Below are 72,089 nucleotides of genomic sequence, written 5' to 3' on the forward strand. Positions count from 1 at the left end.
TAGAAGCCATTCCTTTAATTTGATCTTAAAGCTACACGAGGAAGCTTTATCTTTGATATATTTCGGGATCATATTGTATACTGGTACTAAAATTAAAATATAATTTCTGCCTGATTTCTCGCATTATTAATGTTAGTAGACTCAACAGAATCCTTTATTATCAAACTACGTAAGTGCAAGGCAAAGAAAGTATAACAATAATGTTGACACGAATTGACAAACATAAGTGACATTGAGAGTAACTGAAAAGAGAAGGAATAATTTTAAAAACTTCACGTCCCAAATGTTCCCTAATCGAACACGTCCGGGAAGCCTCAAAATGGCAATTTCCGCCCAGAAGTCGGGAAAAAAAGAAAAACTAGCCTTTTGCTTTTGCGTAACCTTCCATAATAGTAGAGTTACCTTCCTGGTGCACTACACGCTTTCCAGATGATTGGAGGGTAGATAATTGAAGGGGAGGACTAAACTGCATGTAAAGCTATTAACTGGCGTGGGTTTAGGAAAGGCGCAAATTAAGAATTTTTATGGTTAACTTTATGTCAAAAAGTATACAAATTGTTTCAGTGTTAAATAAGTTACAACTTCTTTACACGTATAATGGTAACTAGATTTCAAGTGTAGTTTGCTTATCTATGAAATAAAGATCAATTGACTTAGACTTTGAATCTACATTTAGTATCAATAGAGCTCCTTGTGAAAGAGTTCGTCCAGGGAAGTACTGCCACCTCACCTATTTCTACCGCCAAGCAGTAACATAAGCATTATTGTGTTACGGTTTCGAAGGATAAGGGTGCTGGTGAAATTATAGGCACATGGGACTTGTCAACTTGCATCTCAGGGTGACGGGAGCAGTGGCAGTGCTCCTCAGATCTTTGTGACTTAAAGCACTGAGTGGCGCTGCAACTGTTATGGACAGGCGTATGGCTTACCACCAGGCGAACAAATTATTCATCTCCATCACTTGGTATTATAAAAAAACCTAAATTCATAACAACATGAAGCACAAATTTCAATTTAGATATTTTACAGTTTGGATACGCCTCGTTTGTATATATGTTTGTAAACATTATTATATAGCCTTATTGTTAGTGTACAAGACACTGGTTAAAATGCTTGATATTACGCAATAAAAAAAGATTACATTACAAAGACAAAGAAATTTTATTTTGGTACTTTGCCTAATATCGGTCGAAATAAGACTCAGAAGCTTATGTTGTAATTGAAAGAGTCTTTTAGTAAATGTCATGGCTAGACTTATCTACAGATACCAAGGAAATAAAAATATCCGGTGTACATTTTGGAATTTCTGCAAAATTACAACTTTTCACAACAGAAGTTTAAGGATTCTGCGAACGAAATTAGTTTTATAACTTTTTTATACTTCAATAAAAGAGTTATAATAATTCACATTATATTACATTGTTTCATGTAATTCGTATTATTTTTATGACTTTCGTGTAATAGAGAGTGTATTTACGCTTTTGACGTATGTTCACATGTAGCTTTATTATACCAAAGGAACGACTTACCAGATTTTATTATTAGTATGTTCGTGATCGGATTCCAAAACTAGACAGTAGGGCTAGCGCGACAGGACACGACTTGCGCGAGAGCGACACGAAGCGCAAGATCTCTAGATCCAGCGCTATTATGTCGCTTTATGTCGAGATCTCTACGATCGAGATCTAATGCTTTATGTCGCTCTCCTGCAAGTCGCGCCTTGTCGTGCTCGCTCTACAATAAACAGTTTAGTAGCAGTAGAGCTCATTGTGAAAGAGTTCGTCCAGGCTAGTACTGCCACCTATTTCTGCTGCCAAGCAGTAATGTCACCATTACTGCGTTCCGGTTTTGAAGGGTAAGGGTGCTGGTGAAATTACAGGCACATGGAACTTGTCAACTTAAGTGTCCGGGTGACGGACGTAGTGGCAGTACCTCTCATTCATTGCTATGCAGTTGATAGCACAGTTCACGGGGGATATCACGGCTGCCTCTCGACTGGACACGCTGAAACCGAAAGGGAGCGTTCAGGTCTTGTCATTGGGCTCAATGGGGTTTTGAACCTCATACATGATTGGAGATCCAAAAATATCGTTGAGTTCTATGCCAAGAAAACACAAGTCAGCACGTTTACGGCAAAATTGACACCGTTCCTTCCCGCACTTTCTCTGATGGGCACAATCCGATGCTTCAAAGCAGTATCATCTTGCTTGGTATGAAGATCTGCTGCGATCTGAACCCAAGAAGTTCCATCGAAACGGTGATCAAAACAACTTCACGAAAACTCGGTGTCCTGAACAAGTTGCGTCGTTTCTTCAGGCCTGACCAATTATGCCTGTCGTACAAAACACAAGTTAGGTCTTGCGTTGAGTATTGTTCGCACCTCTGGGATGACTCCGCCAAGTACCTTGTCGATGCCTTGGACAGTTTGCAGAATCGCGCCTCACGAGTCATTGGCGCTCTCTACGCAGTTGTAGAGATTCGTGGTGAGAGATGTGGTGAGACTTATCTCTCACCACGAATCTCTACAACTGCGTAGAGACGTTGCATCACTTAGCGCCTTTTATCGGATGTACCATGGCGAGTGCTTTGAAGAACTGTTCAACTTTATCCCGCCCTCCCCTTTCCTTCTCTGAAACATGCGAGCTGGCCTTCGTAGTCACCGTTTTACAACTAGCCGTATTTCATCGAGAACTAAAAGGTTTGGTGGCACCTTTCTCTGTTGTACAGTTGAGAAATGGAACTCCCTTCTAAGGCACGTATTTCCTCCGTCTCACGATATGGGGTCCTTCAAACGAGGCGTGAATAGGCATCTTGTAGGCATGCAAGGTGGAGGTGAACAGGGTGGTGATTATATTAACACTGTACTGGCTTCCTTCACGTTTGGATTCCATTTTCCATTTTACATCAAGTTGAATGGAGTCATCTGCCTGTCATGTAAAAAAAAAATCTTTGCGATTTAAAGCTCTGAGTGGCACTGCAACTGTTATGGACGGGCTTGTTCGCACAGGCGCACGACTTGTTCGTCCCGTCACTTGATATTATAAGAAAAGAGAATAGTAGTATCTATTAGTCGCGATCGAGACCCAGCGTCCTATGTCGCTCTCGCTCTCAAGTCGCGCCCAGTCGTGCTAGACCTACAGTAAACATTGATAAATGACAACTGACGCGGTGTGGGGGCTTGATTTTTATGATTTTACAGAAAGAATTTATGTACAAAGCTAAAATTTGTGTTTTTTTGTAGTCACTCGAATCCACAAGGAGTGAACTTGAAATCCAACTGTTTTTTTTAAGGAATGGTTTTCAAATAATTAAACGATATTACTAGTCTAATAGTTAAATGTGTACGTTAACAGATTCTTAAACTTTGTACCAACTTCGGGAGTCACTATGACTTAAAGAAATAAGTTTTTCAAAACAGTTTTATTGCATGATTTACTGTCTTATTGTAATGTCTGTACGCACAAAAACGTAAACTATTTGATTACGATAACCAACTACAGCTAAATGTTAATTTCATTGATTGCCATGTCATTGACACTACTTCAATAGCGAAGTCTAAACCATTTCGGAAAAGCACAAAGTTGGCTACAGATTTTTTCAATTACTGCATAACCACAACAGCTTATATGTTCAACATCGCGACTTCTCTCGTGTACAGTTAAAGTATATTGTTCCGAACTTGTAACTGCAGTTAGTGTCAAAAGTTTTCATGGGTAAATCACAAATAGAAAAAAAAGGTTTTGTAACAAACCTACTTTAAGTATTAGACGGCCTTAAGCCAGAATGTTCACTTTTAGTTCACTAGGAATCCACAAGATAGCATTGACATTTGGCGTTATTTCTGAATCGCGGTCTTAAGATTTTTCCTCGAATGGTGACTACTTGAACACAATTTGTTAATGTGAAGAGAAATCTGAGACTACCACAGACATATATCAATACAAGGCAAGTACAACAATTTGTATCCGCACCACCACCGCGTGCGCTCGCATTACTCCTGCTCCACCGCATGCCACCGCGGCAAGGATGTTTGCACGCCCACGGCCCACAGCGTCCACCCGTGCAGCCACGCGCACCGCTGCCGTCAACACAGTAGAACTGCCCCAACCGCGCTCACAAGCGTCTCTGGCGCGAACGAGGGCGACGGAGGCACGCTCGCCACCGCCATCATTCGCAGCAGTTGCTGCCCGCAGCTCCACGCCACCATCGGCCAGCACGGCACCATCGATGCCAGGTCTCGGCTCGCCGATGGACACTGCCCCGACGCCCGAGACAACAACAACATCTTCGAACGAGTCTGCGGCACCGACAGCCCCGCCGGCCGTCAAGAGGCCTCGCTATCCGCCCCTGATCGTGGAGCACCTACCAAACTGGGCGCACCACTTCAGGGAGCTGAAGAGCAAGCTGCCCCGCACGCCCAACGTTTACACTTTTAAGTAATTATAACTTTTTATATAGAGAGCAATGGGAAAAGAGGGGGAGGTCTTTGCCCAGCAGTGGAACCGGAGGGGTTTATAAAAAAAACTAAAAAGTTAACCCCATCAGTGCAATTACATCTATTTGCCAAGTTCATATCGGTTATAGTAATCAGTAAACCGGATTCATCCCCTAATTGGTCTTGAAGAGTAAGGGTGCTGGTGCAATTACTGGCACATGGGACTTGTCAGCTTATGTCTCAGGGTGACAGGCGCAGTGATAATGCCCTTTGCGATGTAACGCTCTATGCGATGTAACGCTCTATGAGTGGCATTGGAACTGCTATGGACAGGCGTACCACTTACCACCAGGAGCACGACTTGTTTGTCCTGTCGCTTGATGTCATAAAAAACATTATAATATTTGTCACTCTCAGAGGTGGAATATTTTCTTCAAATTTAAATGGTGGTTCGATTTAAAACCCACTACCAAAGTACTCCCTTTCCAAAAAAAGAATCGTCGATATTGATTCACAAAAATGTCTAAGTGTCATGGGGTCGGTATCATGCACACAACAAAGAATACATTCGAAATGAGAACCTCCTCCTGTTTTTGAAGTCGGTTGAAATAGGTTTGAATATTAAACTAGTTGTTAAGATGGCAATCATCAACTCATTAGAGCCAAGCTTAAAAATAAATCAACAAACAGACAGACATTTCAGATCCCAATATCAATAGATATCAAAACCGAAATGGCGATTAGTTTTCTACGATCGCGTGCGCAGGAGTGGACAGCGGTGAAAAAGCAACTCTCACTGATGCGTGCATTGTGCAATTTGCTAATGTATCTGGCCAATGAACTTGAATCATCTTGTCTATTCTTAATTGGATTATCTTACTAGTTTTTGCTCAACAACGAATACCAGACAACGCCACTGCGGGGCACGGGTCTACTCTTTGCCCAATACGTGTTGAGGAATCCACGTGTTTAGTGGGTTGAGAACCTTCTTCGATATGCAGGTTTCGTCAGTATGTTTTTCTTCACTGTTAGCTCTCCTGCTAGACATTCACAAATGTATGACTTACAAATTAAAATCACAGTGTGCATGCCGTGACATGGATTCAAACCGCCGTCGATCTCTCAATTTATTTTTCATGATGCAAAGTGACGGGACGAACAAGTCGTGCGACTGATGGTAAGCGACACGCCTGTCTATAAAGCGCAGACCACACCACAACAAACCACGCCAGCTAAGCTAGCTTAGCTTAGCTCACATAGTTGCTTGCAAAACTAAACTAAGAAAATACGTAGTAAGTAGTGACTATGGATACGTGAAGGGGTGAAAGGGAGGCATAAGGGCGACATATTTTACATAGCTAGCAGGATCGTTGGGCTAGTTTAGTTAGCTTAGCTTCTTTCGCAGTGTTCAAACACAAAGATCTGAGGGGCACTGCCAATGCGCTCATGACCCTGAGACTTAAGTTGATAAATCTCATATGTTTATAATTTCAGCAGCACCCTTACCCTTCAAAACCGGAACGCAGTACTGCAATGCAATTGAAAAGCATAAAAGCATAGAGACTCGCTGGGCTACCACCGCTGCTTACAATTATGAATAACTAACCGGTGTCCGCGACGTTGGCTGCGTAGAATAAGTACTTTGAGTAGCTTACTGTATACTACTATAGTATATTAATTTTCAGATCCCTTACTTGAGAAAGGTTGGTGCTCCATACAAAACTTCATCCCCTATTTCACCCACTTTAAGATTTAGTTGTTGTGACAAGAACTATATCTTTTGCCTGTATCCTTTTCCTAGGTCCCATCTATCTCTATACCAAAATTCATCAAATTTGGTTCAGTGGTTTAGGCGTGAAATCGTGACTGAAAGAGTTACTTTCGCTAATTAATTTAGATAATTGTTTAAAGCTCGAAACGGTAATATTGAAGTTATTTTATTTATTTATCCCTTTACAACTAGTATTTTATTTAAAATTTTGTAAAATAACTTCGGATGTAGAGCTGTCTCTTCTGTTATTTTTTTTGTAATCAATTTACAATTAAGTATTAACTTGCCATATCCCACTTGCTCTGTATGCCATCACTATATGCCATAAGACCGTCACCATCGTTGACCACCGGCCACGGCGAGCAAATAGTGGGGGTTGATAAAACTCGTACGGTGACCTATTTCATCTCTCAAACCGACTTCACCGCTGTCCAGTGCTATACAACATTTTCAAATTTAAAAAGAATAACGCGCGCGAATCAAATTTAAATTTTTTTAATCAGAACTTTAAAACGAAGAACTGGCGCCAAAAATTGCTTTCCATTTTTATGTTTTAATTAAATTCGAATTAAGAATATTTTGTTTATCGGAGATTGTGGTAAATAATGTGAAGTGTCGTGTGAACTGAGTGGCCAGTGTTTACGAACTTTGATGATCGAGCGTTGGTGGTTTGGTTTCAAGATGATGAAGGTGAGCTCGTTAAAATTAAATTAATTATTCATTTAAAAACAAAGATAATTTGAAACATTGTACTATTTACGATTTTGTTTCCAAATGTTATATTTTGTTTTTTTTTAGCATTAGATAGAAGAAAATATTGTGCATTTTATTAGGTGTAATTTCATTCATTCACTTTGTAACCAAAGCAATTTAATAAATATCGTCAAACAAAACTCTTAAACGTATTTACCATCTTTTTGTAATTATTGCGTTTTTTACTGGTAGTATTCACCAAAGCTTAAATAAAAATCTTCTATATTTACATACTTCAATCTATTCCCAAGATTTGTACTATAAAAAACTAAAGAAACAGGTTCCAAACTTTTTATTTATTTTTTATTAAGTAATATCATACTCGTTTTATAATTTGTCATCAATTGTCACGATGTTTTTCTTTACTGTAATTTGTTGTCTGAAGAAAAAATTATTGAGATCGCAGGTGCTTTGTTTACAGCATCTCAAATTCTAAATAAAACGATGTATAGGCTTATTTATTCGATTTATGTATATTGCACTTAATAAATGTTTTATTATTAAATAGTACCAACTATTATTATCTTATTTAAAAGACCAAAAACATTTTTATTTAAATTTTTAGTAATCTCAACTTTATAGTACTTATTTTGAAGTTAATAAAATAAGTCCTCGGTTAAAGTAAATAATTAGCCGACAGGTATTTGCCAATAAATGATAAGAGTCATTAAACACACCTCGTTAAGATGTTATCTGCTAGTCATTAGAAACGAGTAAGTGCAAATCGTATTGTAAGTAGGAGAAATTTAATCTGCATACCTGGACCCGACCGGGACCTGATGGGCTAAGCCGTCTAGTATTTCAAGAATTGAAAAACGTACTGTGACGGTTGATTTTTTGAAATTACAAGTTGTTTGCATAAAGGACAATAAGTTTAAATATTTTCCGATATTAACGTATTATAAAACAGTAGTAGATACTAAAAAGTAAAAGTTCGCTACTTCGCACACACACACACACACACACGATATGTTGTTCATTTTCTGTTTGTATATTAGGGATATTTTGAAGATAGAAGCTTGTTTATTAAGTATCTACATATTTAACATTTAACAATCATATGAGAAATGAAATGTGCACAACCGTATACTGCCGTTTCAACGGGCAAGGCCGTTCAGTGCCCCGACGCAAATAACACGGCCGCAGGGAAATTGTCAATGATAGCCTAACGTGGCGCTGATAACTATTTGTATAGGCTAAGAACCTGTCTCAGACAGTAATTGACCTATTTGGTAGGTCAATGAAGACAATGTAAGCTTTGTAGTAGATTATACACTCTGTCACAAGAATGTAATTTTATATGAGGGTGTTAAAATGGGCAGAAAATCGTAGGTGTTCGATTGCGTTGGTGTCTTTTGTACCATCTAAATGTGACGCAGCAATCTATTCTATTCAACTTGATGTGGATTGACTTTAACATGAAATATTACGTGTTTTTTTTAAAGTAAATTTTTTATAATGTATTTTGTTTATATTTATAAAAGCTACTAAAGAGTCGTAGTAAAAAAAATAACAAACTTGTATAGTAACGTAATTATGAAATTATCATGAATAATCACAACGCTAACTCAATCTTTATTTGATTATTTATTAGTATGTCAGTAGCATGGAATAAAAAGTAGTCAATGGCATCATATATGTACAAGCATATTTATGCACGCCAAGGCATTTATAATAGTGTCTATACTGAACAGATTTCAAATACTGTCTTGTCTTTTTATGCCAACTAGTGACAGTTTAGTAGCGGTAGAGCTGCTTGTGAAATAGTTCGTCCAGGTTAGTACTGACACCATATCGATTTCTGCCGCCAAGCAGTAATGTCAGCATTACTGTGTTCCGGTTTTGAAGGGTAAGAGTGCTGGTGAAATTACAGGCACATGGGATTTGTCAACTTATGTCTTCGGGAAGACGGGCGCAGTGGAGCCCTTTAGATCTTTGCAATTTAAAACTCTGAGTGGCACTGCAACTGTTATGGACAGGCGTGTAGCTTACCATCGCGTACGACTTGTTCGTCCCGTTACTTTGATATTATAAAAAAAAGGCTTTAATCAACCGAACATATTTCTTGTCATGCCAGTAGGAACAGCACTCGCAATCTCTGACTTCTCTCTGATGTGTGAAGAACATCAAGATTTGTTTTAAAATACAAAACAGTAGTATCAAAAGACAAACTAAAACTACACAGGTGATATAAAAGTGAACGGTAATAAAATAAGTGTAGTTTCACTGTGTCCGTCACAAATGTTAGGTATAAAAACATAATCTGATGAATGTTATTACTAACATTTTAAAATATTATAATCAGTAGATTAAACCAGGGATTCAAAACTCGACATACTGAAAACAACTTTTTAAAACTAATTATAAAATAAAAAACGGAACCATTCGTTCAATTTAGATGCAGCTGTAAAAATACTGACTACGCCGTCTTTATATGAAGCATTTAACATAATTTTACACCATAGTTTCTCAAAGAGTCCTACGGGGCGGTAGGGGCCTCGGAATTGGGGGCGTTGGTGCTATATGTAAACTACATTTTTTTCTTGTCATTTTTTTTGTGTTAAGTTAATATAAAAAACACGTGTTTTCAATTATTTTTTTGTGATGGTGGGCATTGATATTTTTTTATTTTGCCTAAGTGGGCGGTGAGCCAAAAAATCTGGGAACCTATATTATACACTATAACTAAATAAAGATATTATAAGTTTTCGCCATTGTGCTCCTGAAAAAGGCACTGAATTATACTATAATAACCAATTCCATTGCTGCACACAAACTTTATTGTGTATTTTTTATTCCTTTGTTTTGTCTTCACTATTAATTGTACTTCGTTAATTAGACAACTACCACAAGACTCGGATATACTATTGACAATCACAAGTAAGGATCACGACCTGGTTCGGAAAATGTCGAGCAAACATTCGATTTAAATACGAGAATTATTTAGTAGTTTGGTTAATTATAACTACTGTTTGTTATTGTCTCACTTTCTATGTTGTTTTAAATTATGCACTTGAGGCAAGACAATAAGACCATCTATTTAAAATTACTATTATATAGATATAGCACATTATTGCTGGCCGGGAAGTAGGGAACTGCTGGATGAGTATGAGTACGAGGCCGTGTATTAATACGAGTCAAGCAATCCCCATTCCCGCCGAGGCATGTATAGAATTTTTCTCAAACAATGTGAGGAAATAATAAAGGACTGAAGAGAGGAAGATGTAATAGAAAAAGTAAAAAAAGATTAATTAATATTAAAAGTACGTAGTTACGTAAGTAAGTAGTGATGTCTTAAGACAATAGCTGAAAGAAAATGTTATTATAATTATTAATACAAATATCGAACACTCAGAAAAAATTCCTTCGATCCGGCCGGATTCGAACCGACGTCTCTATCTACTGATTATAATATTTTAAAATGTTAGTAATAACATTCATTAGATTATGTTTTTATACCTAACAGTTGTTACGGACACAGTAAAACTATATTTATTTTATTACCGTCCACTTTTATATCACCTGTGCAGTTTTAGTTTGTCTTTTGATACTATTGTTTTGTATTAACTGGTGGAGAAATTTCACAAAAAATAATGGAATATCAATTCAATAAAAATTTTGAAAGTGTTATTGTTTTTCCAGGCACGTTAATAATAGTAATCTCCTAAACTTCTGATGATATGCTTCAATGTGTACACATTCAAGCATATTAATCTATTTTCGTTATCGCTCTTCTCACTAGCACTCATTTTCGGGACCAAAAGACGAAAAAACAAAAGAATATCACAACATTTTAGTTGAAATGTACCGCCATTTTCTTTTTTTTAAAGTATGTACAGGTAGATATTTTTAATTCTTGCAAATATGACTGGATAATTGGCTGTATAAGTTTTTCTCTTGCCTGTTTACATAGTACATTAGTAGCAATGACCTAATAATAGTTATTTAAAAGTTTAGAGAAGATGACAGTAATTAATTTTCATCCATTTCCTGGTCCATAAATAACAAACTTTCCGTGTTCGTTGTTTGAAAGTAATGCAAACATTACCGAGCATGTTTGACAAAATATTATTACCTGCTTTATATAAATAAAGTTTCTTTTGCGTTTTCAAATGGCAATGGCTAATGTAGTGTCAATGATGTTGAAGAAAATTGCTCTTTAAAGTTCGCAACATGGCAAAGGTTTCTGTTTTTTATATTATACATAATTTCGTACCTTGCAAGCTGGAGATATCAATATTATTTAAGAAAAGGCTATATGTGTCGATAAAGCTAGCATTAACTTGGTATCGTAATGTTAATACTTATTAAGTTTTCCTCTTCCGGGTAAATCATATTGCAAAATACAGGATATGATTTCTAATGCGTAGATTTTGCATTTGATGTAGGTAATAAGTTAGTGCTTCCGAGGAAAGTAGCAGATTTTAAGAAAAGGATAGCATTGAACAAGTTGCCGTCAATTGGAGTAGTTTTTTTTGTTTTTTTCCTTTTACGTCATAAGGATTTTTGATCATGAAGAGTACTGGAGAACTGACGACTGATTGTCCACCCAAAGACGTATTGCAGAAAGGCTACAGTGGAATACCGGACACATGGAGCGGCCTTGTAAAGCGTCGTCTCTGTCACTCATACGTGTGTGACATTGTGTCCCTAATTTTACAATCGTGTAACGGAAACAAAGCTCAGGTCTACAAATTCAAATGTAGCCGATTACTGGTCTGTAGTTTCTTTCTAAAGCTGGATCTGCAATATTTACAGCCTGGTATTGTACTTGCAGCAATAGAGAGCAAATACAACCGGTCAATCCAGATTTCACATCACAAGTAACGACTACGTCATTGACTGGAAAACCTCGACTTCACAGGTAGAGAAAAACATAATGAAGGTTCCATTGTAGGGATTTATAGTTTAGTGAAATGCGACCTTTGTATGAGTGTTACTTATACTTTTTATAATTTTTTATATCTACAAAAAATTATTACAAAAGAGGTTGCCTAGACCTTCAAATTTGAAAAACATAGTGACAAATTAGGGGAAGAATGATGATCCTCTTTCCGTTAACCGATTTCAACAAATCTTGGCAAATAGATGTAATTCTCAATTTATAATTTAAAAATTATCACTTTTTTTATTATAAATTAAGAATTAATTTCTAATAAAAATTGTTCAATTCCCTTAATCAATCGTTGGTACTCTGATTGTTAATCGCGAAGATACACATTTATTTGGTAACAGTGAGAAGAAAATATAATTTTACAGTGAAGTGTATGTATATTAATCAAATAATAAGTAATTTGTATTTTTAATTTTTTGTTTTAATTTATGTTTATTCACATTTTGGGACACTGTTCATGCGTAAACTGATCGTAAATCAAGATATAATATTGGTGGAATTGTTACTCTAGTGAATCTATATTCACTACCTATGTAGTGAGTAGAGCTTTCAATACCACGTACTATTTTTCTTGTAAATTTTCCGTGCGATAATCTACAGCTTTTCGAGTTTTTCGAGATGCAGTTTTATATACCATTATTGTAATTATTTTACATTATAATTTTCGCTCCTCATATCGCTTCTGCAACTACAAGTTTACAGCATTGGTAAATAAGATTAATACACACACACACACACACACGCACACACACATACAAAAACACACACACACACACACACACACACACACACACATACACACACACACACACACAGTCACACACACACAGAGAGAGAGAGAGACACACACACACACAGAGAGACATACACAAACACACACACACATACACACACCATATACGCACACAAACCCCCGCTCTCACACATACACACAAACACGCACGCCACTATAGACACACACTAGCTGACACGCATAAAACCAATAGTTGATTTGTTTTTAATTAAGACTAGTCTAAGAGTGACAGGGTCTGCTGAGCTATAGTCTCACAGGAACAGAACAGGTCTAGTTGCTTCTCTACAAGGAATATAATAATGTTTGTCTTTATTTTATTGATAAGTAGTAATAGTAATTGTATTCTGTTTCTGTATATCTCGAAGGACTCCGAAACTCTGATTTGAAGGTTATAGGTCAAGGTTTATAGTTTGACTTCCAAGTCATTTTTAAGGCAGCACAGTTGATATACTACAAACCATTTTTATGCTATGGTCGTGGTTAATTTGTAAAGAAACATGGACGTAGCGATTTTCTCTAGCGGTGTCCGCGCAATTAGACTGAAGAGCACCGTTAGCGTTCTGCTTTAGTTGCACCACATCTGACTAAGTGAAAATGCGCTTGATATGAGACGGACTACATCATTTTAGACAAGTCTGCTAAATATCTCAAATGATACTACACTTACTCTCGTAGATACTATTACAGAATTACGTAGAACGGACATTCCAACAACAAATACAACAGAATAAAATCTTTTGACAATTTGTGTACTCAAGAATTAATAATTAATGCTAATTAGGATTCAAGTGATTATTCCCGTTCATATGGAGAAGAATCCAAAGATTCATTATAATAAACAGCAAGAATTTATTATAATTATTTGTAAATAATATAAATTATAATTTATTTTATTTCATTATAATTTACCAGACAGGTACCAAAATTTACAACTTGAATAATCTTCGTTATATAATCTGTTGGCTCGATAAATATCGGAGCTAGTGATTACGTCGCTTCATTAAAATTAAAAAATAAAGTATTGCATTTTTTGTCTATGGTTGTATGTCAACAATTACGGAACTTCGGAGGCATGCATGTCAAAAGTAAATTACAAAACAAAAAAGTTAAATAAATGTTTGGACGGAGTATAGTCACCTGCACAGCCACATATTTCTTCCGTGGTCACCTGCCATTGCATTTTTTTTTTTGGTATTCTGCTCTTCAATGGCGAGTCGACAGCACATAAGGTGTAGTCCAATCATATTATACGTATTTAATTTGAAGTTGACAATTTTAAAATACATAGTTATTTCCATGGTAGTTATAATAAGGCAACAGCGATCGTTAGTGATTGATTAAAATAATGCCATCAGTTCGCGCCTTATCGTGCTAGCCCTACCTACAGCTCTTTCAAATAATCTTTGAAGAGAGTTTTTAAAGTCTCTCCCACTGTAGTAACAATACTTGTCAAGAGAAACTAATTTGGTTTGGAATATACTGGGATTTGACGTCCGTGGTCGAGTGACTTGCACACCGGTTTTTATGGTTTCGTCATCTCTGAGGTCCCGAGTTCGATCCCCGGCCGGGTCAGTGTAGAAACGTAACTTTTCTATATTCTCACGGGCCTGGGTGTTTGCGATACCATCGTTGTTTCTGATTTCCAATACACAAGTGCTTTAGCGACTTACTTTTCAAATTCAAATTCAAATTCAAAATAATCTTTATTTCATAGGTAAGCATTATTACACTTGAAATCGTCACAATATTAAACTCTACCGCTCATTCGTAAGGCAGATTCCCCTGAGAAGAATGAGCAAGAAACTCTAGTGGTTGCTCTTTGTAAATAACATTTACAATATTTTTTTATTATTATTTGAAACATCAGAGATCGAGACTACCTCCATGAGCTAAACGGGTTACTACCACGGATTTTTGTCATCCAAGTACGCAGAAGTTGTTTAATAACCTTTAGTATAAAGTTTTTGTTTCACTATAGTTTTAAACCTCGTGTAAGGCAAATTTTGTATATCAACCGGAATCTTGTTATAGAAGCGTATACATTGCCCCTTAAATGATTTTTTGACTTTGTGAAGACGACTATCAAGAAAAGCTAGTTTATTTCTATTCATCGTATTAATGTTATGTCTGTCACTATTTTTCATAAATAAATTACTATTCCTTTTAACATAAATTACATTCGCATAAATGTACTGTGAGGCTAGTGTAAGAATGTTAATTTCCTTAAACTTATCTCTCAAAGATACTTTGGGGCCCAGATTGTAAATTGCCCTAACTGCACGTTTCTGCAGGACAAAGATTCTATTGATATCGGCGGCATTACCCCAAAGCAAAATGCCGTATGTCATTAGACTGTGAAAGTAGCTGAAGTAAACCAATCTAGCGGTTTCGACGTCTGAAAGTTTCCTTATTTTTTTAATCGCGTACACTGCAGAGCCGAGCCGTTTTGATAACTTACTTATATGGGGACCCCATTGCAATTTAGCATCTAACGTTATACCTAGAAATACAACTGTATCCACAAGATTCAATTTTTCGTTTCTACTTCTACTTTGGGATCAGAACAATGTATGAGATGTCGTCTAATATAATTATATATATTGATTTTCTTATATTGATAACAAATTGAGAAATAAACGTCTTATTTTTCGTAAAATCAAAATGATAACCCAAAAAATTAAGAATTTGACATTATTCGGGCAGCACTTATTAAACTCACATGACCCTATCTATCACTTTAATAATCAAAAATTTCCAGCTTTTTTATGAGCAAGAATTCTCATGTAATTTAGCAATCTTATATTAAGTAGTGTAATTACTGCTGGATATTAATGATCCGTACTTGGATTACGTGAGGTGCGGTCATGAACACGCCTACACTAGTCTCGCCGTTTGGTTTCGCTCGCAACCACCCGTGACAGTCGCATCGTGCTCGACGAGGTTTTTATTCAGCTAATGGATAAAAGTGAAATTGTTTGTTCGCAAGTCCAAGAAATTGTTGTTAAAGGAAGTATTAAGAATTACCTACGTGCGCGAATGGAAAGATTATAACCGCATAATGGCCGGAAAAATGAACTATTGTTTCGCTTTTACTTTCATTTAGTAGCCGTATAGGTATATTTAATTAAGTAATGTTCGTGCTTGAGTTCAGATTTGAATTTCGTACCCTTGATGTAATAAAGCCATATGTGATCACACATCAAAACTGGATTTATCACATTAAAGTCATAAACATGATACGAACTAACATGAAACAAATTATGTATAGGTAGGTATATGTGAATTTTTATAACTTTAGACGTCATCAATCTATAGACACATCTCCGGACAAATTGTAACCCTGAACGACTTAGAAAAATAACACCATATGACACACTATTTCTTGCTTTTTTAAATAATTTCTTTTAAAGTTTAGATTGTAAATAAGTCAATGATTGTAAACTACTAATATGATTCTGATCAGTAAGGTCCAAATTTATTTGCTTGATTTCATTCTAAGGTCATGTTCAAGTACATTTACACCAAACCACATTTTACTTAGGTTTATTGCGTATAACTTCGCCATAAAAAGTTATTGACTAATTTCGTTTGCAGAATCTTTAAACCTTGAAAAGTTGTCATTTATTTTTAATTAAAATTGTATACTCAAAAGCGCTCGAATCTAAACGTTTTGCACAAAGTGGGTAAATTTTTAAAATTCCTACAAAGGCATAGGGCCTTCACTATGAGTCACATTCGAATACGCAAGCGATCGTGTAATTTTAAATTTTTGTTCTGCTAGTGACTGTTAGGGGCGTTGTACAATTAGCCACACACATAGGTATACACACATAGGCATATTTCTGTAGACATACTTATTAGTCCCTACTACTAATAGGACTTAGGCAGTTCTTGTACCACGCCACAGATTTTACGCAGTCGCTAGCGACTGTAAATCCATGATAAAAGAGTAGGCTACCATAATTACTAATAGGTACGTTTTGGTTTTCGAGTAAAGTTGATTTTATTTTCAAATTCAATCAATGAACATTAATTTCTAAGTATAAATTTAAAGAATTGTGGTTATTCAGTTTTTGATTATTACTGATTTCAGGTGTAGATACTTACATTGAGTGTGGTACATAGCCAGTATTGGCCCATGGAAAAATATCCATTTTCAAAAATATCATATTTTTCTGAATATTTTTCCAAACTTAATTTTCCGATTTTGTGAAAATAAGTCTACTAGGGTTTAGAAAAACACATTTTGCAATGTTTATACAATTTTAGTTTATAATTCTTGTTAAATGAAACTTTAAAAGATAAACGCAGAATATAACTTGACTCATCGAATTATATTTCTCAAACTTTTCAGGAATTTTTTCTAAAAAATTTTCGCCATTTCAAATTTTTCGGATAATTTCGTAACATTAGGTATATCGGGGACAGTATAAGTAACTCGAATTGAGGGGAGTCACATAGAGTGAAAGAGGATGGTCATGTTTGTCCTTAAACTGTCAACTAAAGTTTACTAATCAACCGGAGGCCACGGAGCGTGAAAGCGCTCTGAACTATCGGGAGAACAACAAAAACTCATACCATGGTGAGAAACCCGTAACTTGTTATAATCGTGTAATTTCCCAAGCACTTAGGTCTAAACATCGCAAGTACATTATCAATAAGAAAAACACAAACAAGTCCAATGGTTAGTAGACAGTCGAACATTCCGTAAAGGTAAGGAAAGGCTTGCGTGCGCAGACCGGTTGATATATTTCTGTTAGAAAACCGCTCGTTGCCAATGGTCAAGAGATGTTGTTTGCAAGAATTAGTATTATTTGCTACTTGTCGTGTTTTAATCTAAGTATCGTTCGTAGAGTGAATACTTATGTATGTGATTTGGAAATATTTTTTCAGGAGGAAGCAAAAACGAGATAGATGCAAAATTTTATTAACATGTTATGCTTAAAGTTAGCATTTTAATTAAATATTTTTTATATATAATTATTTTAAAAAAGGCACAGCTTTTTTAAGGTTTCAAGGCGACGTTATCTAAGCATAAGTCAGTAGCGTTAAAGCTCCTTGTGAAAGAGTTCGTCTTGAGAATACTGCCACCTTACCTATTTCTGCCGCCAAGCAGTAATGTGAGCGAGTCCAATGTGCCTGTAATTTCACCAGCACCCTTACCCTTCAAAACCGGAACGCAGTAATGGTCACATTACTGCTTGGCAACAGAAATAGGCAAGGTGGCAGTACTTCTCTGGACGAACTCTTTTACAAAGAGCTCTACTGCTAGATAAAAAGAAAGAGAATCTAAACTTTTGTTTCGTTTTCTTTCAGCTATTAATCTACCTCTCGCTATGGTCGGTATCGAACGCGACGGCGGCTTACTTCAGCCGGATGGCGGCGATTAACCACATGTCGGCGCTCAACGCCTACAACCGCCGCCCCACAGCCTTTAGACCGGGCGTCATGTTACACAGACCGTGGATGAGCCAGCGACTCGTTCAGGCTGCCTCGTACAGGGCGCCTTATGTCATTTATAGAAATAATCCACATCGGTAAGCAAAAACACACATAAAACCACTAGAAACACATCCGTCCGCCTTCAGTCCAGACGTTACGGCTCATAGGCCGTGAGTGCATCAACGTTTCGTCCAGGCCTCAAAGATCCAGGAAATTTTATTTTCTATAAATAATATATACATAAATATTATATATCTTATAAATAGTAATTATAAATTAAAATAGACTATCAACAATAAAAATAGAATGAAAGGTCTCGTCAGACCAAGCGTTGTGAGTGACGCACATCGAGCAACACTTATAAATAGATTCCGCGGTTTTAATCTGATCAGCATTCAAAACATTTCAGATATGCAGTAAAACACTACAGTTCTCGACCAACATTCTCGAACGCTTGGAAGACGACGCGAGTTCCAGCAGCCACGTCTGAGTATGAGTTCATCCGAGCCGCATCAGCGTCGCCACAGTTGCACTCGCAAGTCGATGGTGGTACAGGTTGACTAACTGCACTGCACATCTACTTACATTATTTTCTGTTCCCAAATCTTTCTTGAGCATGTCACGTTCCACAATTAAATTACTTTAACGATGGAAATTTAAGGAACAGTGTCAATCAATAAAAACCATCTGATGTTCAATATGGTTCCAAATGTTAGTCGAGGAGTAAATATTTGATTAATTTTATTTCATTACGAGAGAGTCCTAATAGTAAAAATTGTTCACGATGGGTTTCTATGATGAAAACAATTTTATGGTGTACAATTGTTGTACATTCCAAAGTTACAGTTTTGTCTAATTTTATTACTCGTACCTAGTATTTTATTTGCTCCATGTGAAGTGCATTTTCATGTGATATAAAACCCAACAGAAGTAAGCATAAGGTGAACATAATCTTATATTGACCTCATGCTTACTTCGGCTGGGCTGCTTAATTCATCTAAATTGATGGCTACTTTTGATGAAATAAGCTTTTATGTATTAATGAGATCACTGCTGACGCTATATTGCTCTTTATATGTACGTTTGTAGACATATCACGTAGAGTCTATTTATTCTGTAATATGCATTTAAGTAATTGATTTACTTAGTATGATATATACCTATCTATACCGTTTCGTGCACTTCAGCGCACAATCGTAAGCGACTCGTCCGCGGTGGATACTTCTGTCACCCGTCCAAAAATTATTGTTTTGTCAACTTCCTAAAAACCGCGCAATGGTGATCGAAGTTCCCACCCGTGGACTAAATCGCGTAGGTTCAAAGCCTGTTGACTGACAGGTGCAATCCACACCATCCCAGCGCCCAACCTCAGCCTCTCTGAGAAGCCCATCATTGTCATGGAAACCGATAACATTATCACTACGCCTACTTCTGAAGCGGTAAGTAAGCTACTCGCATATTTATCTTACTCTCTGATAATTTTTAACGGACTCAAACAAAGGAGGTTCTCAATTCGGTTGTATTTTTTTGTGTATCACAGCCCAAGCGGTGTGTATGTTACCTACTCCGACATTTGTGAACCAATTTCAATGATTCTTTTTTGTTGGAAATGGGGTACCTGTGTCACTACTCAGGTACCCCCTTTCTAATAAAAACCATCATCTAATTGAATGGGACCATTGTGTCGGTTATTTTTAAACATAAACTTATAATTACGTAGATAAACGTTTTAGGTCAGAAAAAGAAACAGAAAAAGAACGTTCATGGAGACAGTACTTTATAGAAAACTGCTTGCACACTCGCACCATCTATAATATAGTCAGCGTGCGCAAAACTAACAAATTTAGACAAAGATACGAGAAACTGCGTATTGGACGTGTGTAATCAGGAATTTTATGTGCCAAATTAATTAAACGAATTTATATAATACATAATTTTTACCTGAATATTGTTACAGCCGAAATCACCCTATGAAGTAACTGAAAAAACTCCCGACCCACTCACTCAAGTATCAGCCAAAATTGAGCAACCTATTGGATTCTCTAAGGCCACAGTATGTATCAATTAGCTCTCGATTTGTTAGCTGTCAAAAATTTTTCATCGTCATATAATTATAAAAATAATATATGTACATATTTGGTGCATATAACACATTCTAATAACTAACAGAGCCAATTGGAAAACAAATCACTTTATCTATAATAGCAGGATATTAAAAATAACAAATTCGTCGTTTACTATTGCTTTATCGCAAGTATTACTAGATTTAAAATAGACTAGTAGTAGCAGTAGGTATACATCCGTATGAAAGAGTTCGTCCAGGGAAGTACTGCCACTTTACCTATTTCGGTCACCAAGCAGTAATGTCAGCATTACTGTATTCCGATTTTGAAGGGTAGGGGTGCTGGTGAAACTATACGCACATGGGACTTGTCAACTTATGTTTCATGGTGACAGGCGCGGTGGCAATGGGCATTGCCAGATCTTTGCGATTTAAAGCTCTGAGTGGTCCTGCAACTGTAATAAACAGGCGTGTAGTTCACCATCAGGCGCACAACTTGTTCGTCCCGTCACTTGATATTATAGAAAAAAAACCACTATTACTAAACTTATATTTTATCTATACACATAAGGATACAATGGGACTGGCATATAAATTTATGAAATAATCTGATTGGCAATTGAAGACATTTTTTGTTATCAGGGCTTCTGTAGGCTCCATTGTTAATAGGTCAACTTTATAAACATATACATATGCATCAAAAATACAAATCATATTGCACTCTTGTTTCCAGTCCCTAACTACACCAGAGGTACAGCATTTAGTTCGCAACGGGGCAACTCTTCAGCTTGCATCGGACCTTGGTTTATCTGCCATAGCTTTGCCTCACGTTTTACAAACACCTGCGTTCGCGCCTCAGCCATTCCACCAAACCATAGTCCATCAGCCTTCTATTGTCCAACATCCAATATTGCCACATAGGTCTATCATTCCACAGCAGTTTGCGTTACAGGTAAATATTGTTGACCAAATAATAAAAACATTAATTATATCTTCAATTTGTGTTTATTTTAGACTCAAACGTGCTAAACCTTTTGAATTGCTTTATGCATAAAATAGTCTAATAATGATTTTTGTTTTAGAATTTGAGTCCAAATCCGCAAGAAATATTACACGCAGGCCCAGATGGTCTAATAATAACACCAAATGCTCTGTACCAGCCAGACCCAGCATTCATACAGAAACTGCAAAACCAATTGATGCAACGATTTCCTGGAGTGGAATTTGTCCCCTACGCAGCAGATATACAACCTATACCATTCCACAGTCAAGTTCAAAAACATCCGCAACCAGAAATACAAACTCAAGTTCCCCAAATACAAATAGAATTACAAACTGACGCTTCGCAAACACAAGAACCAATATTTCTGCTCCAAAACGAGCAGATAACAAAACAAACGCCGTCTTCATTTGTCCCAAGCGAAAATAAAATCGTACAAAGAGAAACTCAAGAAGGCACTATAGTTACTTTAACACCGCAAGTTATTATTGGTAATGTCACTGATAATCAAATTAAAGTGACGTCACTGGAGCCACAAAACATTAGTTTCGAGCTCATAGCAGCTGAATCGCAACCATCTACAACGACTGTTAAGTACGTCGTCGAATCAAATACCGAAGAACAGAAAACTACTCCAGTTTTCTACGCACAACTTGGTCAGAATGCAGGAAATATTGTGACTGATGGATTGTATTCAGCAATAAATGAAATAAGAGCTGCTGCTGCGTTGGCCCAGGTTGAAAAACCACTGGAACAACATATACATACAAATATATCGAATTCTCAAGAAAATATTACAACTACAACACTGAACCCTGATCTAAAACCTTACTTTGTTCCAAATACAGAGGCAAATGATTTAAATCAGACTGCAAATGAAATAAAGCCTTTGCTGGGCGTGCCTTTTGCCAAATCTCCTGACTCAGTGAACGTAGGATATACGTTACTCAGCGCTAATGTAAAAACGGACGATAATAAACATGTGAAAGTAGCAAAAGACGGCTCAGTTTATGCTGGACAAATAGTTGAAGCTACTATAACTGAAGATCATGATTTCAATAGAGAAAAGGCTGCATTGATGCAAAGACGAGCTCCAATAAGACTGATTGTTACAGATAAGAAAGAGGCCAGCACAACTACAACGAATCCACCAAAAATAACTCAGATGATCAGAACGAGAATACCACTACTACCGAAAAGCAAGTTAACCGTTGATGACAAGACAGGAGAACCTGTTTTAAGGATATATGCAAGTTATGTTGACACTCCGCTACAGGTAAGCAATGCACTCAAACAGTAATTAGACAAATTGTTAACTTATTATAAAACAATTAATCATAAAAAAAAACTGTTTTCTTGGAGTATTATCTCAAATTGTTTACATTTTCAGAAAGATCTAACAGCTTCAAAGGTGGCATCAGCAAATCAGGTCAAAGAAGCATTTACTCGAAAACAAGATACGGTAGACAATTGGAAATCAGCTAATGCAAAAGCTCTTGACAAAAGCAAAGGTTTCGATTTGAACCAAGTGACGCAATTTGGATTAAAACTAAGAGAAAGGAGCGATGACTATGTTCCATTGTTTGGTGAATATGAAGACTAAATTGCAACTGTTTTAGGAAGTTAATATCTGTATTCAACGGCTATGCTACACAGAACACCACTAAAGGATCGACTAATACTTTTGGATATGAAAGTGTCAATCGCGTTGAAAAACTTCAGACAGAAATTAAAATTATATACGACTCTCATTACGTTTCATGTTATAACAACGAGGCGAATGTTTTTTAAATTGTCTAGATCTAGACTACTGTTTATGAATACGCTACGTCAATGCTCCCCAGTTCAGATGTGTGATCTATCCTCTTTAGAATATCTTCTGTGGAGTTGAGGTGTATAGACGCGATCAAAATAGAACTCCTTACATAACTGTTTTTGATAGTATAATGGCGTGTTTATTTATGTCGCGTCAGCAGACTATTACGCGTTGCCAAAGGGCGCGCAGCCTCTTTGGCAAGCGAATTCGGCAGATGAAGGCGCAAAATCACCAAGTCATAAATACTAGTATACGCACAGACTCACAACATATCGTTTGAAAATTTCAACTACCTGGTCGGGTAGGAGGTATTCCTCAGCCCCTAGTACACGCATCGTACAATGACGCGGTCGCCGACACGTTGAAATATAGATGGTGGACTGTCGCTTGCCGAAGGCGGCCGAGTCGCCAGTGATTTGACTATAAACCGAGTCGACTCGGCAGCGACTTATGGTCGCAAACAACTCAGTGTTTATAAGTTTCGGCGAACAAGCGAAAGCGACCTGTCGACCTAGTGTAAATGCGTCATAGCGCGATACTGAACGTGCTGGTAATAAATAATTATGTATTGCATACTCAAACACTTAAGCAATATATTGTCTTGTACAGATCGATTTAAATAGTTATTTTTGAAGTCATAGCAGCAGTAAAGGCAAACTGACTCGTAAAATGGTTTGTGACGGTGTGATTCAATATTAGAAACATTTTTCCCGGTTTTTTACCATATTATGTTAGAATTTATGTATTCTACTAGTGTTGAATTAATTTTGGATATATCTTTTGTGTAGGTAATTGTTTATGAGGAAGGAGCATTCAACTGTATAGAATAAGCTCTTATTTATTTGTAAATGTATATAATACTTTATTTAGACGTAGCAATACTTAATACTGCATTTAGTGTATTTATTTTATTGTTAGGTTTGTAAGCCAAATGTGTTAATTGGAACAAAAAGAAGCAATAAATATTAAACGTTTTATTTTAGATTACTAGAGTAATTTACAATTTATTACAATTGCCGAAACCTTTTTATTTTTTTGGTTATAAGATGCTGAAAAAAATAGCCAGGCTATCATATTAATACATTTCTAGTAAAAAACTTACAACATAAAAAGAAATCAACAATTTCATATAAAACAGTAAGTTATGAAAAGTGAATTCAGTCAAAAAAGAAGATTAAAAAATTATTGCCTAGACTTCATAATTATGAAACCATATATATATGCATCAGAATCCGCTGAGGTTTTCTACATTACTGCATTTCATTACTATTATGACTAAGTATAATAACGAAGCACTCTCAGAGAGCAAATTCTTGCCTTAACAGGTAAAGCTTGGTTATAGTTTGATTTACATATTATATATAGTAGCACAAAAACTTCATTACTGTTATTGGCAATTCTTAGTAATTAACAGTGCGCAAGTACGAATAATGAGTAGTCTGTTTATAAGAAATTTTCAAAGTAGCTCAGGAACTGTCATTCTATTTGTATTCAGTCACTATGGTTTTAATAACCACAGAAAATTAACACACTATATTTATAGTCTGTGATTATCACTTCAGTGAGCAGGTAGAATGTTTTTATATTATTATAAGGTAATATTTTATGTACGTAATGAGGACTACCATTATCACGTTACAAAGGCACGAAATATTTTTCACATTGTAACACAGCGCAACATTGTCACGTCCTATGTTTAGAATACATCGCCTAGCGTTTAAACCACAAGACTTATCGCAATAACATACCTTCTATTCAAAAGTTGATGACTTTACACTGTCACAATTGATGAGCCTCTAAACATTAAAACTGCCAAGTTTTTGACAGCAAATACCATACTCGGCTTGCAGTTACCTGGTAACATTTGTAATGGTAGTGCCCATTAAATGAATGTATGAATACCTCAGAGAAAAGTTCACCTAGACATATACTAGGAATCTTTCTTGAGTTTTTCCATTTGGTCCATAAACCACCGGCGACCATTTGAGCGCTCCGTGAGAATATCGCAGCCGGTTTCCGTCACCAGCAGGGTGTGTTCGAACTGGAATAAAAAATAATTGAAATATCAGTGACACTTCAGCTGCAGCAAGATGGGTATGAGTCAGTATGAGACTAGTGCGGGACCGTGGTGGCTGGCACAAACTAAAGAAAACCTAAATAGTGCAGTGGGTGTAGCTGATGAATTCAGACCAAATTTTAGTCAAATTTGTAATTATTATTTTTATGCCTGATGGTAAGCTACACCATCAGGCGCACACACCTGTCCAAAACAGTTGCAGTGCCACTCAGAGCTTTAAATCGCAAAGATCTGAGGGGCACTGCCACTGCGCCCGTCTACTGAGACATAAATTGACAAGTTACCATTCAAAACTGGAACACAGTAATGCTGACATTACTGCTTGGCGGCACAAATAGGTAAGGTGGCAGTACCTCTCTGAACAAACTCTTTCACAAGGAGCTCTACTGCTACTAGATATGGTGCATCACTCTTTGAATAACTCATTAATATATGAAACACTGGTTAACCTTTTACTTCAGCGCGACATGTTGCATGATTTCGTTTAAGAATAATAATAATAATAATAATAATAACGCTCACACTCAACATAGCCCCGCACTAGGGAAACCCTGTGTCGCGGGTGCCATGGACACACACATAGACAACCACAAATTACACCCAAACTCACGAGAGAAATAAATGTAGGCCATACAAATATTTCTCCCGGCCCGGGAATCGAACCTGGGACCTCTGCGTGGCAGTCCGGCATGGTAACCGTTCGGCCACGGAGGCAGTTTGTTATATGGCAGTTAGAATAAAAGGCAAGTAAAAAAAGAATCATTTTTAATATTTATGGTGAATATTTGTACTGTCTGCATTGTAGTTATAATTCATATGGTAGACCAAATTGTTACAATGAGACTCATTGTGATGAGCTCAATGACTATAGGCTGATGGATATATTGGTAAATAAGCTACGATTGTTTTACCCTCAAATACTTAGACAATATGTAAAATGTACCTGTGCAGAACGCGATCCATCAGCGGTGACAGCAGTCCAGTGGTCAGGCCATTGCTCATCACGCCATCCGCCCTCATTGATCATCGGCTCAATCGTAAAGCAGTGCCCCGGTTTCATCACGCCCACGGCTTTGTTTTCTAAAAATTATTGTTTGGTTAATTCAATGGGACTGGTAAAGTACTATTACCACTTTGGGAAAAGCCTAAGGTAAGCGTAAAGACACAGTATGAATAGCTTATCAAGATGAAGGGACCCCTAAGGCAGAAATAATCAGGACTTATGTTTGAATTGTATTACATGTTTTGTTTTAGTTAGACATTATTTGAAAAGAGGCCACTCATTTTGTTTCATGTTTATTTATTTAAATATTTATTTATTTCAATATTAATGATTTGAAACACAAAGCAAATTACAATATAACTATAAAACTGACTAAAGAAACATAAATAAAAATATCAAATTTGTATATTATCATTTATTCATTGGAGATTCATGAAGACAAAAGTCTAAATTGAATCTTATCTCAATGATCAGTAGTTTATAGATTTTCACATTGAATAAGCTATAAAATATATATAAAATGATGTATTTTTAGGAATGATAATGTAAAAAAATGTACAACAGAATTAAATGAATGATGAAATGATGAGTACTTACTAGCATAATGAGGCACATTAGGTGTTGTGTGGAACAGCCTATGAATTCCATGCCCACAGTATGAGCGCACCACACTGAACCCATTAGCTTGAGCATGTTTCTGTATAACATTTCCTATTTCCCGATACTTCTCTCCAGGCTTTACAATTTCAATGGCTCGTTGTAAACATTCATGTGTGACTTGTACGAGTTTTCGAGATGACTCTGGGACATTACCAACAAAGAATGTTTCGTTAAGATCACCATGGAAACCTCTGTGGTACACTGTCACATCAACATTGCAGATATCACCATCCTGGAATACCAAGTTTAAACTGATCAGCAATTCTAGATTATTATCTACTTTATGGGTGCATAGTAGCTAAATGACAATTATACAATTGGGAACAAAATCTGATAAGTGACATTTTGACTTGTTTTGCTTGTCTAACGCCAAACAGTAGCTTTTGTACCTTTCTATCATTGACTTACAAACAAATGAACCACGGGTCTAATACAAAAACCACAAAAAAAATGTCCCAAGTCAACCTATTCGAAATTTAAATTGTAATGTCATCGCAGTATCGCGCTGTCAGTAGAACAAATGAAGACTAAAGCGGAGTTTGGCGCTCTGTATACGATTTTAGCGCCTTACAAGTGCGGACACTTTTTAGCGCGGACCCGACGTCCATATAATTGTAAGTCAATGCTTTCTATGAATAATTTACCCAACCTGAACAGCAGCTGCTGAATTCTCATTCAAAATACTGAAAATAGACAAAATTGGAATTGAAATTTATGAGATTTATCCATTGATTTATCAGTTTTTGTTTTGCTATGTAAGCTACTCAATTGTATATAGATAAACTTTTTAGAATTTTATGCAAAAGGATATGTTTATGGTAGGTAGTGATTGTACAAAATAAGTCTCAAGGTAAATTCAAGCTGGTTCAAGGTATCTTCACAATGACCAATAAATTGACAAATATATCCAAGCCTGGTGGTAGCTGTGATTTGTTGCACACATGGACTGGTAAATTTTACTTATTATGTGGCAGTCAATGTGTCTCACTTCATGTAATGGAGCCTTATCTAATTCAAATATTTATAACACAACAAAATAGGTCAAACTACTAGGAAAACAAATTTAAATTTTAAACATACATAGTAATACAAACTGCTATCACGACTCTTTAAGAATTTGTATGTATATTCATGTACATCTGAATATCATAATTATATTAATTGATTCTGTAAAAGGTGTGATTTTTGAAAATAAAGTTTTACTTCTTGCTTGAATGCACCCATTATGAACTCAGATACACTATCATCATCATCATCTCAGCCCGTTAACACCCACTGCTGGGATACACCCAACTAGTAGTTTATTATACATATTATTTATCTTTGAAAGTCTTAGTACTTCTAAAGAACTTTACCTGCAAAGGACGTAGATCTGGAATCCCATGGCAAATAACTTCATTGACAGAAGTGCAGCAACTGTTTGGGAAGTTGTGGTAATTGAGCGGACTTGGATAGCAATCGCGCTCAATGCTAGCTTCATGAACTACACGGTCAATCTCATCTGTAGTTACACCTACGTCACACACCCTGGAATTACAAATTAGTAGAAATACTTTATTATTATTTACATTTGCCTGGTCTGTCAGATAAATTAACTTGTATTTTCTGAGTTTGTTATAATTATCAATTACAAAGACCGAATACTTAGAAACAATTCCTTCAACCCGACCAGATTCGAATAGATATCTTCTAGCAAACCGTGCCAGTTGCTATGCCAACTAAGCCATAGAACGAACCAGCAGCCCTCACGAATTTTTCTGTGCTTTCTTGCCAGATACTTGCATCTGGTATTTAACGACTTTTTAACTAGGGGACTCATTTCACAAAAAATAATTCAATATAATGGTGGTGAAACAGCCTGACATTCAATAAAAACACTTATTTTCGAAGTTTATAAGTTGTAGCAATGATGTAATTATTTGATTCAATAATGGCATTATTATACTGTAAATAAACTTTAATTAATTACAAATTTGCATTGTAATAATAATAACGTACACACTCAACATAGCCCCGCACCAAGGCAACTCTGTGTCGCGGGTGCCAAGGGCACACACACACAGACAACTACAAATTACATCCAAACTCACGAGAGAAAGAAACGTGGGCCATACTAGTATTTCTCCCAGCCCGGGAATCAAACCTGGGACCTCTGCGTGGTAGTCCAGGTAGGTAACCGTTCGGCCTTGGAGGCAGTTGTGCAATAAATACTATAATAATACAGATTAGATATAGCATGTAACCACAATGCATTTCAATGTTGTAAAAACCCTTCAAACATAGTTCTTAAATAACAGTTTAGCAATAATTGCACACGCAAATTAATTGAAAATCATCAAATCGCATGTTTCTCACCCATTATTGCCTCTCAAGGGCAAAATCATTCAAATCAATAGTTGTGAAAACTTACCTGGCTGCTTCATCGAGCACCTCTCTACCGAGGCGGCAAGCTACGCGCATCCCCTCGATCTCTTCATCATCCAGCACCTTGATTTGCCCTGATCCTTTAGCAGCATTCTCCGAAGCCGGAAAACCGGTCGGATGATCAGCATAGTCAGGACGACCAATATGACTAGGTACAGTCCGCTTCGGACCCGGTGGGAACGGCCTCAACCTCCCCGTGTAATTGTACGAAGGCCAGGGATTATATTCAATGTTCGACACATCTGTATTCTCACCCTCTACAACAAGAATTACACAATCAAAAAAGAAACCCAACACCGCATCATAACCTAAAAATCTGCCCCCACTTACTCGCTAAGGAGTGAATAATTTTGTGAGTTTTCCACGACTTCTTGAAGCAATCTTGGTTGCAGAAGAACGAGCCTTGAATGCCCAGTTTTATACACGTAGGACATTGTAATTGTGCAACAGATTTGCAGCCGGGAGTTTCACACATTCCAATTCCAATCGCGGCCATTTTTTGAAATGTCAAAATAACAATGCTGCCAAAATTAGCATCTCTGTGTTTGTCTACCTGGGGATCGATTCAGAACCTTACGATAACTCAGTTGTCGACTGATTCGATTTGATATCGTACGATTTCATTTCATTTTTATTCACAACATCTGAATTGAACGTCAAACTGTCGTATTCGAAACCGAACCGAAATGACGTCACACCCGTACGGTTACGCGAACTTCTCGATCCGTAACGGCTACAAACGTTATTCAGAACATAGTTATCGAATTAAAGTTACCGAACTGGAAAATTACAAGACATTGGTTTTCAAAATGACCCATCATTCCCATCTCTATTCCTACGCCATACCAACATTAAACATCTTAAAGACGCGTTCAATTTTTACTGAAGCATAGCCGAAAACCTCACGTTTGGGTGGGTAGAGATAAATTATTCACCTCAAACATTGCTTAATAGCAAAACAATCTCACTATTGTGGTCTATATGAGCTATGCCTATCTCCCAGGAAGGAAACGAAACGTATCTTAATAAAAACAATAATAAATAAACAAACCTTTAAAGAGAATATCGCTAACTAGTGCATCGACTTGTTTCTTCATTTCGACCTTTTTTTGTTAAGTTCGGTAGGTTCTTGCAAAGTATATTATATTGTGTTGATAATTTTTTAACAATTAATCTTCTGTAAATTGTAAGAACCTAAATCAGTACCTAATGACTTCCTATATGACAAAGAAATTATTCTTGAAATTTAAAAAGATGTGCCTCGACAATGTTTACACATAACGCTAACATTTACGACTTTTACACTCGTCTATTATTTTGAATGAATCGATCTGCTGCCCTGAAGATGTGTGGGTTGTCCAACTAATTTGGGAAAGCCGGTCCCATAATAACTTGCGCCTTACGCAATACGTTTCAGCGGAATACTTTTCTAACCCAATAATATTGAAACGTAAATATAATATATGTTATAAAATAATAACTTACTCATTAACATAAATTTAGTTCCATTCAACCAGCCGTCCGGTAGGTCCCAGGACCGAATTATAACGTTTCTAGTTCTCGTATAGAGGAAATTCAGCGCTGCTATTAAATCATCCATTTATTTACTTACACTTCTTAATCTGAGTGTGTTTTTGAAACTGAAAATTTTATTTTCAATTTACTTTTTGTTCTCGCGCACTGTTTTCACTTCACATCTCTTTTCATTCATATCAGTCCATAGATAAGATTACTACATTGATAAGAGTATTATACTTCTATGTAGATAGCTACCTAGCAGTCTCGGGTAGTCCTGACATCTAGTTTTTAAATGCAAAACTACAACAACTAATCACTGTTTCAGGTTCATAAGTTTCATAACTGAAGCATAACTTCTTGTTTAAAAATTCACAGTTGCAAGTTTTTTGAATAATTTACTGAAATGCTTGTAAGTATTATTTTATTACTTGTTGCCTTTTAGAAATTAACGGAATCATCCCGCCCAAGCACTTTAAAGATTTTAGTATAGGTATATTGAAAGACAAAACCGGAGACTTGTCGGACAAAATGTAATTACAGCCCATACCGCTAGCTACAGTGATGGTTAAGGTGCTGGACAGTGTGCTGGACTCAGAATTAGACAAACATTTAAACATCCATGATGCTCAGTTTGGTTTTAGACAGCGGCTATCTGAAACTGCGATTCTGAGTTAAAACACACTGTGCAGTATTATACACAGAGACGTACACCTGTGTATGCATGCTTCCTTGACCTTTCAAAGGCATTTGACCTTGTGGCTTATGATAAATTGTGGGAAAAGTTGGCAGACACAGGCGTGCATGCGCAGGTGCAGCGTCTCTTCCAGTACTGGTAAGCCAATCAGATAAACAATGTGAGATGGGGAGGCAGTCTTTCTGGTGACTACAGGTTGGATAGCGGGGTGAGACAAGGTGATTTGAGCTCTCTGAAGCTTTTCAACTTATAAATCAACGACCTGATCGTGGGGTTCAGTAGTGAGCGTGTCAGCTGTACGGTTAATAATGTTTTTATAAACAATATCAGCTACGCAGACTACATGGCGCTGCTGTGCCCTTCGGTCGGGGCTGTCAGGAGATTGCTGGGCATCTGTGAGAGGTACGCTGGCGAATATAGGTTGGTGTATAATTGCAAGAAAAGTGTACATGTTCTTTAAGGCCGCCGGTAAAATTCCTGAATCAGTACCACTCATTAAACTTAATGATGTCAATCTGACTCGTGTATACAGTTTTAAATATCTTGGGCATTATATTGCCGACGACCTTCATGACTAGGCGGACATTCAGAGGGAACGTAGGGCATTGGCGATCAGAAGCAATACGTAGGCACGTAGATTTGCTCGTTGCAGTAGGCAAGTAAAAATTACCCTATATTAGTGCCCTATGGGTCCAGTATAATAATGGGTTTAGATTGATGATGGTGCTGTCTTGTTTCTGCAGTGCTCTACGTACAACAGTATTCTACGGGTCATACCTGACAGATATGACCTGCCTATAATGAAGTCTTTCGTTTGGGTCCTGATCAAATAGTCTCTTATGAGTCTATTTGATCGGGATGCGAGTGAAAGACAATTTTGACTTGTATTTTTATTTTATTTTCTTTGTCACTAACATAGTTTTTTAAGTTAGTTTGTAAGATACTAACACTATTGTACCATACCATGTTTTTATTATATCATTTTATCCTTTTTGCTTTACTATGATCTGGACATTTGGGCTTGAAATAATTCATAAGTTAGACACAAGAGTTTTATGTAGAATATATAAAAAAATACTTTGTATGCCTTTTAGTGCGGGAAAGTACATAGAATTTATTGTGACAATTCGTACAGCTGCACGACTTGATATCCCAGTTTGCTCCTCGCATAGACGTCTTTGCGGCAAAGACTTAGTGCTCTGGGTCATCACGGTCTTTCCTGCTAGCTGAGCGCTTGCCGTATCTCCTGGCCTGCAGCCCTCAACGACATCATCGCCGGGAGTTTGTCACGGTCAACGTGCCCGCTATACTCGAGCGGCATATCGCGAACTGATGGCAAACGCCCGGATGGAATGACACTCCTTCCTTCAAGTAGGTATGGGCCGGGCACTGGCGTGGAAAGCCACATGTGCCAACACACTTGCCCACTCCCGTCTCCAGCACACCAGCAAGATGGCTGGCTCCACAGCTGAGGTTGGCGGAAAGAATAAAGAGTAATAAGTACCAGGACCGGCCCCGACTACTTATTTTCACTCTTTAGAGTCGAAACCCTTGGCTCGGGTCCCGGTGCCCTTCATCTGTAGAAATTTTAACCGAAAAATTAATAGACCCTCTGGGAAACCCAAGGGCCAGCAGCTACCTTGCCCAACACATAAGCATAGGTATACAAAAGGGAAACGCTGCCAGCATTTTGGGCACTTTGCCGCGGGACCCATTTTTATTCATATAATTTAATCCTAGTTTTAGTTTCTAGTATTTAAGCTTTTATTGTACCTTATCTGCATAATATATTATTATTTTAAGTTATTGTGAAAATTAATAAAAGTTAAGGAATAAATAGATGTAAAACTTGTGAAAATCCTAAGAGTGCAACACAATGACATACAATGCGACACAGTGGCATGTTTGAAGAAGCGCGGGTGCAGGATTTCTTTCCTCTTGTGAGAGGTAAATATATATTTTCCTTCTAGGATAGACAGTGTTGTTCCGATCACGGCATATTGAGAGTCATTATTTTACACTTTCCTTAGAGGACAGTTGTGTCCAGCAGTGGGACGTTCATTAGATTGCCGATAATTGTTTTGGATCACATTGAACGAGTCTCGATAAAAATATTTCCTGGTAACGGCAGCTAGATGACGCTGATGTAGAAAAAAAAAATATCCTGTTCATATGAAAGATAAACTGGTATGTATCAGTCGCGTTGACCGTTGGCATTGTCAATGTCAGTTGAACTTTGTATTTGGTTTGTATTCGCGTTCTATTTATGAAAATTGTTACCTCTTTGTGATGGCTTTTTAAATTGCTGTTCCCATTAGCTGCCAGCATAGTTCCGCCGGACATCTGCAGAAATGTAGCGGCATCTTGCGTAAGAGCAAAAATGGTCATCGACACTCGGCACCCTATGCACGATCACTTCACAGTGCAACCGAGACTGAGAAGCCGGAAATATTTTGCCAAATGTGTCGATGGCGAGGTGCAACTTTTGGTGCGATAGAGTACCTACCAGACTCAGATTGGTCGAAGTAAGAAAATTTGTTCAGGTGGGAATTTTCGGATGATTCTAACCTGGACTGTTTGTGCGGTGCGACTCTACAGTTCCCTATAAAAGAGTTGTTTTCCTTGGTTAAATGAAAAAAAACGAATTTAATTTTGCAACGGTCCAAGCCAATCCAATGGAAGTACTTATTGGTATATTACTAAATTTTGAAAAAACCTTACACTGCCAACCGTAACTCTATTATATGTACTTACGAGTGTAAGAGTGTGAAGTTATCTCCGAGAGACGTTTCCAGAATTAAAGGTATGTTTGTCATAATGTGGTGAAGTTAATGAGCCAACAACGAGACTGTGCGCCTCACGGCACAAAATAAAATTAGCGTCTCGTCTTCCTGGTTTGGCGCCAAACATACCTTTTTACTCGTATATTGTGTAGGTCTGGGCTAATATTAGGCGAGGGAATCATAGCCAGGTGTTTTATCAGTTTGCAATATAGAGTCGATTCAAAATATGCCACAACGTTGTACCCATGTAAAATTTATATGTTACGTTATGCTTAGAAAATAGATTTAAGGATTTTGAATGCGTATTTAACACGAATGCACGTAAACTAGTACACATGTTCTCATGCACGTACTCACGCCTGAACACACGTATGTGACACGTATGCCTGAACGTACGCACGCACCATAGTATTATAATAAGACGAGTATAACTCTATTCATACGCAACCGCCGCAGACAGCCAGCCGTGACCATGGGACCTGTAAAGGACCCGAAACGTTGGTTTGATCGAAAAAACAAATATACACGATTTAGTTCCGACAAAAATGTTTCGTTTCCTATGTGTAACAATCGCGAAACGCAAATTTAGTATATTTATTTAATTTTCCCATCTTGTGAAAACACGTTTTGCTAAATCTCACCCACTTTTGCTGTCCCGGTTAGTTTCTTCCGACGCAATGAAATTATTCCTACGAGAAACTGATTCGATCAGCATTATAAAAAATTCAATATTTATTTTTATAGTCAAATTGCACTTGACGATAAAATTGAGACCTAATGGTTCCTAAGACTGATCCCCTGTATCACTCATGGTTTCGGATTTCCGCATACTATCCCAATCTATAAAATCACTGTTTATTTAGAGACTCTTTCACAACATATACCATCTTACATTTAGGTATACTCACCTAATTTTAAATAATGACGAAGTGTGAACTCCTTGCACAAGTATATTTACCTAAAAGGAGTTTCGAACTCAAAAATTGTAGACAAGGCATAAGTTGAAGTAATTTTTTATATTTTTAACAGGCTTCGAAAACTGAGGAGGTTCCTTAGACTATTATTTTTGTCATCCTTTAGTGGGAGGTTCTCAATTCAATTGTATTTTTTGTGTGTGTTAAAATCTTCGAGGATGGAAAAAAAATAGTTAAAACGCGATTATTCCTTAAAGGATGGGAAAACATAGTCTAAGGATTACTCTCACATTTGTAAACCGATTTCGATAATTTTTTTTTTTGACGGAAAGGTACAACGGGTACAATATCAAATTTGATGGGAATATCCCCTTAGAGGGTGGCAAATTAAGGAATGAATCCGGTTTATTGGATTTTACCCATTTTTTTGTTAACCAATTTCCCGAATCCACAAACTTTTGAGGCGTTTTTTTTTAAAGTTTTAATTATTACATAATCTTGTTCAAAACATACTTCTTTTTAAATAAAAATTTTCAACTGGATGTGTTAGTGTATAATTAATTTTAAAAAAACTTTACCCAACTATATTTAGGTCATTTACGGTTATGTAGACGAGATACTGAAACACCTGTTTTTGTTCCTGCAATCTTCCCTGTTGAGAATCATAAAAGGAGTCTCTTTGGACGTATTTCTTTATCTCAAGACAATAATTACTATTTATCCTAGCTAATCTCATTGGACCTTCGTTTGTAATCCTCACACTTAACGGACTCTGAAATATCTTTAAGAACGTCGGATTAGCGAAAGAAAGAGGACAATAAATATTACAAAGCCTTATCGTTTTGCTAACTGCACTTTAGGACGAAATAGTCGCCTTTGCTCGAAGTTTCATGCCATTTTTAGGATAAGTACTTCGCTCTAAAGAATGATACGAGGAGGTACATTTTTATAAAATTCACGTTTAAAATTTGAGTATTTTCTATGTGGCAATTCGTAAATTGCACGGTGCTCACAATACACAGTGCCTTGAAAGGCACTGTGTGTTGTGAGACATAAAATGTTTAAATCAAAATGCTTTGGATTTCAAAATGCAAAAATATGTAGTGCTATTTATTTAGGCACATCAACAGGTACCTAGTAGGTACATTATTTATTATATTGTATAGATTATAGTTATATATTTCCGTCATGGTCTGATGTAACTATCCATTACAGATATGCACAGCATTGGCAATATAATATTTACTTAACACTAACTGCGTCTGTGGACGAACGGTTTCCATGCCGGACTGCCACGCAGAGGTCCTAGGTTGGATTTCCGGGCCGGGAGAAATATTTGTATGGCCTACATTTATTTTTCTCGTGAGTTTGGGTGTAATTTGCGTTTGTCTATGTGTGTGCCCATGACACACGCGACACAGGGTTTTCGTAGTGCGGGGCTATGTTGAGTGTGTGTGTGCATTATTATAGGTTTATAGATTTTAAATAATCTCAGTACAGAGTACTAAAAAACCGACCTCAAAAGTACGTGGAATTACGTCTATTTGCTATATATATATACGCCACTATACAGGACTTGACACTGGAGATAATAAAAATCGGTTCTCACTACTCAAAGTATATTGAGAGAAAAATGCCTTGAATTAGAGAAATAGCAAAATCAACCATTAAAGTAATTGCTCCTAAATTAATGTTAGGCGCTATTTATGAAAATGAATCTTCATGCATGAACAGCCACCCTTCGAGGTGGATGATTTTCTTCAAAATGAAATGGGACCACTATGGAAGTACCCCCTTTTCAACAAAAAAAGAGTCATGAAAATCGGTTCACAAATACCGGAGTTATCGCGTAACATACATACAAAAAAAAAAGAAAAAAAAACATACAGACGAATTGAGAACCTCCTCCTTTTTTGAAGTCGGTTAAAAAGATACACAATCAAATTAAATTTACCAGTTTTATATACAGTATATTAATATATAATTAATATAATGTAGAGTATAGTATATTAATATTGTTATTATAATAGTGCTCAAAATGTTGTGCAATATTATGTAGTGCAAAAAAATCTTGTTTTTTGAACACGCTTTTGTAATTCACATTTTATGGGTATAAATTATTAGTGGAAATAATATTAATATTTAGTTTTATACATCATAGCAAGAACTGCATTTTCCCTTTTGTGAGTACAGCACCGAAAATTAGTGTAGGAGTATACTGAACCTAGTTGATCTCTTTTTCTTAAGCAGTAAGTTTGAAAATAACGTCATAGATAAATTTAATATTATTTTTGTTAATAAATGTTTTTTTTTGCTTTGCTTAAGCCTGTTAAGTAAACAATAGACAATAGTATATTATTTGTGCAATAAAATTTCTGTATCGCAATGCCTTGTTAGGTGCCAAATTTTGCCAAGCGCTAATCTACGGTGACAGCATTAAGGAAACTGTCACCTTTGTACATTTGCACACGTAAGTATATGTCCCTCCTGCCCAAACAAACTCACTTCTCATGGGTCCGGGGTGGATTGGGCGCCAAAGCGTCTCTCGTAGTACAGGGGAGTGCACGTCCCGCGTGGCGCCCAGTCGCAGCTTTCTGTCCGCGATCTAAGTTATCACGATTAGGATAGTGTTCTGTTAATTTTATGGTAAGTCTTTATATATTTCTTTTGTTATTAAAAGAGTTTATTCGAAATAAGTTAATTCGATATACATATATGTTACAAATAGTTTTGGTCATCGGGTTTTAAAATTTGGCCTAATATTGACGTTATTAAAATTTTTGTGAGTTCGATTATTTTGTACGTCTCCTTTTCTTCTTTTTATTTATTGGCGGCGCCCTCTAGAATTTTGTCAGAGTCAAGTTTGTAAAAATAATTATAAAAAATATGGCGAATATCGCCAATGCAAAGTTTATTTTTATTATGAAAGCTATTTTGTACGTGTTCTTTATTATTATTCTCATTAAATTGGAATTTTGGATTCAAAATATTATTGCAGAAAAGTTATGCGTCCGAATGTTTGTATAGATATACATATTGTTTCGAAAAAGTATGTAGTCTAAATCGATTTAAAATTAATGACACGCCATGTTATTTCACTACCTTGATTTTTTAGAAAATACTTTAGACTGAATAATATGAATTATATTTGTATACATATCAACGGAGCTAGTAAGCCCCGGAATCAGTTTTTCAATTTGCAATTAAAATGAAGGTTGGAATCCTTCACTTCTTGCAAAATTAATATTGTGCACATATTATCTGTTCTATATTATTCCTCGAAAACCATGGCAGAATTTATTCAAGAACCGCATTAAATTATAGGTTGCTATGTCTGTGAACATTTGTCAAACGGCATTTTGTAAAGAAGTGAGTAGAAATATGTTAATATAGTATAAGAAACCTCGGAGTTTTAGTCAGCGTTGTTATACGAGTATTTCATTTTGAAGAGTCTTAAATTAACAGTAAATTTAAATTAGACGTAAAATTAAAAGCTAATTGTTTATTTATTTATTTAGACACAATGACAGTTCTCATATCATATAAGATTCGCCGGAGGGGTTCACGGAGGAGAGTCCCACATTACCCCGCCATGTCACCGCCCGCGGCGTAATATGCATAATGCATTTTCCTGTGCTTAAAAAAAAATTACGATACTTTATACTAATTTAATACCATAACACTATTTAGTTTGGAACAGATCAAAATTGTGCACAATATTGAAATGAAAAGGATTTAGTGTAATATCCTATTTAAAAACAAAAAATATTTTTTCTAAAATTTTTAAAAATAGGACTTCAAGGAAACTATAAGTTAAAAATCTACAGAAATAAATAAAATGAATGCATCTTGAACTTAGTTGTGATAATCAACAGATATAGTCTTTTTCGACTTTTCCAATTACTCTTATTTTTAAGCAATGCATTATACACGTCGTCATATCTATCAAAGAAATATCTTTTTATCCCAGTTAATTCGGAATATCATTGTTATTTTATTTTTCGTAGATGTTGTTTCAGTTTCAACGACTGAACGTTTTAAAAACTCTAAATTTAACTGTTCTCAATAAAACTTCCAAAAAACCTTCCAATAATTGCGTTTCCTCTTCGATTGGCCTCTCTAAAAACGCAATCCCATCTTCACTGATTCAATTTCCAAGACTTGAAATTGTTCAAAGGGAAATTAATACTGTCCGGTAATCTGCTGGGTCAAATAGACTCGGGTCTAATGGGTTTTTATTTTACTTGAACATTCTTTTACGTAACAGTCTTTTCCGGAATGTTAAGCTATTTTCAGATCATTTTATTATAGAGTTAAATACCTAGAGTGTATACATATAAAAAATTAAAGCGATACTTTAAAGGGTTTTATTATCCAACAATAGATATTGTAGTTATCGACTTTAATGCCACCCACTTTAACCAATAATTTATATTGAATATCTCTTGGAAAATATGAAGTATGATGAAATTGTTATTAAACGTAGACTCAAGGTATAACTAGATATATTGTCGTGATAATATAGGTAGGTAATAGACGAAGATGTAGACCAAAGAATAGATCGATGGTTTCTGCGAAAGATGATATGTTTATGAAGGGAGTGAACAACGAGATGACGGCTGATAGAGATGAATGGATGAAGACTTATTGCGTCGACCCCAACTTTGAATATGATTCAATCCAATATTGAAATGATGTCTTTCATACCATATGCGGGAAAAGGAAAAATGTTTAAGTTTCCTGCGACTATTATAAGCTTAAACAGAATAGTGAAAATATAGAGCACAGAGATATTTTCATTAAAGAACCTAGTTGTACTCACATGACACCCGGCATGGATATTTTTCTAAGGTCTGCAATGGGTTTTGATTTTCCTCAAACGCCAGCCACTTCCTTTCATGGTTTTATACGACAATAGAAACTGAGGGATTTCTAGTTTAAAGGCAGAATTTGTTCCATTGTTGCACAGTAGAAGCTCTACGGTTCCATTTAAGGCTTTAAGTGAGATTGCAAAGCTTCCGCAGGCTTACGAATTTTGTTCAGCTCTACAATTTTATACTGAACAATACGCAGGAAATATGAATAAATAAAATCTTATTCTGTATTCACTAGTTTCCTTTTATTAATAAATTAAACTTCTAAATATAGTACTGTATAGTATAGTAGGCAAAAGAAAAATTAATGACACGTCTGAGACGATGCGGTTGATCATTAAGAATTATACTTACTTTAACAGACTTTCAGCTTTTAATTACTGTACACTGATAACGAATTTAAATCAACAAAATGGGAAAAAAGCCGTCTAAATCGTGCACATAAAAAAACGTCGAAAAACGTCTCGGCTTATCTGCGACAAGACTATTCCGGGCTATATTGAAGAAATTCCTTAACGCTCTAATTTAGCTGGTAAATTGGCCTATTAAACTGTACTTGATATTATATTGGGTGTTTCCTTCACTTCTCAGGGTCAGATTCAACATTAATGGGCCTTTTTTCGAAGAACGATCTTCCTTATTGAGTTAAATTGTTGATTTTTTTCTCAGCTTCGAAACTTTCTTACTATGTTTTTTTTTATACGAATATTTTATATTTTGTAAAAGAGCGACGACGTGTATCCAAAAGGTTCCTTGTTTTGGGTGAAGATTTTTTTTGCAAAACAATGTAAATTGATTGCCTTAAAGGCAAAGGGCTAAGGTATTTACCTTGTTCGGTTCGGTCACAAAAATCTCTTGAAGTGCCATGCCATTTTTACGCCTACACAACAATGCTTTTACGAAAACTGGTACGAAATCTGTTTTGAATCAGTTGAGAACAACGTCTTGCTACATATACAAAATATGGATTAAGGCATGCGATCATACTGTAGCCGCCAGACCCAAGTAGAAGATGTTGAGAATCTCGACGAGCTCGTTAAAATATAGACGATGTTTTAGTTGACTATATTGGCAATAGGTTACTGTAGGAAATGAAACTATTTTTCCGGATTAAAATCTCGTATATTTGTTTTTACAAACAAACCGACATTTCGGGCCATTTACAGATCCCATGGTCACAGTTGACTTTAACACTGACTTTGAAGTCACGATTCTCAGCAGTAAGGGTACTTGCTCAAGCAAGTACACCGTCAATCAATCTTCTCCACTGGACTCTTTCTTTGGCTAGATGGAATGTGACGCTCACTTGTACTGCCGGACTTTCAGCCACCTGCTCACACCATCGTTTTGAATTTCGACCTCCAGGTTGTTTGTTCTCTATCTTGCCCGTAACAATCACGCTTTCTAGCCTATCAGCGCTTCTGCGTGCAATGTGACCAAAGAAGTGCAGAATGCGTAGCACGCTGACGGAAGATAAGCGTTTGTGATTTTGCAACTGCAATTTGTCATATTCAATTCCTATATGCAATTCCTTATGCGACAGTAAAATGGAATAAAAGTAAAGGATCCGAAACGTTAGTTTCTTTGATAAAACAATACAGGATTTAGATCCGCAAAGATTCATTTCCTACGTGTAACAATCACGAAAACCTAATAATTCGATACGTATCATATAGCCACATTAAATTTCGACCATAAATCACATATGACAACTAAAAGTAAAAGTAAAGTGTTTGTATATAAAATGTTGATTCTTCTTGTGACCGCCATGGGAGCTGTATAATTTGCCATACAACATTGTGAAGTAATTTATGTGATCGCTAGCGGCAGCTATCACAGTTAAAGTCGTCGTAGAGGCATATTGAAATAAACGATAGTAACTTACTAATTATTATTAGCAATGTCAGCGAGTTCTAAAAGACCTCCTTGGTATGTGAATTGTATTATTAATTCACTTTTTAAATAATAACGCACAAACTCATAGCCCCGCACTATAGAATCCGTGTATCGCGGGTCCCATAGACAACTACAAGTTACACCCAAACCCTCGAAAGAAATAAATGTAGACTTATAAATATATCTCTCGGCCCGACAATACGAATATGCACACAGGAACAAATACATAACAAATTGAAATAACCGTAAATGCCATATCATCTTGTACCACGATAATGCCAGTTTTCACACGGCCAGACAGACAAATGAATTTTTCAAGGTGAATAACGTTGACCTTATGAGCCATCCCGCGTACAGTCCCGACTTGGTACCTTGTGACTTTTATTTATTTCTAAAAATTAAGAACCAGTTACGCGTTCAACGATTTTCATCACCTGACGAGGCTGTCGAAGAGTATGAAAAATTTGTTTCCGAGATTGTCACGGAGGAGTGGCATAAATGTTTTCAAAATTGGTTCATTCGTATGACAAACAGCATTAACGCTAACGAAGAATATTTTGAGAAACAATAAATTCATTTCTGACTATTTATAGTATTTTTTTCTTATTCATTGCGGTAACTTATAGTGCGCCCCACGTATTACTACAATTAATTAACTTTAATATTCCTAGGATCTCCTCCCATACCAAAAATACATTTTATTGTTACCCTTATTCTAGGAACACATTTATTCGACACTCGTGTAGGTACTATAATGACAAATTGAAAGATGTTGACATTTTTTCGTTGCCATTGATGATGAGTTACAAGAAACATATATGACATTTGACAGATCCCATGAATAAACTAAAACTTCTGTGACAGCTGGTTTACTTTCTCGAATATATTGTTTATTTGTTTTCTGATAAGCGTCACAAATTCTTTTTATTTTGGATAAGTGTCCATTGTATAAATCTATATTTTGTAATATTTGTACGTACGTATTTAATAGAACAACCTGGTTTGTTAATATATTTTTTGCAAGATTTTTAAAGATTGCATGTTGTCCTAAATAAATAAATAGTACAATAGATAAAACACAGGTACAGACGACAGCACATCAAGCTAAGATTGATGGATCTTGTTCCATTCCATTGGAGGTTAATTCGAACAAAAGTGTATAGCTTGATGTGATGTGGACAGTACAATAGGCAGCCTTGTTGCAAGATAGCAATCTCTTTCAGGCAATCTCCGGGCTACGCGATAAATTTTATAAAGCAATGTAATTCAACATTCTGTTTTAAATTTAAACACCGATATAATCAATTAGGTAAAGTTTTAATTATATAACTATAGGTTACCTAGATTCCGCCTCAGGTGCCCTTTGCATTCAATCCATCAATTCCATACAATTAAATCAAGTTACACATTCAAGTGGAGGGATTGCTAATCGCTTAGTCGAGCCCAGGATTGCACCCGAATTAATGGGACGTCGACGGCAGATTTCCTAATGCAAAAGTCTATCGTTACTTATAATCCACGTAATCTTAATCTGTGGGTTAAGTTTAAAGAAAACAGCTATACCTATACTGCCCTGCTCGTCGTAACTGACGTAATCTACGTGTACGTTAGTTATGATATAATACAATACAAATATAAAAACAAATAATTTACTGTCCTTCTACCACCTTAACAACAGATTTTATTGAACTAAGTGATATGACCAAGTCAAGCCTAATGGTAAACGACACGCCTGTCCATAACAGTTGCAGTGCCACTCATAGCTTTAAGTCGCAAAGATCTGAGGTGCACTGCCTCTGCGCCTATTACCTTGACACATAAGTTGAAAAGTTCAACGATTCACATAACGAACGAACGACAGCTATCCAGAGTGGTACACTGCAGATATAATTCGCAAAATAGAACTAAAAGGGGAGATTGCAATGCGCGGTACAAGGCGAGCAGATCACTATGTGATTACGAAAAGTTTTCAAAATGCAGGGCGGTAGTTAAATTATTATTAGAAAGTGCACATGCTTGCCATATAGATAAAGTGCAGAGGGAGCTCATTAAAGATCCTAAAGGATTTTGGAGATGCGTGGGCTCAAAGAATAAGGTCGAGGACAAGTCAAATTACAAAAAACGGTAATATTGTTCCAGATTCACAATGCGCCAAACAACTTGCCTTGTTTTGTCAATCGGTGTACGATTCTCAGGAGCCAAAGCTAGATGTAGACGCTGCAATAGCAACAAGCGGGGCGGGGAGCGCGCACGTGCATATTGGAAGTGTGCAATTGCATCAAGTGGAGAGAGTATTAAACCGCCTTAAACGAAAACGCTCAGCGGGGCCGGATGGCTTACCGGCGTTTATGATTAGGGATTGCCGAGCTGTGTTGGCGGAGCCACTGCTGCATATTAATTTGTCCATTCAAAATTTGTATTTTCGTGGACAGTGGAAGGTGACGAGAGTTGTGCCGGTACTTAAGAGTGGCCTAAGTAATGATATGAGTGGTTTTAGACCAGTGGCTATTTTATCGGCAGCGGCGAAGGTTTTTGAATCCGTCGTGCAGAGCTGCATGCTTCGGCAGATGAGCGTACAACTGGTAGAGGTTCAACATGGCTTTCGACCAGGTCGCAATACTACAAGCAACTTACTTAACTTTGTCATGTATGTTATGCCCAAGGTGGACGAAGGTGTGCAGGTTGATGCCGCCTACTTTGATTTCAGAAGGACTTTCGATTTGGTTGATAACGATATCTTGCTCAAGACGTTGGCGGCAGTGGGCTGCACCCCGCAAACGCTATACTTTTTTACAGAGTACATGAAGGATAGATAACAGTTCGTAGATTATGCGGGATACAAATCAGACCGTTATTACACTAGATCAGGAGTGAGTCAGGGGAGTAATCTAGGACCTTTGGAGTTTATAATTATGATAAACGACCTACCAGAAGTTGTGAAAGAGGCTAAGCCGTTCATGGCTAACCTGAAGCTGTTCATGGCCATCCGAAATAAGTCAGACACGGAGCGATTCCAAAGAGACATAAACAAAGTAGTTGATTGGAGCCAAAGAAACAAGCTACCGTTCAATATATCTAAATGTGCTGTGATAACATATGGTCGAAAAAAAAAACCCTATTCATTATGGCTATGAGGTCGATGGTACACCGCTGAAAAGGCTAACGATAGTTCGTGACATTGGAGTAGATATAGACGCTGAATTAACTTTTCGTAATCATATTGTAAATGTTTGCAAGAAAGCTTACATGAGGTTGGGTTTTATATTACGCAGAGCGGAGAATTTTAACAACGCCAAAGCTATATGCGCCCGCTACAACGCTCTGGTAAGAAGCACGTTGGAGGGTAACGCGATAACCTGAGCACCGCAGGAAGCCAAGTATAAGGCTATGCTGGAGAAAATACAAAATAAATTTACCAGATACTTGTACCTAAAGTTATATGCAGTTTACCCCTATTACCCTTTAATGTACCCGACGTTGTTCGTCCTAAGTATGATGGGGTACAATAAACAGTAAGGCGTGACCTGATGCTAGTTACGTATATTTTTGAATTGCTACGGCGCAAGCAGTACAATCCTGGTGTATTGGAGCAAGTAACATTGTACGCTCCTGACAAGTACACGGGGCGGAGGCGGCCGCCGCCACTGCTGGTGATACTCTGCTGCTGGCCCGAACGCCTTTCACGCGTGCCCTCGCTTCTTTCAATCGAGTAACTGATACAATTGATTTATTTCATTGCACTTTGAGTGAATTCAAAAAGGTTGCCTTACATATAATGTTATGATTCTTAAATTGAGGTATATGTGTCTGCTCTAACGAATTAGGTTTTGCCTGTAATGTTAGTCTAGTTGTTATGTACATATAAATAAATAAATAACTAAATAAATATCGAGTTCTTAGGTTTTCACCATTGTTACACATAGGAAATAAATCTATTTTTCGGGATTTAAATCGCGTATATTTGTTTTTTCAAACAAACCGACGTTTCGGGCCCTTTACAGGTCCCATGGCAACCGTGACCATCTACCACCAGATTCTAATGATACAAAATTATGATGTTATTGACAATAGTAAGACGTTAAGGGTACATTAGCATGATGATATTGAAAATATATTAATTATTTATAGTTTTGAGAAAAGGTAGCTTAAGAATTTGCTTTCAATGGCAATCTGGGATCAGAGAAACTAGATCTATAACTCCCTCTAATGTATCGGTACTCTATGATGGCCGTTTTGTCAGATTACAATAGTGAGGTCAAATCTCAACTCATTATGGAAAAAAATACAATCAAATGCCGTATAATTCGCATCTATAACTTTTTAGATTTATAACTAGTATTGCAAGGGGTAGCTGATTAAAAAGTTTTGATAAAACCAAAATAAAAATGTTTAATGAATCGTCAATTGGAAACTGCTTTGTTTTGCATTGAGTTTTGACGCGAGTTTGCCGGTGGTAGAAGTTGTACTGGACAGCGATCCTGTAAGTGACGATAATATTGGTTTCATTTTTAATAATGTCGAATTCCGTTATACAAAGGCCGAGTTGTGTCGTAAATTTATACATCCATAACTTTTACTGCACGTCACTTTTGACAACAATGTCCATTAATTAGATTCTTCAACGTAGTTATGAATTAATACGAAACTTGATGAGCCGACAAACGTCAGAACGGCCATCATAGTGTGCCGGTACTATAATCGGTTTTTGAGCGTAATCTCGAAAGTTCCCGAAATGCACATGCGTTACTTTTTATTATAATACCAAATGACGGGACGAACGAGTCGTGCCCTTGGTGGGAAGGGACACGCCTATCCATAACAGTTGCGGTGCCACTCAGAGTTTTAAATCGCAAATACCTTATAGGCACTGCCACTGCACCCATCACCTTGAGACTTAAATTGACAAGTCCCATGTGCCTGTAATTTCACCAGCACCCTTATCCTGCTAACCGGAAAGCAGTAATGCTCACATTACTGTTTGGCGGTAGAAATAGGTAAGGCGGCACTACTTCCTTGGCCGAACTCTTTCACAAGGAGCACTATTGCTACCCTAATAGTATAATAGTTATGATATAGAGTTGCCACAGCGAGAGGGTTACTAAGCGTTTTTTTGTTTAATTCTTAGGAAAGTTTTCTTTTTCATCTTGAATTTGTTATTGTAAAATTCTCAAAATTTCTTCGATCTCTGTTTTTTCTCTCTCTCTCTATTCTCTCTCTCTATCTATTTTGCACTATTTAACCTCCACTGGATTCGCGGAGTAGCAACTAAACGTGTAAACTAAATTGACCTACTTCACTGTTTATTTTAGTTATATATGTATATAGTTATAGTTTACCATGAAGACAGTATACATCTTTAATATATACAGTTTTAATTAAATATATATAGTTGTAACTATATATACATATATTTAATAACAGAACCTTAAAAATGATCACTGCGTGAACGACTCTCATGGAAGATGCGGATATCGGCATACGATCTCAGTATTTTAATATAAATAATATTTTTAATATAAACATATAAATAATAAATAATTAAATTGAAAGGATGCATTTAAGTTTTCGCGATAGTACCCAAAATGAGCATTAAGCTCAACCAAGAGCACGTTCAGCTTTACACTTTGGATTTTGGGTCGTTCTTAATATACTTAGCTGAGAGCTGAATTAAAATCTTAAGCTGCTATCCACTGTATAATCTGTCAGCTGCTGCGTATATTTATCATCACCATCATCGTCGTACTTAACTCTTAAGTTTATTGGATTAATATTAAGATTACTGGTGGATGTTCCACCGCCAAGAGTATAACTCTTATACCCTTGTCGATGGGGCATCTTCCAATCATCTCTCATAAGCCAGCTCCGTGGCCTCCCTAAACGACACGACACATATATTTATATATATTTATATTTCATTGCGGATACACAACGAAAAATAATTAATAATTGATTGTCAAGCTTGGTAGGGATAGTGCAACTTTGCTACCTACAATGTTTGCGGAAGCTCACACGGACAGCTTCCAGGCCGTAATACTTTTGTCATATGCATACAGTTACTAACATTTAAATTGTATGTTAAAAACTTTTTTGTATTTTTATTTTATTTTAGGCTGGTAAACTCCTTTCTCCTTTCCTTTGTATTGCGTGGCCGACGGGGTCCATAATATTGGTCTTTTCTGTGTTATTAAAATCTTATTGTTTATGGTTTTGCAATAAAATATTGCGTTTTGAGTATGAAAATTTTCTTTTTCCTTGACAGGCGAAATATTCTTGTTGCAATGAAATTGTGAAACACTGGGACTCTCAGTGTTTTGGTTTGACACGATAGATAGATAGCCAACCCAAGATTAGAACATCTAGTTCTTGGTCTTGGGTTGTTACTTAACACCTACCAAAGATTATTTTATCTAAGTATTTAAAGAGGAACTGGTTATTAGTTCTCCTGAGACTTGAACTGCATTTCATTGTCAGGGCGGCTAGTAAAATATTATTGGAATTCCTCTATCGGGATAATCCGGGCCGGTTGTCGAGATTGGGACAAATTCCGACCTTTATCCGGACTTCTTGTAATAACTGCTCTGTCAACGGTTTGACTTAACAGAATTACTTTGGATTATTATTAGAATCCCGTCGTTTTTTAAATATGAGTGTTTAATAAATTTCAAGTGTCATGGAGTTTAGGACAAACTCATAGAAAACTGTTTCTGCCGTCAAGCAATAATTTGAGCATTACTTCGTTTCGGTTGTAAAGAGTAAAGATGCTGGTGAAATTATAAGCACATGGGACTTTTCAACTTATTTCTCAGTGTGACGGGCGCAGTGACAGTGTCCCACAGATCTTGGCGATATAAAGCTCTGAGTGGCATTGCTGCTGTTATGGACAGGCGTGTCGCTTACCACCAGGCGCACGACTTATCCGCCTGTCACTTGGTATCATAAAAAAAGTAACGCATGTAATTTCGGGAACTTTCAAGATTACGCTGAAAAATCGATTATAGTATATCGAGTATAGTGATGGCCGTTTTGACGTTTGTCCGCTCATCAAGTTTCATATTGAGTAATAACTACGTTGACGGTGCTAAGTGATGTACATTGTTGTCAATAGTGACGTGCAGTAAAATTTATGGATGTATAATTTTACGTCACAGCGGCATTTGTTTTTCGAAATTCGAAATTTAATAAAATAAAATCTAATACATGCTCTAAGGTTCAATTTACACTGGTGCAGAGTCGAAGCGTCGCGTCGGATCTTGTTTTTCAACTACACCGCCTGGCGACGTGCGACAACGCTCGCATTAGTGCGCTGGGATCACAGTGTGGTCGGCGTCCAAGTTACGCGCGTCGACGCTCGATTCCATATTTGCAAAACACAAATTTGTACCTTAATAATGGGAAAATAGACATGAATATGCTATAGGCGAAAACATGACTCGTCGTGGCGCTTCGACTCTGCGCCAGTGTGAGTTGAGCCTAAGTCTAATACGGTCGTCACTTATAGGATTGCTGTTCACCGCAACTTCTACCTCCAGCGCAAACTCGCGTCAAAGCTCAATGCAAAATAAAGCAGCTTCAAATTGACGATTTGGACGAATTGACTCCCGGACACATAATTCGAGCCACCTCGCATTTTTGTCGTAAAGGGCTAGAACACAAAAATAGTGTTATCATCGAAGTAAAAGTTTTCCCTGGTTTTGCAAATCTGAATTCCCACCAAAAAGGCGCTTAGTATAATAGATTCAAAACTTCATAATAGTTTTTGATCAATCAAACGTTGTTTAAGCTTAGGGCACTCAATACTGAAAATACGTGGTGGCTCGAATTATGTGTCCGGAAGTGTATATAGCTTTTATAGCGAGCCAATTTGTAAACTATATAATGAAACGCTAGGCTCATGATGCAAGTTAAATTATTGTTATTTTTTAACGTGAAATACGTTTTAGAATCTATGCAAACGGCGTATTTTTTACATGTGGACGATGCGCAGATGACGCGCTTCAATGCGATTCAAACGAGATTCAGTCGCACCCAGTAAACTTTTGCATACGTTCTTAATGAGCGTTTGCGGGGCGTCGTAAACGTACGTTCCTGAAACGCGTCGTCCGCGAGTAATAAATATGACGTGTGTATAACCTCTTAAAGAATTTGAAGTTTGCAGGTTCTCACTGTAGATTTTTTTTTATAATACCGTCGTGAAACAAAGTCGTGCGCCTGGTGGTAAGCGACACGCACATCCATAACAGTTGTAGTGCCACTTAGAGCTTTAAATCGCCAAGATCTTATGAGCACTGCCACTGCTCCCGTCACCCAGAGACATAAGTTAAGAAGTCCCACGTGCCTGTAATTTCACTAGCACCCTTACCCTTCTAAACCGGTACGCAGTAATGCTTACATTACTGCTTGACGGCAGAAACAGGTAAGGCGTGGCAGTACTTCTCTGGACGAATTCTTTCACAAGGACTCTACTGCTACTAAATAAATAATTGATACGTATTAACTGCAAACCTTTAAATCGATTGATTAAAAACTCGAGGCTTGATTTTTGTTATTCTGTTTACAATAACAAACAAGCCCTATAAAAATTCGCAACTACCTAATACCTTTGAAAATAAAAAGGGTGCAGGTTAAGGCTTTTTGTATTAGACTATATTTACTGATCAAGTCCCTTGAAATAAGTTTATGTCCAACAGATTGTAAGACCGCGTGTATCATTCCATCAACCGACCCGCTGCTTATAGCAAGCCGGCGGCGTCGAAAAAAGGTCACAACAACTGTATATATTATTTAGTATGTATAGTGAACCTGTTTGTAACGTATGTCTACCTGTACACATGTGTCATTATTAAACGTATTAGTACGTACGTACTGTTGGTATAATAAAATTTATGCTAAACTGTTACGTTAATGTGGATGAATAAAGCTCTTTATTATTATCTTAGATATCTACACACATTATAAGTGTACAGCGATCAATCACGTTTTTGCCAATGATTGAAAATCATATTTTTTAAACATTTTTTTTTAATTTTGCTCAAAAATAAGTAATTAGTCTAATAAATATATGAAGTAATCAAATATTTAAAAAATACCTTAACCTATACACTTTGAAGTGTTTATTTTAGACTGTCGACTGAACTCGCCCCTACTTCACAAATTTACACCATTTTATTTCATTTAATTAAGTAGAATTCTGTAAGGAAAAGAAAAGTAGATAGGTAGTCCGCAATTTGGGTGCGCTACAATCAATTAGTGCATTGTCACCTCTAGGTAAGGCCATAATAGACATCGTTTATCGACAGATCGCATTATTGATTCCGTCTTTGTCATTATCTTCTTTTACTAACATTTCTTTTTATTAGTAAATGAATAGCAATATTATACAGTCAAGAGAATATAAAACTCGATACTTGGCACTTTGTGCAGTTCTTTTTCATATGATACCAAGTGATTGAACGAACAAGTCGTGTACCTGGTAAGTGACACGCCTGTCTGTATAGCAGTTCCAGTCCCACTCAGAGCCCTGTCACCCTGAGACATAAGTTGACAAGTCCCATGTGCCTGTAAATTCACCAGCACCTTACCATTCAAAACCTGAACGCAGTAATGCTTACGTTATTGTTTTGCGGCAGAAATAGGTAAGGCAGTATTTGCCTGGATCAACTCTTTCAAGGAACTCTACTGCTGCTATAGTATATCTATACACTCTGTTTTTGAAAAAACCCAAGTAATAGCATTTAAAGAGCGAGGTGATATTGCAGCAGAATCAAAATGCATTCGTTAGTTTTATCCGTCATCCATGCACGTTGTTAAGGTTTCAAGTCGTTTGCGCTGCATTAGTGTCACATTGGCATTCGTATTCGATAATTGTACACACCACGCCAGCACATCAAGCTACACATTGACGTATCTTGTTTCGTTGCACTGGAGGCGATTTTCGAACAAAAATTGTGTAGTCTGGTGTGCCGTTGTCCGTACGTGTTTGATCGGTCTCCATGTTTGATTTGCGAATGCAAAATTAACCAGAACTAAAGAAATGAATTACGAATTTAGAATTTAAAAAATAATGAAAAAGATTCTAATCTGATATTTGGACCAAATAGACTTTATGTGATTTAAAACTGATAAGTACTTTGAAAGGATAATTTTTCATTGATTTGATATTCAATTATTTTTTCGAAGATGTCGGTTCGAATACGGCCGGATCGAAGGAATATGTTCTAAGTGTTCGATGTTTTACAAAGTAGTGGATAATTTGATCGATAAAGGTAAGCTGTTAATTAGAGTAGCGAACTTATAATAGAGACGATCACAATGTTAAACGGAAGTTGCAATAAGATGAAATATATCAACAATGTATTGGTCACCTTCCGCGAAAGTTGAAAATCCAGGAGGTCTACTCTTATTCAACGAAAAACGATATTTCGATCGAAGTTTCGCATGTTTCTTAGCCCGGTGTCATTCGCATGAAAATTAAAACGTTTCGATTTTCTAAACCTACTCTAATTCATGAATTGTATAGAAGATGAACTCCAAACTGAAAGAAGGTTGCCTCTGAATCAGCTGCTTCTTCAGCTCAAGCTCTACATGCCGATCGAAGAGCAAGAGATGTGTCAGTGCAAATTTGGAAAAAAAAGTGTATTATGTTTTTAGTTTTTTTAAGGAGATATTTATAAAAATTTTTATTATATTAATATTTTATGTATAAATAAAATAATCTCATTATTCGGAAAAAGTTTCATTTCTTTTTAATTTTCATTTTTTTGTTTTTTTTTGTTTTCTCAATTCCATTATTTTTGAGTTACGACAGTATTTAGTTTTAAGTGCGATTTGTATAATTTGTCACGTACATTACGAGCCAATTAACCAACATTTAAATTGAACTCAAATGGACGTTACACTAATGAATAATACCAAATTACAAACAAAAAATACAAACGCAGTTACAGAAGACAGAAGTCCCTAGGGATGTTCTAGTTTACTTGTTCAAATCTAATGAGACCATTGCTTAATCGGTTAGAGGGAATATCAGACGAAAATCCTATTTATCTGAGGCCCACAAGAAACATCAAAGATAATGTTAGTGTCAGTGCGGTGGATAATGGTACCACGCCCAACTATATTCAGAACTGAAATCATAACCAAATTCATTCCTACTTCGTCAATAAAACTGTCGTAAAATTAAATTATGTTTCTATGTCCGACCATCAAAGCAACAATTAACCTTGTAATCATACCCTTGCAAATAACTTTAATAGGGGTTAGATAACAAACTAGTTAACGTTTTGTTTCACTTAGCTCTGTAGACTCTATTGTGCCTGTAATGGTCTGAGTTTAAATCCAATAGTTAATAAGTATGAATATAATCCAAACTAATATCATAAATGCGAAAGTGCCTATAGTTCATTTCACATTGGATGGGTAATGTGACAATTTAATTTTTTACGTTGCATGCATACTATTTTCAACTAATATCTTAACCAAGTCACAAAAAGAAATACTAAATTTGTTAAAATATATCAAAAACAATATTTATTGAATTTGTAATTTTAAGTAAATCACAAAATTTATGTAGATAGAAAATGAAATGATAAAGATAAAAATAAATTACCCCAACTGCTTAACGCGTAAAACGGAATATTTATCCATACAGATTTACACCATAGAATTGATAAATCGAAACGGCAATTCTATATCTCGCATCAATATGAGTGCATTTTATCTTGTTATCGTTTTGTTTTGTGCTTTGCGCGATTTTTTCGGAGTAATTGTTCAAATTACGTTTCGTTGCTATTGATTTTATGCTTTGTTGTTGACTTTTTGTTTGGTTGCTGTTTTTGTTTGATTTTTTATTTTATCTTGTATTCAGTTGAAACGCGTGCTAAGAGGCTTGTATGTGACTCGGAATTAGTGCAGGTGAAGCTGCAGAGCCTTGAACACCGCCGTTAAGTTGCCTGTTTATCGGTATTATAAAAGATATATCACGGAGAGTGTGCGAGGGAATTACACGATTTAATTTCACCTTCCCCTTTTCATCATCGGGGGACTAAACGTGGGTTGGGGTTCCACCCCTATGTTGTGGATATTCCCAGGATTCGCACGAAGCGTTTCGCTTCCACATTTAATTAGCGAACGTCTATGGAGTGGAATTTCCTGCATGAAGACTTGATACGTGAACGGGACTTGGGACTTTTCAAGGCGAGAGTGGACACGCTTTTTTTAGGTGTGCATGCTCTATTCTCGTATTCATCGTCACTTTCCATCAAGTGAGATGGAAGTCAAATGCGCACTTATTTTTTACTAAGCAAAAAAATAACAATACCGTCACTAAACGAAAATAATGGTTTTAAACTTATTTTCAAAAACATTAAAATTTATTCCCCGACAGTTGGCTTTGTCGTTTAGCACCGGAATTGCGTTTAACGTGCGACATTTAAATTGAAATAATATTTTTCAACACGATTTTTAACGTAGTTTTTCACCAATATGTAAGATAAGCAAGATGTATATTTAATAAACTGTAGAATGTAGTGCCTAAGTTTTCATCATAATCAATCAGTTATACTTCCCATTACAGGGCACGAGTCTTCTGTCAGACGACGGTTTTAGGCCACAGTCTGTAACGCTGGCCCAATGGTGGTTGAGATGAAATGAAATGAAATTATTTATTGGTAACAATGTTATACGTTACAAATCAGTTATCAATACCATTCAACATTTGTAAAACGGATATTACTTTAATATTACATTTCAAGTCAGTGATTATGATATTCACGATTAATTACAAAATAAACCAGTATTTACAAAAATTATAAGTCAAATTTACATTATATTACTTGTCATACAAAAATAAATAAATAAAATGAGTACAATATCAAATAATCAAAGTTAGATTATGATACGATGTAAATTACATTGTGATATTTGATTTTAAGAAATAAGAAATTCTTTAGAGTCATAGAATGGTTCTACTAGTAGCCACTTCTTTAACTTAATCTTAAAACTAAACGGTGAAGCTGCATCTTTGATGTCATACGGTATCTTATTGTATTGATTATATGAAAACTTATAGGCGTCCTATGTAGTGCTCCTACATAGGACGCCTATTAGTTTTCGGAACTGGCCACTTACATAAACAATATTTAAAAAGTAATTACAATATTTGAAAGTGGAACTCTTTGGCTGTTTAATACAGTTTGTTTCATCTGAATGTCACTTGTTTTTAGATTGTGGTGTCATTTTATATTTTAATTGCTTGTCTTCATCATCATGGTTTTAAGTCGTGAAAATTTTCGTAGTATGATTTTCTACGAATTTAGTGTAATTTAACAGCTCAACGGAGCTTCGCTCGGCTTAAAACTGCTTTTGGCGATGAAGCACCATGCAAGATGTCTATTTATAGCTGGTTTGCAGATTTCAAACGTGGTCGTATGAATCTCAGTGACGAATTTCGTGATGGTCGCCCGTCCACTGCCGTGAACAACAAAAACATCGATGCTGTGCGCCGTATGATCGAAACAGAAAGGCATGTGACATACCACGAGATTCGGGCATCTTTAGGCATAGGCATGAGTTAAATACAATCAATACTACACAAACATTTGGGTGTGAAAAAGCTGTGCTCGTGGTGGATCCCATACACTTTGCCAGAGGCTCAAAAAACGGATCGCGTCACTTGGTGCAATGCCAAGCTTACCAGATTCAACGAAGGGGCGTCAAATTTGGTGTGGGACATAGTAACAGGTGACGAAACATGGATTTATAGTTACGATCCCAAAACAAAGCAGCAATCGAGCGTATTGGTCTTTCGAGATGAGCCGAAACCAACCAAAGTGGCGCGCGTGCAAAGTGCTTCTAAGCAGATGATTGTTTCTTTTCTTTTTCTTCGTGAATAATGATTGGTACACGACCATTTGTTTGCCGGAAGTTATTGACAAACTCCGTAACAATAACCGGAAACGCCGTATCATCTTGCACCACGATAATGCCAGTTCTACACGGCCAGATAGACAAATGTATTTTTGAAGGTGAACAACATTAACCTAATGAACCATCGCGCATACAATAACCTGGCACCTTGTGACTTTTCTTTATTTCCAAAAATTAAGAACCAGTTAAGAAATCAACGATTTTCATCACCTGAAGAGACTGTCGAAGAGTAAGAAAAATATGTTTCCGAGATTGTGACAGAGGAGTGGCATAAATGTTTTCAAAATCTTTTCAAAATTCGTATGAAAAAGTGCATAACGGCTAACGGAGAATATTTTGAAAACCAATAAATTCATTTCTGACCATTTATAGTATTTTTTTCTTATTCATTCCGGAAACTGTTCTGACTTGGTTAATTTGGACGAAATCTTTTTAAGGTCGTTAAAGTGTGTGTTACAGACTTCAAACGTTTTGTGAGAGTAATGAAACTCCTTCGATGTGACCCATAAAATTTCAAAATAAATTTCACACACTAATTTCGAAAAACTCAGAGATGTATGAAGAAATATGCGAATGGGTTTTAGTTTTAACCGACTTTAAAAAAGGAGATTGATTTGTATGTATGTTACGCGACAACTCAAATATGTTACGCGATAAACACTGCATTGATTCTTTTTTTGTTGGAAAGAGGATATCTCAGTATTGGTCCCATTTAAATTTGAAGAAAATATTCCGCCTCTAAAGGTAAACTAGGGGCCGAATCCGGTTCCGCGCACTTTTCGGTTGCCGATTTCAATAAAACTTGGCAAATAGAAGTAATTCCATGAACTTTTGAGGTCGGTTTTTTAAGTACTCTGTTTTTTTGTGATGTGACGGGACGAACAAGTCGTGCGCCTGGTAGTAAGCCACACGCCTGCCCATAATAGTTGCAGTGTTACTCAGACCTTTAAATCATAAAGATCTGGAGGCACCGCCACTGCGCCCGTCACCCTGAGATATAAGTTGACATTCATGTGTGTGTAATTTCAACAGCACCCTTATCCTTCACAACCGGAACACGTGACCGTCAGCATGACTGGTCGCCTGTAGAACGTGACACAGAGTGTATATTCAAGAATTGCTACCTATTTGCTACTATTTACTACCTGTTCTAAATAATTGCTACCTTTGATATATTTAGAGAAATTTAAAAACATAATTGAGTAGCCATCCTGATATCAGGATGGCTGGTCGCCACTTTGTTCAGCATGAAAGGAGTAGATTTTCCAGAAGTATGTATTACCAATAATTGTTACCTATTTGCTACTTTCACGAATCAAAGGTATACGCTTCTTATCTATATTAGTTAAAAAAATATAAGCGATTTATTTTTTAAGTTTGAAATTACAGGCTCACGGGATTTGTCGATTTATGTCTCAGGAGTTGCGGGGGCACTGGGCAGTGCCACTCAGATTTTTGCGATTTAAAGCTCTGAGTGGCACTGCAACTGTTATGGACAGGCGAGTACCTTACCATCAGGCACAAGACTACTTGTTCGTCTCGTCACTTGATTTTATAAAAAAAAGAGAGTTGGACCGTTCTTATATTAACCAGAATAAAGTTGAATTTTCCTTTTGAATTTTAAGTTACAATACTTATGTATTGAATTTTATGATGGTTTTTTTACTACCATGACAATATTTATTATAACATAATAACAACGCACACACACACTCATGGCCCAGCACTACAACCCTGTATGGCGGATACCATGAACACACACACATTCATCTAAATAGACAACCATAAATTACACCCAAACTCACGAGTGAAATAAATGTAGGCAATGCACATATTTCTCCCGACCCGGGAATCAAACCCGGGACAGCGGCAGGCAGTTAAAGTAATGATATTCAATATTCTCTGTGAAATACTCTATTAGTTTGTTAATATTATTAATACAAAAATCGAACAACACCAAGATTCCTTCAATGTGATTGGACAATCATAACGAGGGATTCTTGGAAAATAAGATCTTATGAATTATTAAAAGTCATGGAACAAAAATTGTTGTGTATGATGTTAGTAATATCCTGTCAGGTTGTTATAGTATTTTGAAAAAAACCCTGTATCATACAATTATGAGATGTTGCTTTCTGTTTCTATTAATCAATCGCAAATAAAAATAGAACTTCCGGTGAAACAGTGCCTCAACTCCAATTTGTAAAATTTACAGAAAACACATTTGAATTTATGTTATTTCAATAAGCATTCAACGCTTTCTAGGGAAAAATGGAGGAATGCATAATGTATCTGTTTTCCATATAAATTGCATCCTTGTAATGGATTGGTATCACAAATTTATGCCGTCAAGTTTCTCACCGGAGGTGCGATATACATACACTATCAAAGTCCGCTTTGACGATTTCGTAAAAACATATAAATATATAACTAAAAAATATAATTCATAAATTCATTTATTTATGCAAATATGATGTACCTACATTTAAAAAAAATCAGTACCTAAACAAGAATCCTATTATTAGGGTAGGATACCCTAATAATTGTAGAATTGTACAACAAGTGCATAAAACGCGTCATTTGACCTGAGACGATATGATGATGTAATAGGTGGATACTTAAGTCGAGGGTAAAATGGGTTTTATGAACGAGTTATACACTTTGCTTTTCACTACGATTGCGAGGAAATTAAATAGCAATTATTACAAATAAACGATTATTTTCTAGACGTGACTCAGCTCGGACTACATAATTCTCTGTTGTATTTTACAAACTTTTATTTTTTATGCATTTCTATTTCTTTTATCTTATTAGAATTACTATTGCCTACTTTTTAATTATGTAATATAACATGGATTAAAAAAATAAAAGTAAAACCTTAATTTTATAAAATTGTAGTGTGCGTGGCTGTTGGCGCAGGCGTCATTGCCTCGGTCTTAAACGACGATTTTATTTTATGCACTAGAGCATAAAATCCTATTTAATGCACTAGAACATGAATTCCTATTTTATGCAGCCTAAACCCAGCATAAATACGAATTTTAAGAGCATGAGAAGTGAAAACATTTATATTATCATACAACGTTTAAAACATAAATCTTATATAAAATTCAACAAACAAACTAAAATTAAACTATCACTTTATTATATTAATTGTAAATTACATTTACATGTTAATATTTTTAGTTAATTTCTTATTATCCTTTGTTAATTGTTAAATATACCAATCCATTTCGTTTTAAAAACTCTTGCACGAATAAAAGCTTTTAATAGTATTTTTTTTTGATTCTGGTATTTTATTTAAGTTTTTACCGACATTGCATTGTAAATATATAACAAGAAATGTAATTTAATATCATAGATAGATAGATACATACATAAAACCTTTTTTTGTCTTCCATCACACACAACACTACAATACAGTAAAATGATTAAATGAGATACGCAGAAATCAAAATTAAAGAAAATAAAATAAAAACAAACAACTTAACGTAAATTTAAAAAAAACGTAAAAGTATAATATTAACCTCATTAGGTTATCAACAGCTTGTGTGTGCTAAAGCAAGCCAAATGGGCCGCGGCTCAGTGGAAAATTTGCTCAAAAGCAAAGCTCTGATTTTCAACCACTACCTTCGAGAGTAGCGCGTTGCGGTGCATCAAAAGCAAAAACATTGTGAAGTAATATAACATATTAATACTTTTATAAACGAAAACACCTTGATTACTGCGTATCCCGCAGTATCCTATTTCTAAAAATGAAATCCTTAACAATGTTTCTTTATATCAAAATAGACCCCTCAGTTCCCTCGAGGCTAGTATCTTTCGAACCAATAAGTGCACAAAATAAACTCACTCAGCTCGTTTTACCCCTAAAAATAATAGCCGACGGGGTTGGAATTCCTATTTCCACGAGATAAGACTGCCAGATATATAATACACTTACTGTCAACGATAAGACCCCTTCATTACAATGTTTGACAAATCTACGTTAGGATTTTTGCTTCTTCCGAATTTCCATTAAAAATATGTTATATGACAACAAAATACACATACGTCCGTCTCCGTATTTAATATTTCATTGTGAGTAAAACATTACCCATTAACCAACGTAATAAACAACCTTTGTTATTTGTAAGTATAACTTATTGACAAAACGAGTTTAATATGAGCTACGGGCTCTACATCTGACAGAACATCATCATCATCATGTATATAAGCCACGCTCTTGTCGGTGTTTCACTCTTCATTCCTCACGGTTCATAACCAGCTCTTTGACATCTTTATTGCTGCTCACTTTGGCGTTCTTCTTTATTTGTTGTACGCCGTTGTTGGTCTTCCTCTCCTTTTTTCCTTCAATCTTTCCCTCAATTGTATTAATTATAAACCGAAATACAATGCTCTGAAAAAGGTCTCGTGCTTGTTGTTACGGTTAGTCAGACGTGAGACGATATACTGTCCACGTTTAACCCTTTTGATCGACTTTTCCAACAGTCATCAGACGTGTCAATTTAAACCTTTTTCTTACATTCAAGTACGTCTAGGGGCAAACGAAGAAACGATGACACAGTATAAGATAGCATAAAGACGCACGTATCAAAACTTTAAATAGATTTCTCAACCCCAATACAATCAATCATCTAACAATGATAGTGTATTTATTTGAAACGCTTTCATTACAAGATATTCTTTGGTGGCACCCCCCTTCCCAACTCTTAAATTTATATCCTAAGGCCACCTGTTATACATTGACTTACTCTGTGATACTTACATTACTGTTCTGTGTTGTCATTGTAATTTTAATGTGCAATAAAGTATATTTTATTCATTCATTCGCTCGACTCACTAATTTCTACCTTATACCACTACAGTTCATTGGTGCCACCGCCACCGCCTGAAAAACACAGCTCGCCTGGATAGTTACCGCCATCGCCAGTCTGAAAGAAACACTGCCTGAAGGGAACACCACCACTGCATGGTAAATTATGGGCAATTACAAGACATTATGACGCCACTATACCTGACTACAAAAAACTCAATTTAAGTAGCAGTAGTCTGCAGTAGAGCTCCTCGTGAAAGGGTTCGTCCAGGGAAGTACTACCACCTTACCAATTTCTGCCGGAGTAATATAAGCATTAATGCATTTCGGTTTTGAAGGGTAAGGGTGCTGGTGAAATTACAGGCATATGGGACTGTTTCAGGATGAAAGGTGCAATGGATGCTCCTCGGACCTTTGTGATTTAAAGCTCTTAGTGGCACTGTGACTCTTATGGTCACTTGGTATAATAAAGTAACTCCTTATAAACTCTTATCGGAAGAAAAAAAATCATTCACATTTATTTTGATGTCCAAGCTCTTTCATGACGACTAAGTATATAAATGAATACGTCCAGCGTAATCTTTTGATGGACCAAGATATTTTTCTAAAGGAAAAGTAATTGAAAGGCCATTTCCTCTGCATAGAAATTATTTCTAAGTTGGATAAAGAAATAAAATCAAGCTTCATTTTCCTTTTTATAGTCACACGACTGTTGACAGAAATAGCCGGAACCAATTTAAGATAAAAATAAACTCTTTGATGAGTACCAACATTCGACTTTTACACGACAAAATTTTTATTTTTGTAAATTATTAACACTTTAGTTTAACAGATAACACCTACGTTATTCTTTTTGAGGACCTATGTAGCCCCGGGTTCGATTGTCGTTCGAACCAATTTGGGAAACAAACTTTTCTAAATTGGGTCTGTATGTTCTGCCAGGTGCCAAAGGCCCCAAGTCTATTAATTTGAAATCATCGCAGTTATGTGTCGATAGAGTGTCCTATCTACGGAAAGATTTTGTTTGTTTGGAATAGGTAATTCTCCTAAAAGTTAAGAGTAGTGACTTATCAGTGGCTAGTCCGATGACTAGATAGTCACTGTTATTATTTGAGATAAGAAAATACATTAATTTGTCAAACAAAGACTAAATTGCTGATTAAACGAGATTAAAATGAAGATTATGCGTCAAGTCTATTCCAATCCATTATGCCAAAAAGTAAACAAATCAGTCCGGTGAAAATTCTAAAGCAATCACTCTATAAATGGAATAAGTAACATTTTCACGTATATTTGAAGATTTTAACTTGATATCTCATCACCATTTCCAGCAATATTAATTTGAATAACATATTAAAATCTTATTTGAAAAATGTTAATTCAAACGCGAGGTTAGTAATCAAATATGGATTTGAGAATAGTCTATGGTTGCATAGGGCTGTACGGAAATAATTCATTCGGTTCATTCAATAAAATTTTTTGTAATCGATTAGTGAATCGAAAATTTTATCACAATCGAACGCATGTGTAAGTATAAGATTTGAAGGACGATTTAAAATTAGATTTCGGAAATTTTAAATTGGCTTTTTTGTTATGTAAGAAAAAATTTCTAATCTCATGTATGAAATATCTTCACTCAGTATTTAATCACATATTTTTTGTGGTAATCAGCAGCGAAATCGCAAAACTCTTTTTATTATATAAATTCCATTTATTCCAACTGATTCAATTAAACAAATCAATTCATTCAATTAATTAATCGATTGGTAGTTGGCAGTACAGTTGGTCATCACTAAACTGTCTATGGTCGTGTCAATGATCTGTTTGTTTATTTTTTTGGAACCCTGGATCCCTTGATTGGAACGGATTATAGTAATTTTTATGGTAGTTTTAGTAAGGCAACATGATCGGTAGTGATATAATGAGTAAATGCCATCACTACCGTTCCACTGACACTCCACTTAGACTGTCTATTGCAACTAAATAACACTACAACAAATATTATCATCTGAGTGGAGTCTCAATGAAATTGCAATGACCTGTGGTTTCAAGAAAATGAGCAGACATGGGGCCCTAGAGTGAATTCCATTATTCTGGTATTCATAATACATAAATTCTCTAGTTTCAGGTAATTCGTGTGGTTTTTGCCGTATTATTAGCATTATTTTTACCTACTTTTTTAGCGTATTATTTTTACAACATCATTAAAATTAAAGATGCAATTTGTAGATCATATCTGAAACGATCTCTTATTGTATTTGATTTTAGTTTATAATTTTTTTTTCATCTCATTAGCACGGGATGGCTTTCATTCACATTAGAAATCTGCGCGCTAAAGCGTTTTTGAATAGGTTTTTGAAATTCGAACTTGACGATGGACAAGGAAAAACATAATGACACGTTCAACTACGCGCTTTGTCGTAGATTATTTATATAATATAAATCCGTTGGTGCGTATTATTCTTGTTATTGTGGACATTAAATTGTCAACGATAACTAATTTTGTTTATTATAACTTATTTGTTATAGTTCAACTGTATTTCTTTCATCTACCATTTACCATTCCTCGCTATAGTGAAGTGAAAAGTTGTGTGTTTCGCTCGGCAGCAAAGTTGTTCTGCGTCTCGCGCCTTGAATACCTTACTACGCTCAGGGTTCTATTCTTGACCCACTTGCTTATCTCGTGGTTCAACCTTAGCTTCCTTCACTTCCTCAGGTTTCAATACAAGCACTAGCTTCAAACAACAACTTTGCAGCCATGCATAGCAAATAACTATTTCCAGCACAATTATTACAACAAACTATTATTAAGGAAATAAATAAATAAAATTAAATTTAACCTTAAAAGAGTCAAAATATTTTTTGACACTTCTAAGGTATTTATCTCAAATACAATCTGCGGATATCGAAATTTCTAATATTCAGCCGAAAATCTTTGTTTATTGAATTGATCTTGTCTAAAGGCCGTTTCACACGTTCCGTGATTTTACCCATTACCTCGCTTAAGCTCGCACCCGGGCACCAAGAGAAAAGACGCAGACGCGTCCGTAGCGGTACATGGATCAATGCTTGGCAAATAAAAATAAAATTTAAGTTTTTATTTGTCAAGTTTTATTGAAATCGGTTAACGGAAATTTAGTGACAATTGTCTGCATATATATATAGGTTTTAGGGTACCGAATACAGGACAAAAACTCCTGTTGTACACATTCTAGTTTAAAATTAAATCGTTGCTAAAGTGTCTATTCTTTGCGTATTCATTAGTAAAAAAATACTGTAACTGTTAATTAAAACACTATGTTTACTAGTTTTCGTGATAAGACTCTGAACAATTATTACTTGTAGGAAATGAAACTTTTTCCGGATTTAAATGGCGTATATTTGTTTTTTCAAACAAACCGACGTTTCGGGTCCTACATGCGAATACGTTGAAGATTCCACGCCAATGCCGCAGGCCCCGTGTAAAACCACCAACAGTCGAGCGAAGACGTTTTACCTTACGTGAGAGGTGTTACAGACAAGCTCGGAAGAGTCCTCAGGCGTGCATCTATTAAAACCTATTTCAAACCCCCGAGGAAGAATTCTCAGTTCCTGAGACCCGTGAAATGTAACATCCCCTTACAGGACGCAGGAGTTTACAAGCTGGACTGTGAGTGCGGGCTCTCTTATATTGGACAAACGAAGCGAAGTATTTGTACCCGCGTAAAAGAACATATAGGTGATGTCAAAGACCGTCGCGTAAACAAGTCTGCAGTTTGTGAGCATGTCATGGATAAATCTACACATTCAATGAAGTTTGACAAACCCCAGGTCCTTGCAAAAGAAGTCCATTATCTACCCAGGATGCTGCGAGAGGCCATTGAAATCAAAAAACATCCTAATTCAACAGGGAAGATGGTATCTCCGTACCACCAGTTTGGGATCCAGTATTTCCTTTGATGAAACATCCCAAACAGACATAAGACTACAGTACTAATTAATATGTTTTAGTTTATTCTAATTTCTATTATTAATTAATAATAAATTGAACTTAATAAAAATTCATTCAATAAAATAATTTGTAAAACTTACTGTAGCGTAAATTGGAATGTTTTCTTTGTAAAATTACAAATAAGGTATTTAATTAATAACTATTGTAACTATAGTGAAAAACAGGGTGGTTTGCATTAATATTAGACATAACTGGTTGAAGACTGTGCCACCTCAGTCAACCGTGACCATGGGAGCTGTAAAGGGCCCGAAACGTCGGTTTGTTTGAAAAACAAATATACGCGATTTAAATCTGGAAAAATAGTTTTATGTCCTACGTGTAACAATCGCGAAAACCTAAGAACTCGATAATTATTACTTGTTTATTAAAAAAAAACATCATACATCTATGTCCCAAGTTTTATTGAAATCGGTGGACGGAAAGTAGGTGAAATCCAATAAAACAATAAATCCAATTATCCTCTAATTTGCGACCATTAGACATATGGTACCATTAGGAATGGTACTACTATTGAGGGGGTACCCCTTTCGAACAAAAAAAGAATAATCGAAATCGGTTCACAAATGTCGAAGTAATCGTGTAATAATCTCAATTCTGTTTTTTTTTTTCTGTATAGATGTATGTATACAAAAAACAGTCCTCCACCTTTTTTTTAAGTCGTTCTCATTTTTTTTAAGTTGTTTAAAAATGGGGGAGGCTGGTGTGCGGTGATGCGTTGTAATTTTGTTATTGGTTAATTATTATCATGAAATAGACGGAGACGATGCGTGGCAGTCGGCTGTATGACGCAATCAGTAAAATACTGGAACGTGAGAAGCCGCCTTAATAAGGCTCATTTTCTATTCTGATGGGCGGAAAAAAAGACATTTGGAACATAAAATTTAAGTACATATTCATGTAACTGTCACAGATGTTTCTCACCTAGAACTGTTTGTTAAATTTTGGAATATGATGAACAATATTATCGTATGCATGCGACTAAATGTGCCTGCAAGTGTAACTTCACCAATATAAAGCAAAGTATTGCTATTGTAAACTAAAGATCGTTAGTTAAGTGACAATTTCGGGGATGAAACAATTACAAAAGTTATTTTAGCGCGCAGTATTTGTAATTAAAGTTTACGATTTCAAAGGACATTTAAAGGGTATCTACCAAGATGTATCAACTGTTAAATAAGCAAGCAATGGAGGGGTTTTCTAATGTTAATCTTCTAATTCATTGTATATGAGCACAAAAAAGCTGTTCATACACTTTAAAAAAAACTTAACCCGTTCATGGACAGTAACAGCATTTACCGTAAAATTTAATTAGAATATGATAGTGCGGGGTACCCCGTTTCGCTATTTGGGTTTGAAAAACCAATTACGGGCTTTACAGTGCGATTTCTAAGTGCTTCTGTGTGGTTGCCGCCTATTGCTTGCCCATAGGGAAGTATTAACAACGTACTCATAAAATTTAATGATTTACACACATTGAATATTTTATATTTATTATTATTTTTTATATTGCGTTCCGGTTATGAAAGGCAAGTAAAGGTGCTGGTAAAATTACAGGTTATAAATATAAATAAATAACGCACACACTCAACATAGCCTCGCACTAGGGAAACCCTGTGTCGCGGGTGCCATGGACACACACATGGACAACCACAAATTACACCCAAACTCACGAGATAAATAATTGTAGGCCATACAACTATTTCTCCCGGCCCGGGAATCGAACCTGGGACCTCTGCGTGGCAGTCCGGCATGGTAACCGTTCGGCCACGGAGGCAGTTACGTGAGACTTATCTCAGTGGCAGTGCCCTTCAGATCTTTGTGATTTACAGCACTGAGTAAACTGCAACTGTTATGGACAGGCGTATCACTTACGACCAGGTGGGCGATTTGTTCGCCCCGTCGTTTGGTTTTAACAACCTTTTGTTTGGTTTTAGCACCATCTGTGAGAAATCTATGAAAGTTTTTAGTCACAACCTTCACGCTTTGAGACCAGTGCACCCATTTGAAGGTTACTTTGCCACAGACTCTCTATAGCTGTTCACTTTGATCTTCTTTTTTATTTGTTCACTATATGCCATTAATGGTCTTCCTCTCTTTCTTTGCCCTTCTATCCTCCCCTCAGTTATCACTCTCGCAAATTCGTCATTATGCAACAAATGTCCAAACATTTTCCCTCTTCTCCTTTCTATTGCATTCAAAAGACTTCTTTCCTCCCCAACCCTTTCCAAAACTTCTTCATTTGATATTTTTTCAATCCATTTTATTGTTTCCATTCGCCTCCAGCACCACATTTCAAATGACTCTTTTTACGTAGAGGTTTAAAAATGAATGTTGTGCCCACGTCTACAAAAATTCGGAATTATTCGATCCCACTGCTGGGCACAGGTTTCCTCTAAGGACAGGATTAAGGCCATTTTTTGCAGACTGTAAAAAAACAGTTTTTTTCTTTCAGTAGCATTGCTACGCTAAGTCTACTACATATAAAGTCGCCAATTACAACGAGTAGGCTGTAACATTTTTTATCGTGTTCGAGATCGTGACATTTTCGCAAGTAACATTTCTAGATAAGGAGCTGTTAGATATCGCATGACATCTCTACGTTTTGTTCACTTTGCGATAATTGGCCGTAACCGCAAACCTATGTTATAGATTTTAAAAATTAAATTACATTTGTCCGTCTACCGTTTCTACATTATAGTCTTCGACTATATGTGACACGAGAGGCGGTTATTAATTTTCCTAAGTATGAAAAAAAAGCCGATGATGGCTACTTTTTATCCGACTTCAAAAAAGGAGGAGGTTCTCAATTCGACTGTATGTTTTTTCTTTTTTTTTGTATGTATGAACCGGGAATCGATTTTGATGATTCGTTTTTTGTTGGAAAGATGGTACCTCCAGTGGTCCCATTTAATTCTGAAGAAAATCATCCACTCTAAAGGTGGCTGCTCACGCATGAAGATTCATTTTTATAAATAGCGTCTAAATTTTATTATAAGGAGCAATTATTTTAATGGTTGATTTTCTATTCTCCAATTCAAGGCGTTTTTATCTCTCAACATATTTTGAGAAGTGGGAACCGATTTTTATTATCTTCATTATTATCATTTTATATAGTGGCGAACTAGGGGATAAATCCAGGTTTGGGCACTTTCCGGTAACCGATTTCAATAAAACTTGGCAAATAGATGTAATTCCACAGACTGAGATTATTTCAAGACAAAATACACTTATTTCATTTGTTAAATATGGTAAATAGTCTGTTAAAAAAGTATTTGTTCATTTTTAAACACTTCACTTTTTTCTTTCGACATATTGTACAGGGTCAAGAGCACGTCAAACTTGACACTTAAGATTTAAATCCAACTCTACGGCGCTTATGATAAGAATGGTCCAAAGTACAAAGTGTCAAGCTTGACGTGCTCTTGACTGTACATGCAAAGTAATTAACAAATGTGTGTAGGTACTAATTTCGATCTTAATATGATAGTGGTCAATATTTTTTTTTTAATTGGAAGCTTGTCAAAAGACTTTCAGCCACCCTTCCTATCAGACACACAATATTTAACGTAATATGTTAAAATAGAGTCAAATGTTTTTAATATGTGGTGCCCACTATATTCTATACTACCACCACAATCAGAAATGTTCCTTCTACCTTCTACTAGCTTCCTATCCTGACACACATCTTTCGCCTTTTTAACGCGTATTAATGCATGTTAAAGAAAATTAAAATAAATATATTTCAAGAATTTACGGTCCCAGGACTTGTTGTTTACTTGTTTACATAAGTCTACATACTTGTTTTAAATTTATTTGTCTGAAATTCTTGGATTTTGCGTATGTAGATAAATATTTATGTCTAAATATAGTGGTGTAATAGTAAAAAAGATTTGCTGAAAATTATACCTTACGTAATTTAATAGCTTTCACAGATTTGCCAAAGTTCAGCAACAGCGTGACTAAATATACCTATACTAGTTGCCGTCATTAGTTTGAATCATTTTCAGTTTGAACCGCAGGGTACCCTCGTTTGGAGCGTGACGTCACGAAGCATTGAACTACACGGTATCGACATTTGCGAAATCGGTCTGCTCCCGACATCCCATTAATTTACGTCGATAACCATTTCGTTCCGTCGAATTAATTTTTAGAACAGGCAATACTACGAGTTTAATAATGTTTATTGAAAAAGTATAATATCACACTCTTGGTGTAATGACGTCAGATAAGCAATGACACCTTTTCAGTAGAGAGATTTAAATTCTATGAAGAAATCTATGAATTCTAAAAACGAAATTATAATCGACATATATTTTTATGCTTAAATGGGAGAGTTATAAAACGTGACATGTGTACAATTTGCTTCATGTAATTCGTATAACTTTTATGACTTTAATGTGATAAAAGCGTTTTTGATTTGTGAACACAAATGTGGTTTTATTATCTTTTTTGTCTTTTGTCAGGAATTGTCATGCAGAAATTTAAAAAAATAAATTTGGATTGAATGCGCACTATCAAGTTGTTAATGTACGTTCTTTGAATATTACAATTCTATGTTAATTTACTGAATTACCACTGTTCTACAGATTTAAATTCCGTAATAATTTCATTGCAATAAATGAATATTAAGATAATGAATGAATAATTCAGAATAATTATTCAATGATAATAATGATAATGATCCATGTACTATGAGTATAAGGGTAACTAAATTAACTTCAGGGGGAGTACATGGCTTTCGCCATTCTCCACCAAATTTCGAGCAAGTAAAATTCTGACCCGGTAAATCATGTAACCTAACTGCTTGTAAAGTGTAATATATGTAATACCTCTGGAAATCATGTACTTAACCGAACTGCTTATGAAGCATAGTATTTCTAGGAAATATAGGCCTTTTGCGGTAAGTGCCTTTTTACTATAACCTGTATTTAACTTAAGTAGGGAGTGTTTTTAGGCGATTGTACCTGATTTATATGATTTCGTTTTGTTGCAGTCTTTACGCTTTTACATTACCTGTTCTTTTCCCTTCCTGTACCTTCTCCGACTTATTTCTACAATAAAATTCAGGTGAACTAAACTCCCCGTGACAGCGCTTTAAGAAAAGGTTGCATACTGTGTACTATATTTCAGTTGTTTAGGCTTTTAGAAAAAACAAATAGTACTGTGAGCATTAATGCGTTCCGGTTTTGAAGGGTAAGGGTGGAATTACAAGCACATGGGACTTGTCACTTGTCTGAGGGTGACGGGCGCAGTGGCAGTGTCCTTCAGATCTTTGCGATTTAACCTGCATCTGCTATACACAGAAGTTTCGCTTACCACCGACGCACGACTTATTCGTCCCGTCACTTGATATGATAAAAAAATACGAAAAACAATAATACGCTTCCGGGGTACAACCTGGGGCATCTTGACCAAATCATCAATTTCGAAAGTTATTTTCCTATGTTGATCCTATTGACAAACGAACCTAGACCATCACCAAGCGGGCATAGTCCCGGGCCACCGATAGATAGAAAAACGTCGTATTATACATACAACACTCTTGACAATACTTATCGTAATATAGAAGCACATACACTTTATTGCACACACACAAGTACAAAAACAGTACTTAGGTTAAATTAATGTGAGCAACGGCTGTCTTATCGCTAAGAGCGATCTCTTCCAGACAACCTTTCAGCCAGATGAACGCAAACAGGGCTATATAGTTAAATTTTTATTGAATTGATATTCAATTACTTTTCTTGTGAAATTACTCCACTAGTTTGTTATAATTATTAATACAAAGATCGAACACTCAGAAAAAACACTCAGAAAAAATTCCTTCGATCCGGTCGGATTCGAACCGACGTCTTCTTGCATACCGTGACAGACGCTATACCAACTAAGCCACGGAACGAACCAAAGGACCTCACGAATTTTTCTATGTGCTTGTGTCGTATCTTTGTACTTGGTCTTTCAACGACTTTTTAGTCGTAGCGCCATCTATGAGAAATCTATAACAGATTTATCACCCAGTTAGTACCTTTACAGCTACCAGTCCTGGCGAGAGATGTCGCTATTCACTGTATTAATTAAATTTTTATTGAATTGATATTGAATTATTTTTTGTGAAATTACTCCACTAGTTCGTTATAATTATTAATACAAAGATCGAACACTCAGAAAAAACACCTTCGATTCGAACCTATGTTCTATGAGAAATCTATGACATATTTATCACCCAGTTAGTACCTTTACAGCTACCAGTCCTGGCGAGAGATGTCGCTATTCACTGTATTAATTAAATTTTTATTGAATTGATAATCAATTACATTTTTTGTGAAGGGCTATATAGCTTTTTTTTTTAGAAGTTTAATACTTTTTGTTTATTTACTGATTGAAAAGTCAATACTACCGAAGCGTCAAATTTGTTTCTTTTTTACTTTATTTCAAAATTCTGCACATTTGCGCAAAAATGTTATAATTTAATATTTTTCCCATAAATTGAATATGTGACGTTGACATCATTTCAGATTGAAATCGAAATTCAAAATTTGGGCTCCGTCAGGACATGTAACATTGTAATTTTTATTCTAGTCTCAAAGTTCATTTCCGTTCGTAAATTGTACAATTGAGTGGACGTCAAGAAAGCTTCGCTCATTACGCATCCATTCACAGAAATGTAAATATTTTTCTAGGAGACGTCACACGTTGGTTCGAATCTGGGCGGATCGAAGGAATTCTATTCTACTAAGTATTCGATCTTTGTATTGTCAAACTAGTGGAGTAGTTTCACAAAAACAATTGAATATCAATTCAATAAAAAATTAAATACAATGAATAGCGATATCTCTAGTCAGGTCTGGGAGCTGTAAAAATCTGTAAGAAAACTAGTAAGTAAGTAAGTAAAGGAAACTGGGTGACAAAATACTTAGGATTTCTCATTGATAGCGCTATGGCTAAAATGTCGTTGAAAAAAACAAAGACACGAATTTTATGTGAAATTTTGAAACAAATTCATATAAAAGAAGTGAGCACGAAATTCCAAAAAATTTAGTATTGTAATTTTTCTTAGTGATTACCGAGTTCAATATTAAAGAATGGTAGATGTATGATTACAAATTATTTCGTGTATTTCTTTTTATAACTAGTGACGGGACGAACACATCGTGCTACTGGTGGTAAGCGACACGACTGTCCATAACAGTTGCTGTGCCACTCAGAGCTTTAAAACACAAAGATCTGAGGGGCACTGCCACTGCACCCCTCAACCCGCAAAACCGAAACGCAGTAATGCTCATATTTCAGCTTGGCGGCAGGAATAAGTAAGGTGGCAGTACTTCCCCGAACGAACTTTTTACAAGGAGCCCTACTACTACTAAATGTGTATGTATAATATCAACGTTTTTGTATAACGCTCAACATATTTTATTAAAGCCCTATGTAATCACATTGTTGATTCAACTAATTGTGTCGACAGAAATAATCTTTTCCCAGATCTCCCAACCAGCACTGTAACAGGGTAATTTAAATACTTATAAATACGGTATAATAAAAAGTGTATGATG

At 36.1% G+C, this 72,089-nt stretch overlaps 2 protein-coding genes across 5 annotated transcripts; one reads left to right on the plus strand and one right to left on the minus strand.

Annotated features, from left to right (window-relative positions):
* The first annotated feature begins 6,622 nt into the window (after nt 1–6,622).
* LOC113231606 lies at nt 6,623–23,423 on the plus strand. Of its 3 annotated transcripts, none has more exons than XM_026465973.1 (8): nt 6,623–6,896; nt 17,963–18,183; nt 18,498–18,634; nt 19,427–19,527; nt 20,046–20,141; nt 20,884–21,102; nt 21,233–22,426; nt 22,541–23,423. In XM_026465973.1, the coding sequence occupies exons 1-8, from the start codon at nt 6,858–6,860 to the stop codon at nt 22,751–22,753; spliced, it is 2,220 nt and encodes a 739-aa protein (XP_026321758.1). In that variant the 5' UTR covers nt 6,623–6,857; the 3' UTR covers nt 22,754–23,423. The 3 variants fall into 3 exon arrangements, with proteins under 3 accessions (XP_026321758.1, XP_026321757.1, XP_026321759.1); XM_026465972.1 differs by having other exon boundaries at nt 6,624–6,896; nt 18,498–18,643; XM_026465974.1 differs by having other exon boundaries at nt 6,626–6,896; nt 19,448–19,527.
* Nucleotides 23,424–24,191: 768 nt separating this feature from the next.
* Nucleotides 24,192–30,707, minus strand: LOC113231607 (methionine aminopeptidase 1). Of its 2 annotated transcripts, none has more exons than XM_026465976.1 (6): nt 29,461–29,641; nt 29,117–29,387; nt 28,062–28,233; nt 26,644–26,938; nt 25,987–26,123; nt 24,192–25,007 (listed from the first exon to the last, which is right to left on the minus strand). In XM_026465976.1, exons 1-6 carry the CDS (start codon nt 29,624–29,626, stop codon nt 24,897–24,899), a joined length of 1,152 nt encoding a protein of 383 aa, XP_026321761.1. In that variant the 5' UTR covers nt 29,627–29,641; the 3' UTR covers nt 24,192–24,896. The 2 variants fall into 2 exon arrangements, with proteins under 2 accessions (XP_026321761.1, XP_026321762.1); XM_026465977.1 differs by lacking the exon at nt 29,461–29,641 and adding an exon at nt 30,616–30,707 and having other exon boundaries at nt 24,876–25,007.
* Between the last annotated feature and the right edge of the window lie 41,382 nt (nt 30,708–72,089).

Source organism: Hyposmocoma kahamanoa, unplaced genomic scaffold, assembly GCF_003589595.1.
Source record: "Hyposmocoma kahamanoa isolate Upper Pololo Valley unplaced genomic scaffold, ASM358959v1 66, whole genome shotgun sequence".
Lineage (NCBI taxonomy): Eukaryota > Metazoa > Arthropoda > Insecta > Lepidoptera > Cosmopterigidae > Hyposmocoma > Hyposmocoma kahamanoa.

Coding starts and splice junctions, on each gene's coding strand:
- LOC113231606 (XM_026465972.1), top strand. CDS start 6,858: ATGATCGAGCGTTGGTGGTTTGGTTTCAAGATGATGAAG. Junction 6,897..17,962: donor TTGGTTTCAAGATGATGAAG/GTGAGCTCGTTA, acceptor GTTTTCTTTCAG/CTATTAATCTACCTCTCGCT. Junction 20,142..20,883: donor TTGGATTCTCTAAGGCCACA/GTATGTATCAAT, acceptor TCTTGTTTCCAG/TCCCTAACTACACCAGAGGT.
- LOC113231607 (XM_026465976.1), bottom strand. CDS start 29,626: ATGGCCGCGATTGGAATTGGAATGTGTGAAACTCCCGGCTGCAAATCT. Junction 28,234..29,116: donor GTGCTCGATGAAGCAGCCAG/GTAAGTTTTCAC, acceptor TTGTAATTCCAG/GGTGTGTGACGTAGGTGTAA. Junction 25,008..25,986: donor ATGGATCGCGTTCTGCACAG/GTACATTTTACA, acceptor TTTTTATTCCAG/TTCGAACACACCCTGCTGGT.